At 34.1% G+C, this 72,089-nt stretch overlaps 1 protein-coding gene across 1 annotated transcript; it reads right to left on the bottom strand.

Moving 5' to 3' along the window:
- Window positions 1-54,238: 54,238 nt before the first annotated feature.
- On the bottom strand, window positions 54,239-68,021 carry LOC117785660 (delta-sarcoglycan). Its single transcript, XM_034623811.1, has 7 exons — window positions 67,754-68,021; window positions 63,814-63,963; window positions 63,240-63,702; window positions 62,957-63,077; window positions 60,310-60,571; window positions 55,228-55,351; window positions 54,239-54,623 (listed from the first exon to the last, which is right to left on the bottom strand). Exons 3-7 carry the CDS (start codon window positions 63,672-63,674, stop codon window positions 54,402-54,404), a joined length of 1,164 nt encoding a protein of 387 aa, XP_034479702.1. The 5' UTR covers window positions 63,675-63,702; window positions 63,814-63,963; window positions 67,754-68,021; the 3' UTR covers window positions 54,239-54,401.
- Window positions 68,022-72,089: the final 4,068 nt, after the last annotated feature.

Here is a 72,089-nt window from a genome sequence, read left to right as displayed (position 1 = left end):
AAACAGATCGGCGGTTATGGCTATTTTAAGTTTTGAAGAAACACAAACTCCCAATAGTATGCAACGGGTATTTCGATAGTCGTGTTATCGACTTTAGTCTCTGAGATCAAGGTGTTCATTCACAAACCCAATAGCCTTGTGCATTCATTCGGCACTGGGCTAATGAATATATGAGCATTTGAGTATGTATGTATATTAAAATGGATGTTAGTGAAGGTGACTCGGCGCTTTAAAGCGACATGCAAAGAAGGGTTCAATTTAAAGCCGCGTTCGTCTATCAACTCGCTTCAGTTGCAACTCTGGCTCGAAGCATCCCTCCCACCATTCCACCATCCTACCATTCCATACAGCCACCTTCCCACCGCCTATACCCCCGCCGGGGAGCGTAAGCATATTAGGCGGTTCCGCTATGCAAGTGTGGGGCATCACTAAAACGTGATGTTGAATCCAATGTGATGCTCAAGCGTGTGAAAATACCAAAAAGACGTGTTGCCATCAAATGGTTTCAATGTGCGGCCACTGCCGCGTCATTTTAGACCCGACACGGCCCGGACGGACGGGCGGACGGACGGACGGACCAGTTGGGGCAATATGGTATATGGTATACAGTATGGTACGGTACGGTTTGATATGGTATGGTGTGGTATGGTATGGTATGGTATGGCATGGTGTGGTTCGGTATTGCCTTGGCGCGTGTGCTGTTGGTCGCTGTGCGTATTTATGGCATAAGTTAACAGACACCGGAAGTGATACATCAAGGACACGCGCACTCTCTCTTTTCCCTTTTCTCTCTTCTCTCTTCTGTCTTCCCTCCTCTCTCCCCTCTCCTCTCTTGACTTGTCGTCTACGTACATTTCCTTTTTACACGTTTTGAATTAACCTCAAATCAACTTGTAGTTCACTTCCCTTTCGAGACTCTCCCTGCTCCCTGCTCTAGACTCTTCGATATTAAAATACAGTCATCATAATATTTTTGTAGTCAAAACGATTCTGTGTATAAGTAAGTAACTTGCAGTTAGATTTACAATCGAAAAATAAACTGGTTTCAATAATTTATGTTTTCAATGATTTATCTTTTCAATTCTATCCATAATATTCATTAAGTAATATTTTTAAGCCTATACAATTATGTAATAAAAATATTTTAAACTCTTATTTATTTTTCACAGCTTGCATTTGGGGCATTTTGTTAAATACGATACTCCATATTTTTTTTTTTTATAAATTACCTATTATTTACATATATTCGACAATATTACCGATTTTCCCTCTGTCGCTCACGGTTGATTAAGATACAAGGTACAAGCAAACATAAACACTCTATAGTCAGGGTGAATACTTTCTGTTTTCCATACTCGTAGTTATGTAAGTCACAGATATGATTCGTATTACACTAGGCAACAGCCCAAATCTAAAGTGAGCCAAACCCACTTCCTATACCCTGAGCCCATTGAAAATGGGCAAAAAAGGGTATAATGTGTTTGGCAGAATGTATGTAACTGGCAGAAAGGGCGTGGAAGACCCCCCGAAGTATATAAATTCTTGATCAGGATTTGTCTGTCCGTCCGTCCGTCCGTCCGTCTGTTTGAACTCGTCGATCTAAGAAACCATAAAAGCTAGAGACTTGAAACTTGGTATGTAGGTTCCTGGATACCATAGGCAGATTATTTTTGGATCGGACCACTATATCATATAGCTGCCATAGGAACGCTACATCGAAAATGAAGTTTTAGTATGAAAAAGTTTTTTGTTTGTTGAGATATCAGAACCAAACTAAACTGCATCTGGGCTGGTACTATACATCCTGACCAAATTTGGTTAAGATCGGTCCACTATATCATATAGTTGCAATTGAGACGAGTAGGCGAGCGAAGCGAGAAGGGGGCGGAGTCCCCTTGTTTATGGATAGATATGGGGCCCCATACTACAAAAAACATTTTTTTATTCTATGACAAAGTTTTTTTAGAATTTTTTAAAATTTGGCTTAAAAAAAAAATCAAAATTTGTTGCCTACACTGATAAGATTTTGGTCTCAGAACTAAGATTTTTGGTCTAAAAAATGCGTCGACAACATAAAATTCTGAAATTAGGAGAACACATCTTGATTTTAAGAACATTTTAAATAAGACCAAGTTCTTATTTTAAGAATAAATGTTCTTAGAATTAAAATAAAAAAATAAATAAAAATTATTTTTTATATTTATATTTTTTTTTAATTTATATTTTATTTTGTTTTAGTAATTTAAAAAATGTTATTTTAATTTGTTACGAGTGGGCTTCGAGCTCTCTCCTCTCCAACTAGAGCGCCACGGGGCCACCATTTGTTTGATACGAAATAACACATATTTATACTTTCCTAACAATTTAAGATTTTTATTCTAATATTCAGATTTTAAGATTTTTTAGATTAATAATCTTAGTTTTAGTAATTTGGTCTTAAAATAATCTTATTTTAAGAACAAAATACTTAAGATGAATGTTCTTGATTTTAGAAGTTTTCTTTTTTTTCAGTGTAGTGTTAGTTTATGTTTCGGGAAGGAGCTGGTCTGTAGTTTTGGTGATGGTGTTGGTATTGCGGATTCAACGACCGATTTAAGGCACTGCTGAGTCATGAAATCAGGGTCAAATGTTTTCAGCATCGTTGCGCAAAAGTTTATGATCCCTTGGTCAATTAAATCTCATGGCTCCTTGCCTACAAAAAAGAAGCCCACGGAGCTCACATATTTTTACACACCCATATGTAGCTTATGTAATGGACACGGTTAAACTGAAACTGAGAGATTCAAGAATGGGGGTTAGTTGTTGCTGTTGATAGCCCAGTAACCAAAGGCTTATTAGTTTGTGACCACACTGATAAAAATAATGTTCTAAAATTAAGATTTTGGTCTCAGATATGTATGTTGTGTATGTTGTGTTTATTTTAGAAAAGTGAAAAAGTCAAAATCAAAATCAATGCCTTGGCCTAACTATTTTGTGGAAGTTTGCTGAAAATTTGATTCATACCTCTTATATAATAATGATGTCGATTGAATTAAAAAATTATTATGTTTTTATCTTTTTAATATTTTTATTATTCAGTTAATTATGGGTATTGTTTTCTATTTATTTACAAAATTCGGCTAGTTAAAAAAAAAAAAACAAAAATATTACGGCACTCGGCACTCCTCAAAAAACCTATTTTTGGGTATATAGAATTAGGACCTTTTTGCTCAGACATTTCTTAAAATATTTTTTACGAAATTTAAAATCGTGCGTCACAAAATTGGAAATCAGAAATTTTGGGGCATGGATAGACTTGTGTCACTAGACTCTTACCATGTAAAATTTTTTTTTTAAATCTGTCCTTTGAGAGAACCCGTTATTAACATGTCATATTTCTCATAAAAATAAGAAAAGTTATTTATCAAAAAATAAATTTTTTTTATTTGTATTATTTTGAAACCATTGCGAAGATTCGGATACTGAGCATCTTACAGTCGAGCAGCTTAACTGTAGTAGCTCAACTGTTGTTGTTTATTGTTGTTGCTGTTGTTGTTGTGTCGCTTAGCATTTTTGGGTGGCGAATGCTGTCAGCGACAGACAACAGAAGACGGGCGACAGGCACTGTAACGAAATCAGCGCCTAATGTGGAACTGTCCGCAAAGGTCGCTGGTACGTGTCTCAGGATCTGTATCTGTATCTGAATCTGTGTTTGTAGCTGTATCTGTGCGTGTATCTGTATCTGCGTCTGGTGCGTGGATGTGTTGATGTTTGTGTGGTTGCTTGTGAAGCAATATCCCTCTAGTACTGCTGGTAACGTCGAAGAATTTCGTTGGTGAGTTCACCATTGAAAACCAAGCAGTGAATTCACCAACGCAGCGTTGATTCGCTCGGTAGATAACAATCTGCTTATAACCCTTAACTATTATAAGTATATTAAATAAAATTAAATAACCAAAAAAAGGCGTTTTTAATGGTGATTTGGTTTGGTGAATTAGTTGGTGATTGGTATGTTGTGGATAGTGTTGAATTAACTAGTGATCGGTTATGCAATAGGTGTCGAGTGGTTAGCTAAATTCACTATTGATTTGTATGGGCGGTATTTGGTCCGGTAAACAATGGTGGTAAATGGTAATTGGTGAGCTCACCAATATTTCACCAACGAGTAGTACTAGAGGGATACGAATGAGGCGCAAATGTTTAACATCAAGGTCGGTCATTCTTGTGTCCCCTTTTCCCCTTTGCTCCCTTTGCTCCTTTTCTCCCCTGTCTCTGTTTCTTTTGGCCTTTGTATTTTGCCATTGGCCTCCCACAAGTTGTTGGCCGACACAGACGTTTGCAAATGGAAAAATAAATTACCACTCCTGTTGTTTGTTCTGTTATTGTTGTTGTTTTTTATGCTGGGGGGAGATGTTTGTATGCATAAATATATATTGTATGTATGTATGTATGTAGGATTTTGTGCCCTGGTCATCGTCGTCAACAAACATTTTGACACTTGCTTTAAAACCATAAATGTCAGTCAGTGTTGAGGCTTAGCCAAGTTTAAATACCTTTGGACAGATTAAAAGTGTCGTTAACCAAAATGTTTGCAGCTTTGAACAAACTCCTCAATGTTTCCATGTGTGTGATGTGTGTGTATCTGTGAGCATGTTTGTGTGTATGTATTGTATCTTTGGAGCGTTTGCTAAACTATCGCATTTTGTGGATGAGAATCGTGAATCGTTTGCATATTGTAAATGAATAAAATATGTGCCACTTCTAAGAGAACTTTTAAGCCTAAAACATGTAAATAAATATAATAGTCGAATACCCTAAAAAATAAATAAAAATACTGTCTCAATATTTTGATTTTCAAATAAGACATATTTAAGAGAAAATACAAATTATTAATAACACAATATCAGAATTCAAAACTATTCTTTTATTTTAAGGAAAATATAAGCCTTATGTTTCATTTTTAAATAAGGAAAGTTCAAAAGAAATATATAAATAACAATATCAATAATAAGGAGCATTTTTGCATGGTCGTTAAATATATTAAAATAAAATAAAATAATGGAATTTTAGGAGCTTTCGTCTAAATAATGCGTTTAAATCAAAAAGTTTCTTAAAAAAATATAAAGTAATTTTAATTGTTTTTTTGTTTGTATTTATCTCTTAAAGCTATCTTTTATTTAAACAAAAGCAATATATTGAAGACAAATACTCTTTTAGATTATGGTTTAAGAGACCAGTCTTTTTTTTTTGTCAGTGTAGCTAATTGTTTATTTAAAGCATTGAACGCATTCTATATTTACACTGATTTGTTTGTTCTAATCTATTTTTATCTAGCATTAATTTGCAGAGTATTCTTTAGTAGGTCATTCTGATTTATTCATAACAGTATTTCTCTTCAACTCAAAAAGGATAAATCGTAGCATAACCTTACAAAAATATCTGCATATTTAGCCAGTGTTGAATAATTACCATGCATTAGACCCGAGGGTCACTTTTAATGACTTTTGAGATGGTCAACTTGAATGAGTGTCAATGTGTTTGTTTTTTGACTGTCAGCTGTTAGTCAGTTTTGAACCCTATTTAGTTAGCCCAATATAAATATACGAGGACACTGAGAAAAAAGGTTCTTTAATCAAGATTTTAGACTTGATATAAGGATAGAAATGAAATTTATAATATTTTTACTGTTGTATTATTTTGATGTATTTATTTTATTATGGCTTGGTATTTTTAAAAACAACTTTTGATTTCACATGAAAATATATATATTTTAAGAACGTACGAATGTAAGATTTCTTAAATTTTTCTTTTTTACAGTGTACGTAAGTAGGTGCTTGAGTTTAGGCTAGAGTTTGAGTTTGCGAGTTTGCATTATTGATCGCTCCAATTGGCAACACCTCTAGCTTGTTTCTAATGTTTCGGAAATTACAGCAAAAACTTTTCACATTTGTTGGCCAGTTTGTGGTTACAGTGTCGCAACTTTCCCTCCACTACTTTTGTGCTCTCTCACTCTCCCACTCTCCCACTTTTCTACTTTTCTACTTTCTACTAGCTTTCTAAAACAGCCTGTGTTGTTTTAATATTTGCATGCCAAGACTTTTACAGTCAAATCAAATTCGAACTTTTCAATTTTTAATAGTTGGTAAGCTGATAAGTATGCTACATTTTTTTTTTGAAATACTCGTACTCCTCATCTACTTTAACTTGTAGGCAAAATACAGTTTATTCGTTCTTAAATGAAAAGCTGTGATACAAATAAAGACAGCTTTTAAAATCTTGCATAGAATAGACTAAAACTCTTTTTCTCTTCTTGATTTGATAAATAATTTATACCAATAAAATAAAAGATTTAGTTTCGCAGAATTAATATAAATAAAAAAACATATATAATAATTACATAAATCTTATGCTTTTCTAAAATTAATCAACTATTTGTTACTTCGGATACAAATAAATCATAGTTAAATCTCCAAAAAATTTTATATTATTGTCAAAATTCGAATTTTTTGTAATAGCAAAATTAATTGGTTTTTAAAAGCCAAGAAAAAATTAGAACAATAAAAATATTTGTGTGTATTAAATTAAATCAAGGTGAACCCAAAACTTTGGTTAAGTGGGTATATAAATTGGTTTGCAAGCCGAACCTTAGTCTTTTTCTATGGTTCGCGCCGCCGAACCGGATGCTTACCAAAATTTTAGTAGTTTGCAGCCCTGATAATTTTAATTGTAGTACCTTTAAATAAGAAATTGTGTCGGGAACCAAAAGTTCCTTAAAGTATAGGAAACATCCTAATATTAAAACAACTGTTTGGTATGTTTAAATTTTTAAATCGAAGCTCGACATATTGAATAGTATTGAACTGCCCTCGTTAAGTCTATCTCTTCCATATCCGTATGCTGCTCTTGGTGTGCTGATTGAGTGTAAACTTCCGGCGCGTGTCCGCTCTAAAATTGGCTAAACTAGTGAGCGTTGTTTGTGGCACGGGAGTTGGAGGAAGGGAGAAAGGGATGGGAAGAGGGGCATGTGGCACAGGATACGATGCAACGAGTTGGAATTGGGTGCGTGGATTTGACTTATTTTCGTTGGGTGTAACATACTCGTGTCATTAGCTGTTAGCTTGAAAAAAGACTACGCACAATGCGTGAATAATTGGCAGCAGACAGACAGACAGACAGACAGCAGACGGCGATAATTTAAATTATTAATGCCACAAAACCTGCCCCATGCTCCCAATATGCTTCATCAAAAATTCGTATATTTTTCATAGGTCACACCCTTTTCTATATGTACTTACGTACAGACGTATGCAGAATTAAAAGAACAACTCAATGTGCTCCATAACACTCTTTAAAAAGATATTTTTTAATATAATCTGGAATTATTTTTATTATTAGCTTTTGTAATTTGTTTGCGATTTTCTAGTTGGATATAAAACTCGATCCAAAGTTGGGAATTTCATCACACTATTATGGCAATCAATTTTTATTGGTATCCCACACGAATTCCGAATATTTTTTAAGGAAGTGTAAAAAAAACTTAAAATTAAGCTTTTAGAAAACAAAGGTAAGGAAGAAAAGAAAACGAATCATAAATTAGGAAATTTTAATAAGAAAAATATCACACTCCAAAAATTAAGGAATGGCCAAAATTAGGAATATTTTTATTATTTGGAATAAAAGCTATTTTATTAAAGGTCGTACGACTTTGACTTTTCCGGTTTTTTTTTTAAATTTATTTTTATTTTTCAAATTTTCTTCCTAGTTTTGATTTTCCAATTATAGTTTTTGTATTCCTGACTAATATGTTTCGACATGCGTAAAGGGAATCGTTCTTATTAATATGCACACGTCTGTATGTGTGTAGATATGTGTGTGTGTGTGTATTTTTGTGTGTGCGTGTTTGTGTGAATAATTTATGTGCATTGCATTCTAAACGATAGAGTTGGCAGAGGGCGACGACGCGACAAAGCGACAACGCGACAACGCGACGAGGCGACGAGGCGACAAATGTGGCAAATGCGGTGTTAGCATCACTGTAACTGTTGACTGGGCTTTGGCTTTCGGCTTTTTGTCACAGCAAAGATTTATTTTATTTTATTTTCAGGCGTATTTTGTTGGCGTTGTTGTTATTATAACTTAATAAGCGGCTAATTGTTGTTAATCAATTGTTGAACAGTTTACAGCTTGTTATTGCCATTGTTGTTGCTCTGTTTTGTTGGTGTTTGTTGGCGTGAATTATTTGCATTTTTGCACATCCGTTTTATTGGCTGTATCGGATTGTATCGGATACCATACGTGAATTCACGCTTTTGTATTCTGTCTGTTGTCTGTTTTCTGTTTTCTGTTTGTTGTTTTCGTATTTGTTATTGTTTTTGTTTCTCATTGCATTTGTTATTTTTGTGGGCTCATTTTAATTGCAATTGTTTTGTGCTGCACTTGTATTTGTATTTAGCCTAGTATTTAACTTTACAGCACTGACTTATGAGCTTGCGACATTGCACTATGGCTCATTTCAGAAATACATATGGCAAAAATCTGTAACTCTTGAACTATTTGGAACATTGTTTTGAAATTTGAATTTTATATTTTAAACACCTCAAAGAAAATTCACACCACAATAAAAATTTAGGCGTGTCATAAGAAAGGGCGTAAATTAACTGTCAAACGAAATATTTTGTCCTTTTTTTTTTGAACATTAAAAAAGCTATTTACAATTTAAAAATATAAATGTAAAATTAAACTTTATTTTTGTATTTTTTTTTATTTATAGAAAATTATTAGCTGCAAAAAATAATTTGAGTAAAAAAAACCTTTTATTTATATACCTTGGGTATCTAAGCGTTTACTTACGCTCTTTTTTGTTTTTGAAATATCTCCACCAATCTGACAATATATATGCACTTAAGTTGGTCCTTTACATCCTGACCAAAGTTGGTTCTAATCGGACCACTATATCATACATCTGCCATTGGAACAATCAGTCGAATATGTAATACAGAGCTCAGCAAGGGCATCGATTCTTCGGCGTTCCGAGCAGCATCTAAAAGCCTAGGCACAGGGTATTCTACTGTCGAGTGCGCTCGACTGTTGTTTATTTTGTTTGGTTATTTTTAGATAGCTTATAGTTAAAAAAAAATCGTTTTTTGATTTGAAGTAAACATTATTTTGTAAAAGTTCTTTTTATATGCATATACTGGGCATCTAATAGTCGAGCCCCTCATCTGTAGTGTTCATACTTCATTTGTATTGTATGCAATTCACAGATGCTGCGTTTTCTTTTCAGTATAGTCCTGTGTGTGTACTGACTGACTGACTGACTGACTGAGTGTAGGACTAATTGGTTGCCTGGTGATCTATCTGACTGCTGGCATATTTGGTGGTTATTATAACGGCCAAAAGTGTGATATGGCCGCATTAAAATTAACGACATTTACAACAACCGACAACGAGTATTCATACGAATATTTATGCGAGTACTCGCACTCGCACTCGTATTCTCCTGTTTTATTGTTCGTTATAATTAAATCATTTCATTTTGTGCATTTAACAATTGCATGTCACCAGCTACAGCATCGAATCACATATGCACTACATAAAGAATAATAATACAATAATTATTATACCCGTCACTTCAAAAAATAAGTAAAAGAGTACCGAATCTTTAAAATATATATGTATATTCTTGAACGGCATCAACAGCCGAGTCCATCTAGTCATGTCCGTCTATCTGTCCGTTTGCAGGTGCGTATGAACATAAGGATCTGAGAGACTACAAGAGCTAGAGTAACTAAATTTGGCACACAGATTTCTATAAGCTCCCCGCAGATCAAGTTTGTTTCAAATTTTTCCACTCCCCCATCCAGCTCACTCACCGAAATTTAAGATATAAGGTTTTTTTCGGTAATTAACGTTATCTACTATTACTGTCTAACATACTACTTAATCGCAACAATATCTACAGAACGCCAGTAACGGCTGTTTTAAGTTTTAATGAAATACATGCTCCTAAAAGTATGTAACGGGTATTTCTGTAGTCGGGGTCTCGACTACAGCTTTTCCGACTAGTTATTATTATGTTCTTTGTTCTGTCTTTTTGCGTGTTCGTATGCTCGACATTTACTATCGGGTTTTCAGGATTAACTGCATTTTTCTCTGTGTTTCCATATATGCAGATAGACATATGAGCCATATGACTTTTCGACATGTAATTTACACAAATTGCACCCGATATGCATTATTTACAATGCATGCTGTACAAATGTAAATAATCATTTATTAAATGACTCATAAATTTTAATACATATAGTAGGCATATTTGTATGTAGAAAAACTACAATAGGAATATGTTCAGTGTTGTTATCACATTAACTCTCAGCAGACAGTTTACAGAGAAATGATGAATCCCTATTTAATGGGATGATATAAGAATTAACCATTCATATGACGATGAGTACGGGTACAAGTATGAGTATGAGTGCTCGTATACACTCATGTTATGCACCATGATAAATTATTTAAATATCCTTAATTACCTCTCAAGATTAAATTGTAAATTCAGCTTTCTTAACCATTTAAATTGTGATTTCAAGTGTAAGTCAACCACATGGCACACAACCGTCTTTCCCTTTCCCGCTTCCCCTTGGATCCCCCTGAGTGCCTGGGCCCTAGCACCTGGGCTGGTGGTGGTTGGAGGTGGGAGATGGGAGGTGGGAGGTACAATAGCCAAATTGGCGCTTGCAACGCTACCAACAAGAAAATTATCCTTAACTTTGGTTTACCCTCCTTAAGACGAATGAGTAGAGCTAAAAATGTTAAGTGGGCTTTGATCTGACACTGGGCCAGGGCCTGGGTACCTCCCTCCGTCTGCATCTCCATGTCCGTGTGACTTTGTGTCTGCTCCTGTGTCTAAGACCAAGGGCGTAGCCAGATCTTGGCAAGACGGGGGTGCGAAAGCTTAGTAATATTACAACATAGCTTACAATTTTATTTAAATTATTTTGATTTCTAGTGTCAATTATTATTAAGGGCCAGGAATAGGCCAATAAGGCCCTTTGCGATTCTTTAGAAAAAATTTGAATATCACATTTTAGTAGCATGGAAAAAAGCAGTGCTATTGAAATGGCATTTTACTAGCAAGGAAAATGTCAATTGCATTGAAAAAAGGTATGCTAATGTAATACCATTACACTAGCATTGGAGAGATTTTTTAGGGAACGCGAGTACTGTCATCGTGTCTAGATAGATGCTTAAAGGAGAGAGTGAATTTTGAGAAGATTTGTGACGGTACTGAAGACCTTGATGTATATGTTATGCTAATGTTGCTATAAGTTTCTAGAGAATTCAAGGTCGCGTCACTTTGATCTTTTGAACTATACTATAATATTTGTTTTATCATCTTTTTTTTTTAAGAAAAGCTCAGACTGGTTTACAATTATATCGATAACTTATTTTCACAACTTTTCATGACTCTTGCATTGATATGCACTGACCCCCTAATAAAGAACTTGCCAACGCCCTTGGCTAACACTGTGACTAAGGCCGATTTTGATGGCTGGGCCTGCTGTCTCGACCAAATCGTCGTTTTCTTAATTTTCTGACGAAAAATTTGCACGTACTTAGAGGAAACGGCAAAGTTTTAGCCATTTTGTGGGCAAGCTGCTTGTTGGTCTCATATTACCCCGGCTTAGTCGTAGACACTAATGAAATTACGGTGCAGCTTAGGCCCAGGTAAGATTCCGCTTCCTATTCTCATTCTCATTCCCATTCCCATTCCCAGGTGCCAGGTACTACATTGGTGTGCTGTTATTTTGAGCGATAACAATCCATCTTTTGTCTACTTTTACAGTGGAACTTTACCTACATCTTGTTGTTGTTGTTGTTGCAGTTGGTCTACAGTAAAAATACATATTTATACGACTATGTATGTACGTGTGTACATAATGACGGAGAAGGCAACAAAAACCAAGGAACTAGGAACACGAACCGCCACGAAGGACACAGGCATAACCGAAACTAAGGTCTAAGCCGACATGAGTTACAGTTGCCAAATTAAACATCACCAGCATAAAATTTATGATAGCAGACATTAAGCCAAGAACTGCCTGGGCACGGTAGGAAAAGGAGCAAAAGGAGCACAAACAAATTTTGTTTCGCATCTCCGACCTTAGCAACTTCTTCTCCTTCTTCTTCTGCTCCGTCTTTTTTTTGCTCCCTGTGTACAGACACAAACACAGCATAGTTATAAATATCTATGCTACATAATATGTACATATACTACTTATTTTATGTTCCTTTTACCGATTTAAATTTCAGCAATACAATGCAATTGGCCACTTTAGGCAGAGTATCGACGATTAAGGAAAGTATGAAAATTCTTTATCTATACAATATTTAATAATAACAATTAATGGTTAATTTTAAGATAATTTAGTTATTTCTACTCAATGAACTTATTATTAAAATCATGGAATACTAACAGTACCGGTACCGGAACCATTAACCGAAACTAACCGTTTCACCGCTAGGTCAGAGACTTGAACAACTTCGAAGTGTCATAACTTTTTCAAAACCCAACCGGTTTTCAAGCGGAATGTCATTTTGATCATGGTTTGGCATCTTTATTCATTCAGCATTCAAATTTAATTAACTTTGTAAGAAAAATTATTTTCCTCTAAATCTTGGGTTCGATGCTAAGGGTCCCCCCTTTGAAATTTTGAAAATTCAAATTTTTAAATATCAAGTTTTCACTTTTTATCAACTCCTTATATCATAATTAGTATAAAACAACACTTTAAACTTGATTCTGAGAACTTTCATTTTCTTGTAAAAAATCATGTGAAATTGAACAAAAATTTTGACTTGTAAAGTGGCTAAATCCGCAGTCAGACCAACTGCAAACTGTCATAACTTGGTCAAAACTGAACCGATTTTCAAACGGGATGTCATTTTGATCATGGTTTGGCATCTTTATTCATTCAGCATTCAAATTTAATTAACTTTGTAAGAAAAATTATTTTCCTCTAAATCTTGGGTTCGATGCTAAGGGTCCCCCCTTTGAAATTTTGAAAATTCAAAATTTTAAATCTCAAGTTTTCACTTTTAATCAACTCCTTATATCGTAATTAGTATAAAACAACACTTTAAACTTGATTCTGAAAACTTTCATTTTCCTGTAAAAAATCATGTGAAATTGAACAAAAATTTTGACTTGTAAAGTGGCTAAATCCGCAGTCTGACCAACTTCAAACTGTCATAACTTGGTCAAAACTGAACCGATTTTCAAGCGGAATGTCATTTTGATCATGGTTTGGCATCTTTATTCATTCAGCATTCAAATTTAATTAACTTTGTAAGAAAAATTATTTTCCTCTAAATCTTGGGTTCGATGCTAAGGGTCCCCCTTTGAAATTTTTAAAATTCAAAATTTTAAATCTCAAGTTTTCACTTTTAATCAACTCCTTATGTCGTAATTAGTATAAAACAACACTTTAAACTTGATTCTGAAAACTTTCATTTTCCTGTAAAAAATCATGTGAAATTAAACAAAAATTTTGACTTGTAAAGTGGCTAAATCCGCAGTCTGACCAACTTCAAACTGTCATAACTTGGTCAAAACTGAACCGATTTTCAAACGGGATGTCATTTTGATCATGGTTTGGCATCTTTATTCATTCAGCATTCAAATTTAATTAACTTTGTAAGAAAAATTATTTTCCTCTAAATCTTGGGTTCGATGCTAAGGGTCCCCCCTTTCAAATTTTGTAAATTCAAAATTTTAAATCTCAAGTTTTCACTTTTTATCAACTCCTTATATCGTAATTAGTATAAAACAACACTTTAAACTTGATTCTGAGTAAGCACTGCGCAAAGAAACTCACCCTTTTTGCACTCAGTGCAGAATGCCAATTTGCGTGTTTTTTTTTGAAATAAATTATAATTCCTTTTAAAATTTGTATATTAACTTAATTTTGTTCGTCACAAAATTGGATATCAGAAATTTTGGGGCTGGAATATGCTTTCGTCACTAGACTTTTACATAGTGTAGAGGTATTTTTTGTGTGATAATAATATTCTTAGAACTATTTCATAGAATTGTTATTTTATCCAGGCTTTATTCAGTTTTGGGTCAATGTGGCAGGAGTGTCAGGACTGGATGTACACATATAGGAGTATTGGCTAAATGCGAATATTTAGAGTACTAATATTGTCACTTATACGCATTGTGGGCTACTAAGTCGAAATACTTAACGTAATTAAAACTAGTTTTATGGTTCGACTTAAGCAAGCAAACATTGTCCCGACAGTGGCGACCGACAGTCTCGACCCATGTGAAATTTGTCAGTAGCATCCGTCGGCATTACAGACTGTGACTGTGTGAGTGTGCATCCCAGAAGCATCCTGTACTGTAAGTAAACGAAGGCAAAGGACATTCTTGACGACGACACACGACACACAGCGCGAGAACAATGGAAATTACGAGTTTCAATTTGTAGAAAAATTTATTATATCCATTAACTAAATGGGTTTCGGAAAATCTACAGGCTGGAGCCACTGCTATCACAACACTCCACCCACACCCACACACACACACATACACACCAACACACACACACACCAACACATACACACAGAGGTACCACCCAAGGTGGTGCGTTGCGGCCACTGTAACACGCATCAACATCAGGATCCGTTGCAGGAACAGACACCGCCTAGCCACATGGACCTTTCATGCGGCAGCGTAAAATGTCAAAATTTTTGAATGGCCTTACTGCAGCTGTGCCATAACCGAGCAACGAGCACCGAGCTAGCCCATACACTGAGAAAAACAAATCCATTTAATTATTTCAATATTTCAAAATATCGTTGAAAATATTCTCGTTTAAAGCAAGGTGCAGAATTATGGTCGAACTTCACCAAATTAAATAATATATGGAAAAATGTAAACTTATTTATATATTTATATTCAGTTTAATGTTGAGTATAACGTTCCTTAGCAATAATAAATCTGAAGATGCCATTTGGCATACAGTCTACCAGACTTTTTTAATCGCTTTGGGACAATTCTAAAAAACGAATGCAAGCCAAGAACGCGTCTAACAGCTAACGTACATTAATGAGCTGCTCTGTTAAAAAATTAATTTTGTCCGACTTTTATCAAGATGCAAATGCAATACGTTCATTTTCAATATGTCCACGTACTTTGTGGAGTTCATTTGGGTGCTTGGAAACGACAAGCAGTTAACATTGAGACTTTTAGAACTCAACGGAAAACATGAAAGATCCCCCTCCAAAATTCCACTTAGAAAAGTACACTTAAGTCTTTCCAAAATCAGAACTATCCAAATTAAATTCAATTCAATTCCTAACCTTTGTCTTCCAAATATGTTTTCCTTATTTTTGAACTCTGAATATTTTTCTTAGTTGAATTTTCTAGTTTATGATTTCTTTCTTATCTACCTTAACTTTTTTTGTTATGTAGCTCCTTAAAAAATATTCAGAATTGGTGTAAGGTGCCATGATTTCTCTCAGTGTACGATTGTTTGTGACCCCAACGTCACTGGAGGCAACCACAATGCCTGTTCCCGTTCCCGCAAAACGTCGACGACGAAGTCGACTTCACTGCCGCCATTGCTGCGCCGTCGCTGTCAACGTTGACGTCAACTTGCTCGTGGTCGTGGCTGATGTTGTTGTTGTTGTAACTGTGAACTGTGTTGAAGTGAATCATCGACCGCAATATAAACTTTTATGCTTAGCTTATTTGTTTTGTCTGTTCTGTTTGTTTCAATGTTTGCCTTTGCTGCGGTGTTTTCTTCTTCCCTGATTTTGTCACAGCCTTTTCCTTATTTCAGCATTTGTCTTTGCCCCTCCCCGTTCTCCGCTTTCCTCTTTCCGCTGTCCTCGGTCAACTGTCAACCGGTGCTAAATAGTATTTCGGATGAGAACTCCTGTTCCTGTAGCCGACATGTTAATACGTTTTGTGGTCAACATTTTAATAAGTTAGGTTCAGTAAGGAGTATGTGCTTCTGTGGTAAAATGTGTGTCTATCAAAACGACAACAAATGGGTAGTATGAACACAGATTTTCATTATAAAGCCCATACTAACCGACAAATTCACTGATATTCATTGATTATTCTAAATTGTTGTACACTTGAACATTTGAATAGACATTAAACTTAGATTATTTCTGTATAATACGCAGGGATAAAATAAAGGAGCTATTCATATGTCAACTCTTAAAAAAAACTCTATATTTAAAAAAAAATTGTCCACCAAACAATTGTGTTTTTTTTAATATACTTATTTTTTTTAACATCTCTGAAAAGAATACAAAATAATTATGTAATGTTAAATAACAATAAAATACATGCATTTTTATTAAAAAATTAAAGCTAATATAAAGAAATAAAAATAAAATGTACATCTTCATCCCACAAAAAAAACCTATACACGAGGTAAAAGTCTAGTGACGAAAGCAATTTCTAGCCCCAAAATTTCTGATATCCAATTTTGTGACGAACAAAATTCAGTTTAATATAAAAATTTTAAATAAAAATATAAATTAATAAAAAAAAACGAAAGTTGGCATTGCACTGTGCGCAAAAAGGGTGAGCTTTTTTGTACACAAAAAATAATATATATTGCTAGTCGTGCTGCTTTCGTCACTAGCGCGAACTGCCGTCCGCAGTGATATGTATATAAAAATATTTGTCCTAATTGATTCATTTAAATTCATCGTGAAATAAGATGGCGTTTTTGGACAACTCCTTTGACCCCTTGCAATTCAAATTTAGCAAAACGCCGTCTCAGCTATGTTGTGTCAAAGTTTCAGGTCAGTCAGTCAGGATAAACATTTTTATGTATGTGATATATTGTATAATTGACAAATAATTTGTATTTTATAGAAATTTTATGCTTCATTGTCCTTAGCAAAAGTATGTATGCAGATAGAGGATTGCTAAACATAGTAAAAATCCACCAGACATTGGAAAGACTTTAAAAAACCGCCAGATGGGACAATGGTGGTGTTATTGTAACCCCGACCCGAAACCGAAATGAATATACCGAAGCATAAGTTCCCAATCTGGATGACTCTGTGCATAAAGCTTTATCGATACATTTGCACAATTTAATTTAACCGCAACTTTATTACTTTTGTCGTGCCGTCTCCTTTTGATCTCGCCATCTCCATCTCATTAATATGCGTGGCACCCGAATCAGTTTGAGTTTAGATAATTTAGACTTTATCTGTGCTAGACAAACGCAAAAGGGCAAATACCAAATGTCAAGTAGCAAATACCAAATAGCAACTGGCAACTGTAAGAACAGTAAGAACAATAACCATCGGCAGTCACAAAATGAAAAACAAAAACAAAAACAAAATAAAACATTGCCAGTTTATTTCAAATGAAAACACACGTGGCTTTGTAACAACAACAACACTCTGAGAACTCTGAATACACTCAATTCGAGAACGCGTACTCGTACTCGTACTCTAAAGAGTCTGAACAGCTGTTGAAAATAAAGTTTTGCCCCCCTTTGATTGGGGTGCCTCCTTCTCCTCTCTTGCCATTTCAATAAGGTAGTGCTTAAGATTTTCAATTTTCGTTTGTAATCAGCCGTTTGGCATTTGGATTTGGACTTGTATGTATTTGTTGTAGTCGGTGTATACATATACATATATATACACTAATAAAAAAAAAATGTCCTTAAAAATTCTTAAAGTTAGAAAAATGATAATTTTTTGGAAAAGTGTACCGAATGCGTACCGGTACAAACGCTCGGTTTTCGGTTCTTATAAAAAAATTTCGGTTACGGTTTCGGTACTCAAAAAGAAACGGTTAGTTTTGGTTAACGGTTCCGGTATTACTCCCTGCCACTGAATATAAGTATTTGAATAAATGTTCTAAAATTCTATAGACATTTAAAAGAAATAATTCAAATTTTAAATGAATATTGCTGTATTATTATTGTTGTTTTATTTTGATATATACAGGGGTGCCACAAAAAAACCAAAACCAACCGAATATCTTCAAAAAATGTATGGACACTTGGGAGATTTTCGGTTGGTTTCGCTTCCTGTGGCACCCCTGATATACATTTTTTATGCCATTTTTTTTCTCCATTTTATGCCATTCGTCTTTATTCTCCTTTCCTTGTCTCAGCTATGTTGTGTGAAAATTTCAGCCTCGTAGGTCTTATGGATTTGACTATGCCATGATAAGTGAGTCAGTAAATTAGTGAGGCAGGATAAAGAGTTTTATATATAACATACATTTTAATATTTTCCCAGCAATTTAGGATTATTATTCTTTTATTAAGAAGTGCGACTTTTTGAATATTTTGAATATTAGTAAATAATGCTAAAAATAGTCTTATTTTAAGAACAAAATATGTTAGATGAATGTTCTTTAAATTAGAAGCTGAGCATTTGTTCAGTGTATGTATATATGTATGTATGAACCACGATGACTGTTGGTAGCATACCACACATACACACATACAGCACACACCACAGGTGTCACAAAAGTCACTGCAAAGGTGAAGCTTGAAAATGCAAATGTTGCCCATACGCCACGTTGTCGTTGTTTGAATTTTAATTTGCAGCACCAGCAACTTACGCTGCAATTCCGGCGACGACTTCAGCGGTACCTGCATCCATTTCGCATCTTGCATCTCGCATCTTGAAACTCGATTCTCGCATCTTGAATCTCGCATTCTGTACACTCAAAGTCATGTTCGTAGCCTGCTCATTGCAAAATGATTTGCATAAGCTTTGACTCCGTCTCCGCCCCTGCCCCCGCATCATCCTCCTCTTCCTTTTCCTCCTCAGCCTTCTGCACTATTTGAAATTGTGTTTATTCCTCTATCGTGTCAGAACTTGCAGATTTCCCTTTGCACTCGTTTTCTGTTTTTTTTTGTCGCCTAACAATTCAAGTGTAATTTGTAAGTTTCTCTGGGCGCCGATGTGAAGAAAGCATCTGCCCCAATGGGCTTCACAATTAACAACCAAAGCCACCACGATTGATATTTAATTTTTAAGAAGAATTTAAACTGCGGAAATTGGTAAGTTTATATTTTTCGATTATAGCCATGGTTTGATGGTAAGGGTCCCCCCTTTGAAATTTTGTAAATTCAAAATTTTAAATCTTAAGTTTTCACTTTTCATCAACTTCTTATATCGTAATTAGCATAAAACAACACTTTAAACTTGATTTTGAGACCTTTAATTTTTCTGTAAAAAATCATGTCAAATCGGACAAAAATTTGGACTTGTAAAGTTGTTATATCCAAAGTCCAAGCAACTTCACACTTTCATAGCTTTGTCAAATCTAAGCCGATTTTTAAGCGGAATGTCATTTTGATCATGGTTTGGGCTCTAAATTCATTCTGCATTCAAATTTAATTAATTAAAAAAAAAAAATTATATGCCTTTAAATCTTGTTTTCGTTCCTAAGGGTCCCCCCTTTGGAATTTTGAAAATTCAAAATTTAAATCCCAAGTTTTCACTTTTAATCAACTTCTTATATCGTAATTAGCATAAAACAACACTTTAAACTTGATTTTGAGACCTTTCATTTTTCTGTAAAAAATCATGTCAAATCGGACAAAAATTTGGACTTGTAAGTTGTTATATCCAAAGTCCGAGCAACTTCACACTGTCATAGCTTTGTCAAATCTAAACCGATTTTTAAGCGGAATGTCATTTTGATCATGGTTTGGGCTCTAAATTCATTCTGCATTCAAATTTAATTAATTAAAAAAAAAAAATTATATGCCTTTAAATCTTGTTTTCGTTCCTAAGGGTCCCCCCTTTGGAATTTTGAAAATTCAATATTTTAAATCCCAAGTTTTCACTTTTAATCAACTTCTTATATCGTAATTAGCATAAAACAACACTTTAAACTTGATTTTGAGACCTTTCATTTTTCTGTAAAAAATCATGTCAAATCGGACAAAAATTTGGACTTGTAAAGTTGTTATATCCAAAGTCCGAGCAACTTCACACTGTCATAGCTTTGTCAAAACTAAACCGATTTTTAAGCGGAATGTCATTTTGATCATGGTTTGGGCTCTAAATTCATTCTGCATTCAAATTTAATTAATTTTAAAAAAAAAATTATATGCCTCTAAATCTTGTTTTCGTTCCTAAGGGTCCCCCCTTTGGAATTTTGAAAATTCAAAATTTTAAATCTCAAGTTTTCACTTTTAATCAACTTCTTATATCGTAATTAGCATAAAACAACACTTTAAACTTGATTTTGAGACCTTTCATTTTTCTGTAAAAAATCATGTCAAATCGGACAAAAATTTGGACTTGTAAAGTTGTTATATCCAAAGTCCGAGCAACTTCACACTGTCATAGCTTTGTCAAAACTAAACCGATTTTTAAGCGGAATGTCATTTTGATCATGGTTTGGGCTCTAAATTCATTCTGCATTCAAATTTAATTAATTAAAAAAAAAAAATTATATGCCTCTAAATCTTGTTTTCGTTCCTAAGGGTCCCCCCTTTGGAATTTTGAAAATTCAAAATTTTAAATCTCAAGTTTTCACTTTTCATCAACTTCTTATATCGTAATTAGCATAAAACAACACTTTAAACTTGATTTTGAGACCTTTCATTTTTCTGTAAAAAATCATGTCAAATCAGACAAAAATTTGGACTTGTAAAGTTGTTATATCCAAAGTCCGAGCAACTTCACACTGTCATAGCTTTGTCAAAACTAAACCGATTTTTAAGCGGAATGTCATTTTGATCATGGTTTGGGCTCTAAATTCATTCTGCATTCAAATTTAATTAATTTTAAAAAAAAAATTATATGCCTCTAAATCTTGTTTTCGTTCCTAGGGTCCCCTTTGGAATTTTGAAAATTCAAAATTTTAAATCTCAAGTTTTCACTTTTAATCAACTTCTTATATCGTAATTAGCATAAAACAATACTTTAAACTTGATTTTGAGACCTTTCATTTTTCTGTAAAAAATCATGTCAAATCGGACAAAAATTTGGACTTGTAAAGTTGTTATATCCAAAGTCCAAGCAACTTCACACTGTCGTAGCTTTGTCAAAACTAAACCGATTTTTAAGCGGAATGTCATTTTGATCATGGTTTGGGCTCTAAATTCATTCTGCATTCAAATTTAATTAATTAAAAAAAAAAAATTATATGCCTCTAAATCTTGTTTTCGTTCCTAAGGGTCCCCCCTTTGGAATTTTGAAAATTCAAAATTTTAAATCTCAAGTTTTCACTTTTCATCAACTTCTTATATCGTAATTAGCATAAAACAACACTTTAAACTTGATTTTGAGACCTTTCATTTTTCTGTAAAAAATCATGTCAAATCAGACAAAAATTTGGACTTGTAAAGTTGTTATATCCAAAGTCCGAGCAACTTCACACTGTCTTAGCTTTGTCAAAACTAAACCGATTTTTAAGCGGAATGTCATTTTGATCATGGTTTGGGCTCTAAATTCATTCTGCATTCAAATTTAATTAATTTAAAAAAAAAAATTATATGCCTCTAAATCTTGTTTTCGTTCCTAAGGGTCCCCTTTGGAATTTTGAAAATTCAAAATTTTAAATCTCAAGTTTTCACTTTTAATCAACTCTTATATCGTAATTAGCATAAAACAATACTTTAAACTTGATTTTGAGACCTTTCATTTTCTGTAAAAAATCATGTCAAATCGGACAAAATTTGGACTTGTAAAGTTGTTATATCCAAAGTCCAAGCAACTTCACACTGTCGTAGCTTTGTCAAAACTAAACCGATTTTTAAGCGGAATGTCATTTTGATCATGGTTTGGGCTCTAAATTCATTCTGCATTCAAATTTAATTAATTAAAAAAAAAAAATTATATGCCTCTAAATCTTGTTTTCGTTCCTAAGGGTCCCCCCTTTGGAATTTTGAAAATTCAAAATTTTAAATCTCAAGTTTTCACTTTTTATCAACTTCTTATATCGTAATTAGCATAAAATAACACTTTAAACTTGATTTTGAGACCTTTCATTTTTCTGTAAAAAATCATGTCAAATCGGACAAAAATTTGGACTTGTAAAGTTGTTATATCCAAAGTCCGAGCAACTTCACACTGTCATAACTTTGTCAAAACTAAACCGATTTTTAAGCGGAATGTCATTTTGATCATGTTTTGGGTTATAAAATCATTTTGCATTCAAATTTAATTAATTAAAAAAAAAAAATTATATGCCTCTAAATCTTGTTTTCGTTCCTATGGTCCCCTTTGGAATTTTGAAAATTCAAAATTTTAAATCTCAAGTTTTCACTTTAATCAACTTCTTATATCGTAATTAGCATAAAACAACACTTTAAACTTGATTTTGAGACCTTTCATTTTTCTGTAAAAATCATGTCAAATCGGACAAAATTTGGACTTGTAAAGTTGTTATATCCAAAGTCCGAGCAACTTCACACTGTCATAACTTTGTCAAAACTAAACCGATTTTTAAACGGAATGTCATTTTGATCATGTTTTGGGTTATAAAATCATTTTGCATTCAAATTTAATTAATTAAAAAAAAAAAATTATTTGCCTCTAAATCTTGTTTTCGTTCCTAAGGGTCCCCCCTTTGGAATTTTGAAAATTCAAAATTTTAAATCTCAAGTTTTCACTTTTTATCAACTTCTTATATCGTAATTAGCATAAAACAACACTTTAAACTTGATTTTGAGACCTTTCATTTTTCTGTAAAAAATCATGTCAAATCGGACAAAAATTTGGACTTGTAAAGTTGTTATATCCAAAGTCCGAGCAACTTCACACTGTCATAACTTTGTCAAAACTAAACCGATTTTTAAACGGAATGTCATTTTGATCATGTTTTGGGTTATAAAATCATTTTGCATTCAAATTTAATTAATTAAAAAAAAAAAATTATATTCCTCTAAATCTTGTTTTCCTTGCTAAGGGTCCCCCCTTTGGAATTTTGAAAATTCAAAATTTTAAATCTCACGTTTTCCCTTTTAATCAACTCCTTATATCGTAATTATCATAAAACAACACTTTAAACTTGATTTTGAGACCTTTCATTTTTCTGTAATAAATCATGTCAAATCGGACAAAAATTTGGACTTGTAAAGTTGTTATATCCAAAGTCTGAGCAACTTCACACTGACTGAACTGAAAACTGCACCGATTTCAAGCGAAATGTCATTTTAATCATGGTTTGGGCTCTAAATACATTCTGCATACAAATATTTTTAAATTCGTTCAAATACATTTTTTTTTGCCCCAGGTCTGTTTTTTCGATGTCATATTTATTATAAAACGACATCTTAAAATTTTAAAATGTTTCAAAGTTGATTTGTTGTACCGTTACGTACCGGTACTGCTAAAAAAACTGGACCGATTTTCAAAGGAAAAGTTATGGTTTGGCCTCATAAAAATCATATCAAATTGAACAAAGATTTTGACTTGTAAAGTTGCCAACTTTGAAATGTCATAGCTTGATGTTATTTTAATCATGGTTGAGCTTAATTCATTCTGCATTTAAATTGTGAAGAAATTTGTAATGTAAAACTCGTTTGATGATAGAGTTAAGGTGTGAGAATTAAATAATTAATATATAAAATTGAAGAAATGCAACTAATAATATTTGCATACTTACTTATTTTGTTATATAAACTTGTATCTACTTATGTATGCTTATCATATTTTGGATCTGACCAGACACTTAATTGTGCGACGATTGACAGAGATTGTTACATACACTCATTTGAATGTATGTATGAATGTATCATACAAACAGAGACATGGTCAATGGTGCCAAACCTCACATCCGATGACTGTGACTTAAATATTTATTGAATGTGCCGCCAGAGATATGCTCAACTTGGGCGCTGAAGCTGATGCTGGAATTGCTAAGTGGTGCCACTGCCTGTGGCACTGACTGTTCCTCTGACTCTGACTGTGGCACAATTCATGACAATTCTCCATCAGACATAATCATGACACAATTGAGAAGGCAAACAACACGTGCTGTACTCGTATGCGCTTTACATTTTTTTCTAGACCCGCTGTAGATATAGATATTAGATCACAAAGAGCAACAGATACGAGCAGTACAGCTGCAGATGCGAATTTACTTGTACGTACACACATGCACTTAGAGAAAGTCTAAAAAAATACAAATATGTTCCATATTACATTTAAATAGAAAACGAGCTATAATCTGTGTATATAAAACTCTTTGTCCTGATTCACTCGTTCACTGATCATTGCACAGGCCAAACCATAAGACCTAGGAGGCTGAAATTTTCAAACAACATAGCTGAGACCATTTAATTGTCATTTTATATCTTATATTTAATTTAGAACTCTTAATCGGTTCTAGCTTGTCTGCAATGAAAAACTTTAGTATTCAATTTTAATATTTTTGAATATTTTATATAGGTAGATGAAGTGTATTTTAATTAACTATTTACGTATTGGACTTAAGTTTCAATCACAGGGAACAGTAGCCATAAAAAAGTGTAAAACATTTTTCTTTGAGTGTATACATATAGTGGGACATCAGAAAATGTCTACAAATTGCTGCAGACAGGCGGCCTTAGACACAGCCTCAACAACTGGTGCCATTCGTAGTGTAGCTTTCAGTATATGAAAAGGTTGAGTGCCTGGGTGGTACTGCAGGGAGGGTGGTGTAGTGTCGTGTAGGACCGTGGCGTGGGAAAGCGGTGCTCGCAAATGAACCTTGAAAAGTCATCATTGATACAGCGATGGTTGTGGGAGACAGCCAACTGTCAACCGTCAAACTGTCCGACAGTCCGACTGTCTGATTGTGCCGTTCCTATGACGGTAGGTTGGCTTGTAACAGACCAATGTATACACATCACGTACGTTTTCATACTACAGTCACAACCCATTACGTTTTCACACACAGCGGCAGGACAGCGAAAAAGACAGAGACATAGACAGAGACAGATTCGAGAGAGAGAGAGAGAGGGGAAGAGGGAGAGATGAGGCAGACAGTTGTCTCAGTGGCAATGTTTACTTTTTGCCGTCTGCTCATCCGGTACTGCCGCGTGCGCCGTCTTATTGGGTTTTACCCAAAACCCATTTAATAATCTCATTTTGCCACAATAACAGAAAATATGATTTTCGTTCGCAATCACAATCTGAAGGCCAAGTGAGGCGTATATAGGTGGCCGATATGGGAATGGGAGTGGGAATGGGAGGTGAGATGTGAATGAATGGAATGGGAGTGGGATGGGAGTGGGAGTGGGTACAAATAAGAATGGGAATTGGAATGGGAATGCTCTGAGCGGTAAGTTCAACAAGTAATTGAATACGTACGTGCTCAGCATTTTCAATTATGAAAATTTTCTTGCCATTATTTATTGCGTGTTATCCTTTTTATGAATCCTATTAGTGGAATTACTTTTGGATTAAACTTATTGTTGTCTGTCTGTCTCTCTGTCTGCCTGTCATGACCCTCATGAACTTTCGATTCTTCTCAAATAATGTTGCAATAATTTTGTTAATATTTACTTACATGATAAGATGGATGTACAACAGATGGAGCAAATACTCATATGTCATACATTCGTGAATACTGGATAACTTAATCACAGAGATTATTAGATTATTCAAGAAAACTGCAATAATTGTCCTTATTTTCTGAAGTACGTGCTGTGGTCTCTACAATGTGCAAAATTACAAAAAAATGTACTTAAAATGTTCAAGTCTGAAAAATTAAAGTTCCGACATTTTAGTAGCTTTTATATCCTACCATGTTGAAATATATACTCAATCAAGGCTGCAAACCATCCAAGTTTTGGTAAAGGTCGGCTTCAGTGGCTCGAAGCATAGGAAAAGACGAAGGTTCGATTCGCGAACCGGAACCGCGAACCCCTGAGCCCAAGGCCTGGGTTCGAACCTTGGCTCAATTTATTAGAAAAAACATTTTTTTATTGTTTTAATAATTGCTTCATTTTCAGACCAAATGAATTTTTGATAAAAGAAAATTCTAAATTTTTAAAATCTATAAGTGGTATTAGTAGTATTATTAAAGCATATTTTTTTTATCTATTTGCAATGCTTTGTAAGTATCCTGCAAAAATATTCTTACTGCAAGTGGCCAAGTAATAAGTAACGGCTATATGATTGATTGCTGCTAAATGTAGGGCAGATTAGCCAGGCCACAGGTGTGTCAAAAGCCACCAAATTACGAGTACTTGGCTAATTAGCATAAAATATATCCAAATATTGCAAATACAGGTGCTGAATACAAGTGCTAATATTCACTTTGGTTGTTTTATTTTTGTACGAGTACATTTTCGATATGCTTCAAGGCTTGACAGGCGATTTAAATGTAATATATATAGGTTTTTATTACATGCTACAACTCATATTTTTTTAACTCACATTTTGCACATTTTTATGAGGGATCTAATTAATTTGTTTTTAATTCAATTTAAGTTAATGCCTCGAATAAAATGAGTGTAAGTGGATTCAGTTCTCTTTTGGCATCAGCTTTTATCCCTCATCTCTCATTCATCTTCTACTGCTTCTACCCACAAACTCAGACTTGTACTCCATGCATCATCTTGTGTTGCTTTCGTTGTTGCTGTTGTTGTTGTGTTGCTGTTGTTGTGTTGCTGTTCACTTTGCAGAGCAACGTTGCGCATTTACTCGTATAAAATGGCGCACATTTACGCTGTTTATTGGCCTTAATGCCGGCTTGCAAACGAAATTTACATTTTAAAACAGTTTGCTGTGCTTTCTACTCCTTTAACCCCCTCTCCCTCTCCCTATCCCTCTTTCTCCACCTCCCTCTTCATCTTCGCTTCACCATTTGTTTCAACATTTTCATTGGATTTAAGTGGAAATTCATGTGTACAAAAATTTGCGGCAGTAATTTACGGTCAATGAGCTCTGGAAAAGTTATTCATACGCAGCTGCTTTTCTTTGTTTGTGATGACGTCCATATTACAGTCACAGTCATTTTCTTCTTTCTTCTTTCCTCGTTTCTCATTCTTTTTTTTTCCATCCTAGAACATCATCATCATAAGCCTTGTGACCTTCAAAATAAAACGATCCTTCAGTTGCAAGCTGACCTTTCCCATTTACCAGCTACCGAAAATAATTTTTATTGATCAAAATATCTATGGAAACGTATGGAGAATATTAAGAAAGTCAAAAAAAAAATGTATTCAATAAAATGTTCAATACCTCTTTTAAAGAATGCTAATTAAATCAAAATCAGTAAATATTGTTATTTCTAATATTATTTTAAAAGACCCAAGAAATTTTGAATTTATCTGTTAAAAAAAAACGATTAAAACGATTTTTAAACGTTTTTCTCGAATAAAATATAAAACCTGCTATTAAAGATTCAATTTTAGAATTGCCGTACTTTAAGCCGAGACCAAGGCACATTTATTGATTTCCCAGCATCGCCTTCCAATGTCAAGCCTGGTAAAAATGAAATGTTTGCGACATCGTCATCGAAATCGTCATCGTCATCGTCATCGTCATCGTCGTCGTCATCGTCGTCGTCATCGGCGCCTGTGAACTGGACCCAGCTTAAGGTGAACACATTTAACCGTGCAATCATTAATAAAACAAATATTTGCAGGACCAAACGGCGTCAGGAAGAGTTGGGCATTTTAAGTAAATAGAATTAACAACAAAAGCTGACAAAGCCCGTTGACCTTTGACCGTCGTTGACCATTACAAAATTCTCGCTTTAAAAACTGGCAATTTTCTTAACTTTATTATTATGGCGACCTGGAGGATACGAGGATAACGACACAACCTTAAAACAGGACAAAACCCACAGCATTCTTAGCATTTGAGCCGTTTAACACGAATACAAGGACTGCCCTATCAAATTATGTACACTTAGTCAAGAAAGTGTTTTGTCTGACTCAGATATTTAATTTCTCTTGCACAAAATATATATTATATATATTTTTTTAAATAGATTTTTATTTAATTTCATATTGTAATATTTTTGTCAACAGTTCTTAGAGCAAGCTAATAAATGGAAAAATAATTTTTACCTAGTTCTTATTTTGTCAGAACACTTTATTTACTAACTGTACACACATTTTAAACTTTCTCAAATTTAATTTCATTTCTAATTTAAAAGTATAACAGACACTCTGTTGTTTCTGAAGGTATCGCAACTAAGCCTACAGATTTTATAATTGACAAGGTCTTATATACTCTAACCAAGTTTGGTTAAAATCTGACTATGAAAGTTTTATGTTGGCTGCTGCGCTCGAAATCAAAGGCGTCTAGTCCAACTGATTGGTCGCAAAAGAAGAACGACTCAATTTATTATTGCGAAAGCTAAAACGCACTGGGCTTAGGAACATGTTGCTAACCATTGTCACGACTGCATTTACCGCTCGAACCGGTAACACACTTCGTGTGTGCACTGGTACAATGGTTATTTGTTTACAATTCATGATTTCCCAACTTTACTTGAACATTTCATAATTTATTTATAATTTCAATTCTAACTTAATACTAATTATTAATATGCCCTAACAATATCATATTAAATTTAAATTTAAGATCGACTCTTACTTCATTTTAGTACCCTTCAATCTTAAAATTGTAAAAAATTAATCGCTATAATTCAAGTACGACATAATTAATTTTAAAATGGCATAGTATTTTTCTTAGTGTAAGTGCATTGATAAAACGATATGGCCGCAATCCACATTCACAATCAACTTGATCGTAATCATATTTTGATTGGGGCAACGTTAAAATCACAGTTGCTTTAAATACTGCCAGCATATTCCCTACTCCCTTCTTCCTTCTTTCATTCTCGCCTTCTTCCTTCTCCCCTCTCCCACCTCACCCTACCGCCCTTTGATTCGTTGTCGGTTCATTCTGCAGGTGGATTAATTGTATTTGTATTGCTTCTTATTGCTCGATTGTTATGCTGAGCAATGGACATTTGGACATTTGGCAGCGGCGATGTTGTGGTATTTTTAAAAAGTATATTAACGCTCAGAGCATTTACATAAATATGTACATATGTATGAATGTCTGGATTTACTTTTTATTGTACAAATGTACATTTTGAGTGCAAGGTAACATCAAAAGCGGAAAAGCAACAACTAAAATAGTCAAGAGCAAAGAGTATACTGATAAAAGAAATTCTTTGAAAACAAGATTTTGTTCTCTAAACTAAAAATGTTGCTCTAAAAAGACCGATTAGAACATAAAATTCATAAAGTTAGCAGACTCATCTTGGTTTTGAAAACATTCAAAATAAGACCAAGTTCTTATTATAAGAATAAATGTTCTTGAAATTTAAGTAATCGTATAAAAAAATAAGAGTTTTTTTAAATTTAAACCTTTTTTTATTTTTGTTTTATTCTTTCTGGCTAGGTATAAATTATCATAAATATCCTTGACTATGCTTTGACTTGGCCAGATGGGATTCGAACCCGCGCTTTTTGTTTTCAAATTGGTTCAACATTGGCTTCACAAGAAAATATAGCATATTTCAATTTTCCTAACAATTTACGATTTTTGTCCTTAAATTAATTTGATTTATGATTAATGTTCTTGATTTTCGAAGTTGGTTCTTGTTTTGGTGTATCTGTAAGCTATCTATTTATATGTAAGTCTGTATTTTTAAACAAATGTAAATGTTTTTGCTTGTAAATTTGTATGTATGATGTATCTATATATGTTTATATGATATATGTATGTATGTATGTAAATATGATGTATGTATGTATGTACACTGACCGACCGGCCGATATCCATGCCGTTCCCATTTCGTTGTTAGCTGTGAATTTTAATCCCCTTTGGTTGAACGTCATGTTGTTGTTATCCCAGTACCCAAAGGATACTCATAGACTTTTGGGTTTCTGACAATGTACGTATGAAAACCTTGACCTGAGACCTTAGCTCTAATAATTCTAAATATCATGGCTCACAGCTTATTTGACCCACTAAATTTTTTTATGTATTCTATTGTGCCATTTAGTATTGGAATATTTACTTTTTTAAGTTTTTCATGCTAAGCTACTTTCTTAATGTGTGATCTTTAACCCCGAATTTGACCCCTTGTTATCCGCCTTATTGCACCAAAAACTTGTGTCAGCTATGCTGTGTGAAAATTTCAGCCTCCTAGGTCTTATGGCTTTCGCTGTGCAATAATCAGTCAGTCAGTCAGTCAGTCAGGACAATAAGTCATATACATATAGATAATATTTATTCTATCGTTTCATGCTTGAATCAAACTTAAACATTTTTATGTAAAATTTAACGACTAATCTTATGTAATTCTGCATATAAACTACGATGGTTAAGCCTCAGTGAGCTGTTGATTATTTATGGAAATCGATTTAATCAACTCGATAGATCGTCACGAAAACTATCGAGCTGAAGTACTCGATAATCGCTTCTGCCAAAATCGAATTGTCGATATCTCGATGTATTTTCACCTCACTAATTTGTAGGTATTGAATCTAAGGGCTGCAAATATTAGGGTACAAGGCACTTGCATGTCGAGCAACTTGACCTGTTCTTGTAGTTGTTGTTTTAATGCCGAGCACAAACGATGCCAGGCAGTTTCTTTAACGGGATGCGGCAGTTGTTGCTTTTATTGCGCAGTTTGGCGTTGCCATTGTTAACGTTGTTGTTGTTGTTGTTGTTGCTGTTGTTGTTGTCTTCATTCATCAGAATGGAACCTTGAATAATTAAAAGCAGTTTCTGATTACCTACCACATCGTTATACGCTCACAATCACAATCACAATCTATACACACACCAACACCACTTACAGAGAGACAGGGAAAGAGAGAGAGAGTGAGAAGGTGGGAGAGAGAGAGAGAGACAGAATGAGAGTGAGATACACAGATACATACATACATGAGTGCACGTAACGGAAGGCGGCCGCTCTTGTGTGTGTGTGTGTGTGTGTGTGTATGTTGTTGTTGTTGTGTGCGTGTCTCTAATTAAACGGCAAACAGGATTCGAGTCGAGTTGAAAGCGCAACGAAACAGGAAACGGAAGCCAGTCGCCATGCAAGCGTCCAACCTACACACACACACACACATACACACACACACACAGTTGCAGATACAGATGCAGACACAAACACATGCTCATGATTGCGTTTGTTTGTGAGGCTAAGCAGCATCGCCATAGACATACACTGAGCGAAATTAAATTAAGTTATTTCATACTTAAAATGCCACATTAAGGGTCGGTTTTTCAATGCCTCCTTAAACCCTTTATGTTAGGCAATCTGTCATATAGAGTGAATTTCAATCCCTATAGAGCAATGCGATTTTTAAACACTATAGGTTAGTTCCGACATATAAGTGTAACGTGATTTTTATATAAAACAGTTGAGGAGGCAGTTAAGAAAGTAGTTGGGAAAGTTAAACGGGGTCTCCGACAGCCGAGTAGCATAGCCACACCGCAAGCTAAGCGAGCAGGGGGCAAAGCCCCCAATGTTGTAAATGTTTTTTTTTTTTTTTTTTTTTTTTTTTTAGAATTAGATACAATATTAAATATTATGCCTTATATAGGCGTACAAGCTGCAATGGCCTTCGACGCCTGCTTTCTTAGCTACATTTTGTACCAAATTTCGGTTATTAATGTTAATATTTTTTTGTTTCAAGATAATTGGTACTTAGCTGAATCTCTATGCTGATTTTCAGTAAATCGAACTTATATCAAGTATGAAATTAGGGAATTGCAACCACTTAATTTGATGTCATTCGAACCTTATTATGCCACGACTCTTTTCTCTCTGTGTACAACAATATGCCCCAGTGTGACCCCGTCAGTGCCTGTTGTTGTGGCAATTTACGCCCAGCTCATTTTGCCATCATTGTAAGTCCTTCTGCACATTTTTAAATTCTTTTTTTTTTTCTTTTTATTTGTGCTTTTTGATCTGGTTGGTTTTTTGCGCCACCTGCCAAAGGCAAAGCCAAAGCCAAGGCAGGGCAGTGTCATACTCATCCGTACAGTGAACACCCTTTCTTTGTGTCTGTGTCCCTTGACTGTTGGCCATGGTCCATTGTCCATTGTGGTTGTTGCATTGGTCGACAGACCACAAATTACGTAATTCGATGTGCAGTTTTCAAACATATGTGCAAACATATGCATTAGGACTTTTCTGCACAGACATACTTAGGAGTAATATATATGTATGTATTTTGTAACTAGTAGCATCATATTTAAATTATACTTACTATACTAATTACACTAACAGCTGATCAAACACATTTACAACACACGTAATCATTCTTATACTGGTTACCAAAAAAACGGATAATTAAAAGACCAGAATAAGTGGGATCAATTCCCACCCAGCCATTTTACAGAGCAGGCATACATAAATGTTCCACCACTGACAATTGTATCCAAATATGTGGTTTTAAATTGATTGGACGGAAAATCAAAATTTACATTGACGTGAAATCAAAAAAGTCAGAAAGGCTATAGTCGAGATCTTGAGTACAGGAATAACAGGTACAAACTTTTAGGAGCTTGTTATCCTTGAAGACTTAAAACAGCCATTACTGCCGTCCTGTTAAACCGATCTTGATGCAATAAGGTGGGAAAATAGATAATAATAATAGATAACGTAATTATCAATCCCACAAAAAAAACCTCTACACGAGGTAAAAGTCTAGTGACGAAAGCAATTTCTAGCCCCAAAATTTCTGATATCCAATTTTGTGACGAACAAAATTCAGTTTAATATAAAAATTTTATACGCAGAGTTTTAATCGTAACCATCGGCGAGTTTCACTAGGACTCATTATTATTACGAGCAATTTCTCTTTTTGGGGCCTTCAACACTTTCAAAGTCACTTATATTCGTACTCGCACTCGTACTTGTAATCGTTAATTAAATGATAGTAACAAGTGCTGACTAAGATTGAGAGTGTCATGATTGTGGCTGTGTTTAGCCTGGTACCTAAGGGGTACACAGGCTTATGGACAAAACCTGTCGGTCCATCCGGATGAAATCCTGAAAGTCAGAAACTATTAGTGATAGAGCAACCAAATTTGGTGACACTACTCTTTTCTCCACGCCCCCATTTTCCCTGGAAACGGAAACATTTTAGGATTTGACACACTGAATGTGAGCTACTTCGCGAGCTTTTGTACAATATTTCAATACAATCAGTTGATAGATAGATCAGATTGGAATAAAGGTATCTTTTTTTGAATAAATCGAAATTATTATCATTATCATTATCATTCATTTCCTTTTTTTCGCAGGTTGATTTGATAGTTTTGCGGATAGTCTTCGTCTAAGTTTTGATCTACGAAATATTATTTATACAATAATATTTATTTTACTAATTTTCTTAGTTCCTTAATTTTTTAAGTATTTTTTTTTGTAGTGAGTGAATCGAACGGATACTAGGCATCTGTAGGTTGAGCAGCTCTGCTGTAAAGTCCTTTGCTATTTTAAATACAGGTTGCAGTACTTATGTCTAGATTGACGAATTGCTGACAACCGTGAAAAGTGGCAATTGTAAAGTTTTTCATCGCCTGCTCGGTCAGTAGGCAGTTAGGATTATGCGGTAAGTCGCTATAATACCACTAAAGGGCAAAGGAGCTAAAGGGCTTTTTAGTTGAAATACCTGCTCTGGCAAAGCCGCTGTAATAGTAACACCTAAAAGGATTCAAGTTCAAACTAGAGTTGCAAATGAAATCCTTTCACTTTTGCCGCCATTTCAACATTGTGCTTCGTTAAGCCGCAATAGGAGAATTAAGAGTAGCCTCGATTACGATTACGAGCATTGTTAAAGGACAGAGCTTTTTGCTTGATTAGCAGTTTCACTTTAATCACTGGGTAGGGTGGGGTAAGGTAAGGTAAGGTAAGGTAAAAAACACATAAGGCTTGCCGCATTCATTAGGGAAAAAAGCAGCAGGTGATACGCACCTGGCACCGTGACACCTGGGGGTGCCAACAACCGAAACCAGCTGCTGTCGCCAAATTATAATTTATAATAGCAGCCAGTGGGCTCTTTGCTATAGTCAGCTAAAGTCCTGGTATTTCTTTGCATTTAATTCTCTTATGCGTGGTGTTTGCTCTCTGCTATTGCCACCGGAAGCGGAAGTCGCTGAAATGCGCGCTGAAAATTTCAAAATAATGAGTGCCGAGTGCCTCATTCCTTGTGACTTATTCCCCACTCCTTGCTCCTTTTTCTGCTGCCTTTCTGCTGCCTTTCTACTGCTTTTTCTGCTGCTGTTGCTTTTGCTAAGCCGTCTGCCCGCTGTGCGCTCCACTTTATGGCCCATTGTTGCCCATTTTCTCTGTTTTCTATTTGCGCAATGCGATGCAGCATCGCATGTGATTTTGATTAAGCGCAGTTTAACCCGAACAGAAACTGAGCCCAAACGAACTATAGAGTGGTAAAGCGCACTTTTCGCTCACTGTTTCGTGCAAATGTTTATGAAAAATTCCAAAATTACAAAATTCACAAAAGATGGGTCCCTTCTTTTAGTTGTACCATTACCATTGTACTCGTACCTACCATTGTACAATTGTACTTGTTTGCACTATTATGAGAACATACTACAATTTGTAAGTAATACACAGAAAAAAGTGGGATACACTACACATAATGTACATCTCAAACAAACTCATGGATTGTGAATTTCGACATGCCTGCTACATACCGACCAAATTTGGTCGTATTCGGAGTACTATATTATATAGCTGCCATAGAGACAACCGAGCTCAAATTAAACTTAAGAAAAAACAACTTTTTCGATTCTTAAGATATCTTAACCATATTCACAGATTAGCTTTTGCACGTAAAATCTCGAAATTTCCTACCATATCACGTCTTTTATTTCGCCAAATCTAGCGTTTTTCCTAAAGATCATGGAAACATTTAAGTCAGCGGGCAACGTGAATTTAATTTTTTTACCCTAAGCCCATTAAAAATGGGCAAAAAATACGTCGAAAATAAAGTTTTAGTATTAAAAATTCTTGGGTTTTTTGAGATATCTCAACCAATCTGACACAATATACATTTGGGCTGGTATTATACATCCTGACCAAATCGGCCCACTATATCATATAGCTACCATAGAGACGCTCAGTCGAAAATCAAGTTTTATGAACGAGTTTTCCGTTTTTTGAGATATCTCAACCAAACTGATAAAATTTGTATTTAAACTGATGCTTTACATCCTGACTTATTTGGTTTAAATCGGTCCAATATATTTATATGTAGCTGCCATAGAGAAGCTCAGTCGAAAATCAACTTTTAGTTCAAAGTACCTGGGCACAGTGTATCCTACTGTCGAGCGTGCTCGACTGTAACCGCCCACTTGTTTCGATTTTTTTTTTTTAATATTAAAATGGAAACTTTTGATTTTGAACATTTTTTTTTATCAGTGTAGATTTTCTTTTGCACGCATTCACACAATATTTATCCAAGGGGATAGCTTTAACCTGTTTGGCTTTAACCACAACAAATATTCGAAATTTGTTGAATGCTTTAGCATTTTTGCTGGACAGCATCCAATGACTATACGCTTGACTGGACAGACTGCTAATCAAGTCATGAAAAACCGTTTTGTCAGTCACAGTACATACAATATATACGTGTAAATATGTAAGTTTGTATTTGGGTGTGAGCAAAATATTACTATTGAGTCATTGGCCACAACTGCCAATGAGATGCTTAGTGAGATGCAATGATAATGATAATGATAATGCAATCAAGCGGAAACTAGACGTTGCATTAATTGAATATGAAAATTGTGTCAGCATATCGATAGAATTGTATTTTATGCTAGTCCTATCATTGATCCTCAAAATGACATGATCGTAATTGAATGTATGACTATAATATAGGTTAAGCTAGGTGTGAATACATGAATACCATTTAAGATAAATACTCCATATCCAATAATAATAATTTAATTCCACGCTTTTATCCGATTGTGATTAGCTTGCAGGAACAATTCTCTACATATACATATCCATATAAATATTGTGTACCACCTTGTGTATGCCTTATGTTGTCGTCGTAGGATTTTAGTAGCGATGTAAGCCCTTCTAAAAAAATGGTTAATTTTGATATTTTTTAATATTTTTCTTCTTAATTGTGTATTTCATTTTTTTATTTACTAATAACATTATTCCTAATTTTTTCTTTCTTTTCTTGGTTTCCTAAAGTTGAATTGTGTAATGTTTATTTTCTTTTTTTTTTAATTCCTTAAAAAATATACTCCTGATTCATATGATGTATCATTTAGGATTTACTCTGAGAAATTGAAAAAACAAGGAACCAAACAAATTAGCTTCAACTCGTTTATAAAATAATGAGGCGCAAACTAACAAATTGATGACTGTGCACTGCCAATCATATTACTAATCATTGCTTTTGGGCATTTATGTAGTTTGTGTGTGTCTATTGCGACCCTCCTTTAACCGGGCTAAGAACTAACATATGAGTATAAACGATCCAAAAAAAAAATAAGAAAATGGGGGTTTACACGCGTGGGCAATTTGCCAGGAGCACACAAGGAGCCGTCACTCGTCAGGCAATACACTCACATATTTATTTAATTTTCATTTTTTTGTTTACATACGAGTGCTCGTATTCATACATACACGCACACACACATGTACACACATTGACCCGTCAATGTTGTAGACACAAGGAGGCAATGTCATATTTGCGAAAGTGCAATAAATTTCATATGAAGTTCGTAATCGATTTTGACTTATTGAAACATTATGATTGAAAGACATTTATAAGTGTACGTTGAGGTCTCTAGGGGGTCAATGCCAACAGAAATGCTGTCAGCAAGGGCAAGTGGAAAAACAGACAGAAGGAGAGGGAGAAAGGGGAAGAGAGAAAATGAGATAGGTGGGCGGGTAAATCGCACAATCATCAGTTATTAGGGCTACCTCGGAAGTCGTAAGAAAGACAGTAAACATAGTCGTAACATAAAAACGCAATGCAGACATTGAGAGCGGTTTTCTAACATTCTTTTGGCAGGAGTACACTGATAAAAATTGGATATTTATAGGAATTGGAAATAAGTCCAAGTTCTTCTTATATGAATAAATGTTCTTAAGATTGAAGTAAAAAAAAAAAACGCCGTCTCAGCTATGTTGTGTAAAAATTTCAGCCTCCCAGGTCTAATGGTTGTGCCTGTGGAATGTTCTGTGAATAAGTGAGTCAGGACCAAGACTTTATTATGTATATAGAAGATTTATACTATCCTAACAATTAAAGATTAAAGATTAATATTTTAAGTATCAGTAGTTTGGTATTATAATGGTCTTAATTTGATAACAAAAAATTTAATATGAATGTTCTAAATTTTTGAAGCTGTCATTTTTTTCCAGTGTAGGAATAGTGAGTTAGAATGCGTGCTTCTCGGCCATGGCAATAACTGGCAACCGGCAACTGGCTAAGCTCACAGCTAACAGGATATAAGTTCACTTATTCTCGTATGGATTCGAAACTTGAGCGGAAATCGAAAGAGGGCAATGACAATGTCATTTGGTGGGTGCGTTTGTGTGCGTTTTGTGCCAACATCAACATCAACCTCAATGTCAATTGGCGTCGAGCTGTGAACCCGCCAAAGAAAAAGGCCAACAAATCTTTCAAAACAAAACAAAAACCAAAAAAAAAAAAAAAAAGGGCACGGTCAGAGCAATGGGGACTGAATCTTGAACTCGAGCTGGAATTGGAGCTGGAGGTGGAAATGGAAATGGAAGGGGACGTGGGAATGGGAGTCGAAAAGCTGGGTAATCGAAGGGGAATCAAATTGGGCTGTAAACATGTAGATAATGTGCTCATACAATTCAATATGCGCACACACACCTCCCACACACACACACACACACACACAGAGACCTTTTTTTACTCCAGATGCCAGAAAGTACTACCCCACGCATTTCTGCCTTCTACACTGAAAAAAAAGAACAACTTTTAAAATCAAGAATATTCATCTTAATTAAGGACCATTTTAAGACCTAATTAATAATATTACAAAAATTCAAAAACATCGCTGCTCTTAGCAAAAAAATACAAATCATAAATTGTTGGGAAAATATGAAATTATTATATATTCATGTGTAACCAAAAGTTCTGTCGTGTCCCTCTGGTTAGAGTCACCGCTTCAGTTGACAGCAAGAACAGGTTCTAATCCCCACATGGCCGAGAAATAACATAATAAGGTAAGACATTTATAAAAATAACAAGCCAGAAGAAAAATATATAACCAAAATAAAACAGCAATAAAAATATTACAAATTTAAAACCAGCCTTAATTTCCTTTTTTTTAGTCTTGAGTATTTAAAAACATGTATTCTTATATTTACACGTATATTTGTGGTCTTTGAAATATAAGAACTTTTGATCTTATTAAAAAGAGCTTGGTCTTATCTGAAATGTTTTTAAGACCAAGATTTGAATTCTAACTTTAAGAATTTTATAATATCGACGCATTTTTAAGACCACAATTCGTAGTTCTTGATTTTAGACCATTTTTGTTATCAGTGTATTCGATGTTGTATGTTATACCTTTTGATATTCGATTTTCAGCCCATAGAGCCCCACTTAACCCCGTTCCCCTCCCCAATCTCAATCTCAATCCCAATCCCAATCCCATGCCCAATCCCAGTCCAAGTTTCAACCTCAATCTTACCCCAAGTCTTGTATGTGTCTTTTCATTATATTCCTTGGCGTCCTGTCAAGTGTGTGGTTCGTGCTTGTGTTGTGTGGTGTGTGTGTGTGTGTGGTGTGTGTGTGGTGTGTGTGTATGTGTATGTGTGTGAGTGGTGTTGTGTGGTGTGTGTGTATGTTGTTTGCCTTAAGATTGCCTTTAGTTTTGTTTGCTTGTGTCATGTTTTCCTTTTGCGTGTAGTTTTATTTGCGGCTCGTAAAAAATGGACACTCAAATGTTTGCTCACATTCACATTCACATTCGCTTTATTTATTTGCTTCGAGTACTCGTACTCGTATTTTCTGGCATCCCACTGACATTTTTATTCGCTGTCAATGAGTTTAACATGTTTGTTGAATGTCAAGCTTGTCGGGCATGTAAACGCCTTGCAGAATACGAGTACGAATACACTGAAAAAAAGAAAAACATCTGAAATCAAAAACATTCAACTTTAATATTATGTTTATCAAATAGGACCATTTTCAGATTACTAATACTCAGACTATAGCAAAACAAAAAAAATTAATATACTCGTATCTAAAAAAAAAAACAGCAGTAGAATAATTTTAAATTTAAAAATATTCCTAATTTTTTGTTTACTTGTTGACTTACATTTTAAAAACATTAATTCAATAATAGAAAATTTTTCTTATTTAAAGTGCTTTTGAAACCAACCATGTGTTTTCCAACTTTATTAATTTTATGTTTTTGAATGTTTTTGTTTTGAGTCCCAAATCTTGATTTAAGCACACTTTGTTTTATCAGTGTACGAAAACGAGTATGTTTGTATTTTGTATAGATAACTTTTCAAGTAGAGGTCAGGAAAAAGTATTTCTCATATCTGTTTTTATTGGTCAAATTCAGTTGAGTTTGAATCGTCTAATTTATTTACATAACAATTCAAATGAAATGTCCGAAATCTTTTAATTTGCACAAGGTTTTTGTGACGCAAGCCAATGTACCTCCTGTCAAATATATATATAGTATTAGCAACATTGAGTTTAAATCAGGAAGAGTAACGATTATAATTTTTTTTATAAAAAGAAACTTATAAACTAAAAAATAAGTCTTGTGATTTTACTAAAAAATGTTTTTGATTATTATAATTCATTATTTCACAAAATTTTAAAATTATTAATTAGTTTTATATCAAAATTAAAATATAACTCTTGATTTCACTTTCTATTTCAAAATCAAAAATATGATTTATTTTTAAGTTTTATTATGGTTATATGTTTCCTTTAAGGACATGTGTTGTATCATATGAAAGTATTGAGCCACCCATAGTGATTGTCTTTAGATTTTGGAAATACAATCTTTATTTTTAAAGTTATTTTTCATTATTTTTAATTTTATCGGAAAAGAGAGTTAAGAGTGAGTTAAAATAATTATTATTTGCGATCACTGCTTGATTGTTTTCTTGTTTCTAACGTTACTAATAATTTTATTGCTACGCCAGTAATATAACAGTTAAAATTGCCGTAACTTAACACCAGATAAACATGATTATCACCTAGGAATATATGTAATTCCACGATATGTTGATGGCTTAGAACAAATTTTAATTTTCAAGGGTCATACCGAATGAAAATTCTTTTTAATATTTGTTGTTGTTAACAACGTGCAATAAACATCAATGGAAGCAACAACAATAACAGCAACAACAACAACAACAACAGCTATGTCACGCCCTAGTCAAATCCTTTAACGCATAATTTACAAAGTGAATTTTAATTAAAAATCCTCATGCTAACCTTAGCTATTTTAATTGAAGCTTAATGACGTCATGGCACGGTTTCTGGCCGCTCTTTCAAAAGGCAAACGAGACTAAGAATGAGACATGGAATGAGACAGTATATAGGAATTGAAATAGGAATGAGAATGGGAGCGAGAACAGTAATTAAGCGTTCCAGTTAACTTGACTTGACTTGTCTATAGCTAAGACGTCCGTGTCATGCAAAAGAGTTCATAAAACCAAATGTACTAAACAGCACGGATAAGCTCGACAATCATTTCGCCAATAGAAGTCATTTGCAACACAGTAATCACAATCACAATCACAATAAGCGGATTCTCATTTTGATCATGATTTTGTCCCTTAATTCATTAATTTTTACCCCCAAGATCGTAGTTCCGATTTTAATGCAAAAATTTAATATCTCAAGATTTCGCTTTTAACCAACTCCTAACACTATAAATAGGATAAAACCACACTTTAAACACGATGTTCGATAATTTTCTAATCAAAAATCATGCCAAACTGAACAAAAATATTCAAATATTCATAGCTCGGTTAAAACAGAACCGATCTCCAAGCGGAATGTCATTTGGTTTATGATTCGGCCTCCTAAATTTTCTGCATTTAAATTTTGTTCGATAAAAAATTTTCATAATTTTTGACCATCATAGTCTTGGTTTCATGTTAATGGTAAGGTAAAATTCAAAATTTTAAATCTCAAGTCTTTGCTTTTAATTAACTCCTTGTAGGATAATTAGTATAAAACAACACTTCAAACTTGTAAAATATCATGTCTTAATAAAGAAATATTTTGACATGTTAAGTTGCTAGGTCGGAGGATTGAGCAACTTCGAACTGTCATAGCTTTGTCAAAACTAAACCGATTTTTAAACGGAATGTCATTTTGATCATGGTTTGGGCTCTAAATTCATTCTGCATTCAAATTCAGTTAATTTAAAAAAAAAAATTATATGCCTCTAAATCTTGTTTTCGTTCCTAAGGGTCCCCCCTTTGAAATTTTGAAAATTCAAAATTTTAAATCTCAAGTTTTCACTTTTAATCAACTCCTTATATCGTAATTAGCATAAAACAACACTTTAAACTTGTTTTTGAGACCTTTCATTTTTCTGTAAAATATCATGTCAAATCGGACAAAAATTTGGACTTGTAAAGTTGTTATATCCAAAGTCCGAGCAACTTCACACTGTCATAGCTTTGTCAAAACTAAACCGATTTTTAAGCGGAATGTCATTTTGATCATGGTTTGGGCTCTAAATTCATTCTGCATTCAAATTTAATTAATTAAAAAAAAAAATTATATGCCTCTAAATCTTGTTTTCGTTCCTAAGGGTCCCCCCTTTGGAATTTTGAAAATTCAAAATTTTAAATCTCAAGTTTTCACTTTTAATCAACTTCTTATATCGTAATTAGCATAAAACAACACTTTAAACTTGATTTTGAGACCTTTCATTTTTCTGTAAAATATCATGTCAAATCGGACAAAAATTTGGACTTGTAAAGTTGTTATATCCAAAGTCCGAGCAACTTCACACTGTCATAGCTTTGTCAAAACTAAACCGATTTTTAAGCGGAATGTCATTTTGATCATGGTTTGGGCTCTAAATTCATTCTGCATTCAAATTTAATTAATTAAAAAAAAAAAATTATATGCCTCTAAATCTTGTTTTCGTTCCTAAGGGTCCCCCCTTTGGAATTTTGAAAATTCAAAATTTTAAATCTCAAGTTTTCACTTTTAATCAACTTCTTATATCGTAATTAGCATAAAACAACACTTTAAACTTGATTTTGAGACCTTTCATTTTTCTGTAAAATATCATGTCAAATCGGACAAAATTTGGACTTGTAAAGTTGTTATATCCAAAGTCCGAGCAACTTCACACTGTCATAGCTTTGTCAAAACTAAACCGATTTTTAAGCGGAATGTCATTTTGATCATGGTTTGGGCTCTAAATTCATTCTGCATTCAAATTTAATTAATTAAAAAAAAAAAAATCATATGCCTCTAAATCTTGTTTTCGTTCCTAAGGGTCCCCCCTTTGGAATTTTGAAAATTCAAAATTTTAAATCTCAAGTTTTCACTTTTAATCAACTTCTTATATCGTAATTAGCATAAAACAACACTTTAAACTTGATTTTGAGACCTTTCATTTTTCTGTAAAATATCATGTCAAATCGGACAAAAATTTGGACTTGTAAAGTTGTTATATCCAAAGTCTGAGCAACTTCACACTGACTGAACTGAAAACTGAACCGATTTTCAAACGGAATGTCATTTTGACTATGATTTGGCCTCCAAATTTTTTTAACATTCAAATTTATTTAGTTTTGTCGCAAAAAAAAATTGTTAGTCTAAAACTTTACTTCGATTTTTGTTTTGAGAAGAGATTTTAATTCTCAAATTTTCTTAATATGATTTTGAAACGTTTCTTGTAAAAAATCACGGCAATAAAGAATAAAAAATTTCACTTGGAAAGAAAAATTCACATATTTAATTTTATCTTGCAAAAAATTTATATTCTTGAATATTGTGATACATTTCGCTTTAAAGCCTTTTCTTTTATATACTATGTACCTACTTGTATTGTTAACCGACATTTTAAGGTATAAGGTAAATTACATGCATTTGTGCAACCTGAGAAGATAACCAAGGTCGTTGCAAGCAGACTAGTTAGTTCTTTGAGTTAGCTGCTTACATTTTGCATTTCAAGCAAGTTTTTAGCCAGATGGTTACTAGAGCGGAGAGCGGAATGTGGAGAGCGGACAGCGGAAAGCGGACTCTGTGTCCATGAAGTTAAAGGATGTTAATGTGTGTGCGACAAACTGTTTGCTATGATACGAGAATGAAAATGGAGATGGAGATAAAGTTGGAGTATGAGAGTGTGCTGCAAAAATGGTGGACACAGAACGTAAGCTGATTAAAAGACAAAAAATAAAATGTGAGGCGCGCTAAATTCGTTGTTACTTGTACTCTTACTTGTACTTTTACTCGTACTCTTACTCGTAATGAAGCTGGTAAGTTAATTGGTCCTAATGTTGTGTCTAATTAAGTAACACTTATCAGTGTGAGTAACATCAACAGGCAACACACGCTCACACACAGTCACACACAGTCACTCACATCTATTGTATCCGATTTGGCCATTTCCAGTCACAACTTTATCGTATTTGCCCCTTTGCAGAAATTGCTTATAAACAGAAGCAGATGAAACAAGGGCATAGTAACTAAGAATTTATATACATACATATTTATTTAGACTTACTCATATGTCATACACATAAATGTATGTATAATATAATAGAGCTCTCGGGACCAGGATTTCTTCTGCATTCTCTTCTTCTATTTCCACTTCTTATGGCATAGAAAGCTAATGTCGCTGTAAAAAATTAATTATTCGACAAACGAATGGGCAAAAGTGTTGTTGTAGTTGCTGTTGTTGCACACATAGTGAACAGAGAACAGTGCCTGGGCTATAACTGAGCTTGACAGGCGTCGCTATTTTTGTGGGTGCTAACATTGGGTTAGCAGCGGGAGGTGACACCCAATGCACTATGGGTCAATTTGGAAAAAAGCACGAAAAATTACTGAATGAGAAAATAAAAACACGTTTTAAAGGCAAAAGGGGTTTGATAAATAAAATTTATTTTATAAAAAAAAAACAAGGGGGCTCCGCCCCCTGCTCGCTTCGCTCGCGGTGAGGTGCGGCTAAATTTGATCAGAATGTATACACCAGCCCACATGCATACTTTATCAGTTTGGCTCTGACATCTTAACAAACAAAAAACTTTTTCTTACTAAAAGTTATTTTTCGATGTATCGTTCATATGACAGCTATATGATATAGTGGTCCGATCGAAAAATAAAAACAAACTTGATCTGCCTATGGTATCCAGGAACCTACATACCAAGTTTCAAGTCTCTAGCTTTAATGGTTTCTGAGATCGACGCGTTAAAACAGACGGACAGACAGACGGACATGGCTCAATCGACTCGGCTGTTGATCCTGATGAAGAATTTATATACTTTGGGGGGTCTGCCAAACATATTATACCCTTTTTTGCCCATTTTTAATGGGCTCAGGGTAACTAATACAGTATGCATTTAACTTGGTTTTATATATCCTGACCGAACTTGGTTAAAATCAGACAACTATATAATACAACTGTCATAAGACCGATTGCGTCGAGAGAGCTAAATATTTTTGAATTTTTAGCAGTTTTGCTTTTTTCATAGTAAGTACGTATCTCCGACATTCGAGTATGCTCGACTGTAGCACCTAGTTTTTAAATAAATTATTGTTTTATAATAAGTTTTAGAATTAAAAATAAAAAATAAAAAGAATTGATATCTGACATAGTTTAAAAATTACAGATTTTTCCCAGCTAATTTGCTGAAATGACCCATAGTGCAATGGCACAAAATGACACCCAGTGGCAGTCGCAGTCACAGTTTCTCCTGTTGTTTGACCTAACAACGCAGTGCCTGTCGACTGTCGACTGTTTATGTGGCTGGCGGCTGCTTTGTTTAAATTTGTGTGCAAAACTTTAACAACAACAACAACACCAAAAATAACAACAACAGAAATAACAACAATGCTAAAATGCCATCATTACCAAGCGACAAAAGTTGGTCCTTCCACTGCTGCCATACCCAACATCACCAGCATCACCAGCAGCAGAAGAAAAGGCAGCAGAAAAGGCAGCAGAAAAAGCAGCAGAAACCACCGTAGCCACAGAAGCAGTAACAATGGCAGCCGCCGCCGCCGGCAATGTGAAGTACTCCTTGACTTCTTGACTCTTCCGTGTCCGTGTTCGTATAGGCAAATGAAGTGAACGACGCGACGCGACGCGGCGTTGCTGCCTCAAATCCAGATTCTGCTGCTGTTGCCGCTTGCTTAAAAATAAAATGCACACACACACATACTATAAATAAAATAAAATCTGAATTAAATAAAAAACAAAAACAGCTACTGTTGAACTCTGCTCGACTGTTAGATGCCCGTTAAATACACCGAAATCTACCAGGCAGACAGAAATGCACAGTAGGAGGGCCTTAAAAAAAGTGAATTGCATACATGTGACCAATCAGACCAATTAAAAATAATATTAATAATATTGCCATTTCTAAGATTCTCGAGTTTTTATGGATAGACAGATCCTGTCACAAACCGAGCTCGTACAGTGAAGCCTTGAAAATCTGGTACACATTTACCACTTACGACACTTTACCCTTACCCTTATACCCATACTTTTACCCTGACTCCGTGGCAAGAAGCGTATGTTTGTATACAAAAGGATTTAGTTGGGTTTGTCCACATTCCTTACCCCTAAATTATCCCCCTCCCTCTACTCGTGCTCCCCTACTCCCCTACTCCTTTACACTATACTCAACGAGTGTGCGTTTGTGTGTGTAGTGTAGTGTGTGAAATGGCTTCATTTGCGTTTCCTAATGATATGAAGCTGGACGAACATTCTACGATGGCATTTTATTTGTTATATGTACATTGTACAATGTACATATACACACATATCTGAAAAAGAATATATACATACGAATGTAAAGTAAATGACAAAAAAAAACTGAAGTTTTTAAAGCAATGCATTCTCAATAATTCTTTTCTAGAAACTAATAGTAATAAAATAAAACCTAGAAAAGGTAATATTTTTTTAATTTATCGATCTCCATTACATTTTTTTTTTTTTTTTTATGTAATTTCAATTTTTTAATCATTTTTCAAAGATAATAAAACATTTTTAAAGTTTTTCTTACTGTGCATTTTGTGTTTACTTAAAATGGAATACTTTTTATTTCAATTCCAAGTGACTTTTGTGATTCGAGAAGCCGAAATTCAATTGAGTTAACTTTTTGCGGCTCATGGCCTAAGCCTTTGACATTATAATGCAAATGGTTATAAGTAGTTAGAGGGAAACCTTTCTTTGTGGCTCATACTCGTATTCGTGGTCATATTGGAACTTTTCTGACCTTTTCGGCATTTCAATTCAATGAATGCCAAATCGTAGTTAAATTCGATCCACTTTCATGCGATTCAATTCGATTAGTTAATACTTTGAACATAAATCTTCATTTGTCGGCAGCAATTAAAAATTATCTTTAATTAGCACGTGCAAATGGTCGCAGGGACGGACAGTGTGGACGGTGGTACGGTAAGGACGGTGAGGACGGTAAGGACGGTACGGTCTTCGGGTTAGGTCCTGGAGCGAGTTGGCTTCTTGAACTCTTCCACGTCTTATCGCCGCCATTTGGAAACAAATCGTGCTGTGCGGTGTGGCAGTCGACACACCTGGCGTTTGACTTTTGAAAGACCGACATTCACAGATACAGAGATACACACACACACACACACACACACACACACACACACGTATACAGGAATACATGGAGCAAATGGCATGCAAAAAGGAGCAAAAATGTAATTCGGATTTAATTGCCTGTTAACACGCACTCGCGCACAGCGGGCACCGGCAACAGCTCGTAAAAAGCGCACAAAAAGTGTAAAGCAGGCAGGTGGTACACAAGACGGAGAACGGGGCAGGGACAGTTACCAGCAGTGAGTTAAAACAAGAGGAAGCAGTTAAGCGCGCCACTCACAAAATGAACAGCTCGTAATTTAAACAGCAAATTGTAGAACACCCATGGGTAATGCCCTTACCTCACTTTTTGTTCACCTTGTTCAGCTTGTTTAGCTTGTGGAAGACCGGACCATATGGTAGGGTGGGGAACCGCCATATTGGGGCTGCTATCTGCCGCAGCAACGGGCAAATGAACTTTTCAACTCTGTGTGAGTCTGATAAGATTTCTGCGATATATACAACGTACTATTTTTTTTTTTTTTTATCATATGCACGTTGCCAGAAAAATACTTATGTATTTGGAAAATGTGTTCGAATTTCGCAAATTGCCAAAAAATAAAAGAATGTCTGACTTTAATCAGACAGTAAATGTCAGACAGCCTGATTCCTGCTAAAAGTCAAGAAGGTGGTGAGAGATATGGGTGAAATGTGGGCAGAAACCGCAGATAGGCACTATGATATGCGCCAACTGACATTCATTACGACATAAATTCGTTTAGTTGCTGGTCGCCCACACACGACTTACAGACAGACAGACAGACAGAAACTGAAACTGACTTTAAAACTGACTCTAAAACGTGTGCAGGCATCGCAACCGAGCGATAAGACACCCATGCGATGCAAATACTCATTCCGACACCTACAACAACAACAACAACAACAACAAATAAAAGAACCAGTAAGAACACAAAATTATAGGTGTTCGACTGTTAGATGCCCAGTAAATAAATAAACAAGTGGGCGGTTACAGTCGAGCACTCTCGACAGTAGGATACCCTGTGCCCAGGTATTCTGTACTGAAAGTTGATTTTCGACAAATAGTTCATATTGCAGCTGTATGACATAGAAAACCGACCTAACCAAATATATAGCACAAACTTTAATGCATATTATATTAAAATATCTCAAAAAACAAAAAAAGTTGTCATATTAAAACATGATTTTCGACTGAGCGTCTCTATGGTATATATATGATATAGTAGGCCGATTTTATCCAAATTTGGTCAGGATGTATAAAACTTCATTTTCGATCTACCGTTCCTATGGCAGCTATGTGATATAGAGGTCCGATCTAAAAAAAAATCTGCGTACGGTATCCAGGAACATACATACCAACTTTGAAGTCTCTAGCTCTTATGGTCTGAGATCTGAGATCAGGGTATAAAAAGTTATTACAATTAAAATATGTTCAAAAAAAATGTATGAAAAAAAAACTGCTCATTCTGATTGCAAGCTAAGCATTTTTATTAAATACGCGTTCGAATCCCGCTTGAAGATTTTTATTGCTATTTTTAAGTCTATTTGACAAAAAAAAAAAAAAAACGGACGGGTTGACATTGTCACAAACTCAATAGAATAGTATGTGTACCCATTGTGTGCTGGTCTAAAAGATGCCCAAACAAGAACTTCAACTTGTTTTTATTGGAATTACTTGACGAATAACACACATGTGTTGCATACGCCAAGGAATTGTCCAACTGAGTAACTTTCATTCGGTACGCGTACTCGTATTCGTATAAACTAATGTCGGTGTGTACGATGTGAATGCATGTCTGTATGTACGATATCAACTTTCTTACCAGAGGAGTATTTCATTCAAACGGCACATCGTTTAATCGATGCTTCCAGCTACAATGTCGGTTTGCATGCAAATAAATTAAAGCCACGTTATTATGAGTACTTACTTATATACGCGCGCTTTACTGCAACACTGCCATTGCCACTAAACTGAGAGTATTTCAGTAACACTATCAACGGGTAAAAACACCCTGTCATATACACATACATACGAGGACATGTACATAAGTACATACTTATCTACATCCTCGGCGATACAAGCGTATGTGCAATTTAATAACTTAATAAATGCATTATACAATGTCCGTATCACGTATACGAGCTGTTGTCAAGTAGGCAACAAGAAAGTCTGAGTACGAGTACTAGAATGAAAGCGGACATCCACAAACTATAAAATTTATATTTTATATTTTAAATTTTGTTAACTTCTTAAGAAAAATATTTTTTACTAGAATTCGATTTTGATAGTATTTGCAATTTTGAAAACTTTAAATCAAAAGTTTTCACTTTTAATAAACTCCTTATATCATTATTAGTATAAAACAACACTTAAAACGGCACCAAATAACTAATATTTATATGTAAGTTGCTTCGCGCGTACCTAAAAAATGACAACATAAAACAGTTTTGCCTAATTGCCCACTCAAACGTCGGTTAAGATAGTGAATACGAGTATACTATAGATATGTACATATGCGAAAGTGAGTGCGTGTGTGTGTACAACATCAACGAACAAAACAACAATGACATGGATGGTTTTTATATGTAAAAGAAACAATTAATTTGATTCCATGGCTCCATCGCAATCCTATTAACTGCAACGGCAACGTCAGAAGCAAAAGCAAAAGCAAAATACACACTGTGTCATGTCCCAGCCACTTTCATGCATACTTAATTTGTCAGCTTTCCTGCAAGTTAACAGCCATGTTCAGCAAACCGTTAGCTAACTGTTGCGCCAAAGCCACACACACACACACAGACATACTTGAGTTTCGTTGTTAACTCTTGGGTTGCCTAAAAAATTTATACCTGTTTGCATATGGCGTTGTGAGGTGTATTCATTTAAACTTTAAGTCAAGCGCCACTTACAGCTGAAATTTTAACTACTTGACATACAGCCAACTTACTAGATGCTCATATATGTTAGTGGGCAAGCTACACTCACAAAAATAAGGTTCTCAAATCAAGATATTGTTCTTAGAACTATGAGTTTTGAGTTAAAACATGCGAGAACATAAAATCCTTAAAGTGAAAAGAAATACATCTTGATTTTTGGAACATTTAAAAAAAAACCAAGATCATATCAATAAAATCAAAAATTCTTTTGAACCAAGACCACAAATATAAGTATATTGTTCTAAAATACTCAACACTCAAATTATAATTTTATTGCTATTTTATTTTGATGTTAAAATATTTTTTTCTTGCTTGGTATTTTTATGAATATTTCTTAAATGTGTGTCTGGTTGACAAGAGTGGGAATTGAACCCGCGCGACACTAACCAGAGTGCCACGGGTGAACTCTTGGCTTGACATGCAAATATAACATATTTATATTTTCCTAACAATTTAAGAATTTTATTCTTACATTAAGAACTGCGTTTTATATCCTAAATATTAGTAATTTGGTTTTAAAATGGTCCTATTTTAATAACAATGTTCATCTGATGAATGCTCTTGTTATATGCAGTTGTTTATATTTCGTTCAGTGCAGATCCAGGTATAGGTCCACAGCCACAATCCCATCCACAATCCCATCCACAATCCCAGCCCCAAGGCTCTAGCCTATCACCATCGGAAGCCGCAAGTCGACGCGTCACTGTGGCAAAATGTGTGCCTTAAATGTTAAGCAAGCAAGTAGTAATCACATAAAATTTTCTAATTACCCTACCAACACACACAAGCACACATGTGTGTGGATAAAAAAGGGAACAACATTCTACTGCGCCAATGATGCGAAGTAAAGTACAAAAGCGGCTTTTAGAATATTAATGGAATACTAAATACATTCTCGTATAACGTACAAAGTGCCCTATTCACACACACACACACACACACACACACACACACACACACAGCTAGTCAAATTCATATATGTGAATGAACGAGATTTTGGGCAAAACATTGAGGAAAGAGTAGTTTAAATTCTAAATGGTTCCGAATATATGTTGTACAATATACAATGTTGATAAATATTTATTTATTAAATAAATGTGCCACAAATATATATATTTTTAAGCATATTTGCCTGCCGATTTTTTTGAAACATTTCGGGATCAATAATTTTATATATATATACTATTTAAATTAAATCTATATAAATCATATTGTCTTACAGTTTCAGTCGTAACAGCAATTTGTCCCTCCAAAAGTGCAATCAGAGTACGAGTACGTTTACGAGTATGAGTATGAGTACTCATACGAGTACTCCTAAGTTAAGTCGAACATGGCAAAAGCATTGCCCTTACCCTTTTCAATTTGGTCCATTTGCTTAGGTGTAACCCATGTACGTCTTATTTTACAGCTTTTATACAAAAAAATTAAAATAAATTAAAAAATTGATAAATATTTAAATGACATAATAAATTAAATTATTAATGTAATCTGTATAAAATTGCAGCATCAGGATAGCGTGTTGCATATTCGAATACGAATATCTGCTTACATTCAAGTAGAGCTTTTTGTAGCTGACATCCAGCTTACTTTGACTCGACTTTGACAGAGAATTGACTCAAAAAATAACTCAATTTGCTTGCACGAGCCTCTAAACCGAGCGATAGTCGCTACGAGTTGTTGCCTTCGGTTGCTGGTCGGCAACTCCTACAAAGTACACGAGGCACAAACCGACGAACCGATGAGCCGATGACGGCCCACATGCTGAGCTGGTACCGCTTGGAGCGGTCGTAGAGTGTCCTCGTTGATTCTTTCGCTTTTTCGCTTTTTCGCTTAGACGCACCCACAAAACACTTGAATTCAAATGCCATTGAATTGAATTCAAGTGGTGCTAGAAGGCGTCAACCAACGACCAACGAACAACGAGCTCAGCTTGAGTCATAGTCATACCCATGAGTGTTTTTGAGTGTTTTGTCTGTAAAAAGTGCGCAAAATCCATGTCGTCGAATAAAAAAAAACCTTTCCATTCAGCCAATTGGCAGCAAGAAGAGGCAGCATTAAGATTTTTTGCTTTCTTTTTTCATATCTTTTCTAATTCATATGTATTTTATTTTCTTTATTATATTCTCTTTTTTTATTGTTTTTTCATATGATATACATATGTTTATATATAAGTATATATAAATGTATATTGCTGATATGGTTTCCATATATATTGTATGTATATAAACTTATCGTGCAAAAAAAAAGACATCTATTTTATGTTATTAACAAAGAATAGTACAAATATACTCGTAAATTCCCATTTAAAAGCATTTTTGTTTAAAATATTCTATTAATACATGTGTATATTTATATATATTATATATATTTAACGGCAATATTTCAACATCCTATCCATATTCATAGTTTCTACATAAATAGCTCTTATTATTCATTGGATGATATTTCATTGTCTTCGTATTGTGATTAATTATAGGTTTTGATAATTGTTTGCTATTATTTTAGCAATTGATACAGATCGCATACATATAATCCTTGAAAATCATTGATAGCATTACAATCACAAAAATAAACAAATGAAAAGCCCAAATGGTCGTAAAAAGTAAAGTAGAAATAAAAATGTTTTTATTTATGAGTATTTTATTGAAATCAGGATAACGCTTTTAAAATTCGATGGAACTGGTACCCTGTATATGGATATCCAACACTGGAATATAGTATTTTGGTATAGTATAAAAAATTTCTGATATCTAAAAAAAACTTCTTGAATATCAGATATTTTTTAACATGGAAAGACTTTCGTCACTAGACTTTTAGCTCGTGAAAATTATATTCTCAGATAGTTTATAAACTCATATGATGGGAATCAGCTAAATTAAAAACCTTCGATATGTAAGTGGATCAACCTAAGTCTGGTCCTGTTTATTAAAAAGATGCTTCTCGCACGGAAAATAATTGTATATAGTATGTGCCTAAGAGTTGGTTCCTCATATCTAGCATATGTTATATGAATATGTATTCACTGATTTCTTCTTAAAACTATGATATACATACTCTTATTAATTATTCGGTTTTTTTTTTTTTTTTGGTTTCTATTATTGATTTTGGGATTTCTTATATATTGCAGTTGTCATCGCAATATATAGTACACAACTTGCCAGTGTCTTAGAAGCTCTTGATTTTGTTCTCGAGTTCACAATTCTTTTTCGTACATTTGTATATGGTATCAACTTGATAAATAAAAATATGTATCTGTATCTGCATCGTAAGCTACACTCTATTCTATTTAAAGATAGATTAGTTTAGTATAAGTTTCTCATATTCAGTTCGAAGTGTACTCAATTAAGTTTTGAATATAAGAAAATTAAATAAAGTTTAAAAATTAATTAAGATTTTAAACAAAAACATAAATATTATTATACCCGTTACTTAAAAAATAAGTTAAAGGGTATATTGTTCGTTGGAATGTATGTAACAGGGAGAAGGAGGCATCTCCAACCCTGTAAAGTATATATATTCTTGATAAGCACCAACAGCCAAGCCGATATTGTCATGTGTGTCTGTCCGTCCGTCCATCCGTGTAAGCGCCTAGATCTCAGAGACTATAAGAGATAGAGGAACCAAATTTGGCACACTGACTCCAATTGCGGAGGAGCAGTTCATGTTTGTTTCAAATTTTCGCCAAGCCCCTTTCCGCCCCCACAAATCGCGAAAGCCACTACACCCAAAGTTTTTAAAATTATTCAGTTTTTATGGCAATTAACGTTACCTATTATTATTATCTATTATTCCACTAATTCGCAGCAAGATCGGACAAATAGAACGGCAGTTATGGCGAATTATTGTTTTCAAAATAAAACAAGTAATATCTTTTAAGTACTTTTATATATATTTAAATAAGTAACGGGTATCCTATGGTCGGGATCTTGACTATAGCCTTTCCGACTAATTTTTATTATTATTATTAGCGTAATCCCGATTCCGTTAATAATAAACTAAGAATTAGTGCGATCTATAGTTTGAATGCTTAAGTATCTGTACATCTTGTGGTGAATATGAGTTTACGTGTATATATTTTTCAGGTTATACATACTAAATATTTATACACATACATATTTATGTTTATACTCTTAGCTTAAATAATTTGTATAGGCCTCTCTTTTAATACTATTTAATACGTACAAATCAATGCTGTGCGTCGCCTTATTATGCAATTTAATGTATTTATTAATGTATTTATTTATTACAAATAAATAGTTCTTCTTCTTGTAGTTAAGTTTGCTTGGTAAGCTTGGAAATTTATTTAATCACACAGACATCTATATTTGTGTGAGTGTGTGGTATTCGTATATTTTCACATATTTATTTATACAAAAACATTTATAAATAATTTATCTGTATGCTCAATATATATATATATATATATATATATATATATATGCTATGTTATGTAGACACCAATTATGATGTACTTCGTTATAAGTACGAGTATGTGCTGTATAAACATTGTAACCATATTATTGTATATAGTATATATATAATTAGTAGGTTTATTTGCTTGTTTATTTATTTAACGATTAGTTATATTTGTAGCGGCCGCAGTTACTTGCATTATGTTTTGATTTCTAGGGATAGTAACATTATCCTAATGCCAGGATCGCATTGACATTGACATTCGCATTGACATTGACATTGACAGCTTAAAAAATCATCTGCAAACTGTAGAATCGTCACCGGCGCATATTGAATGAGGTGCCGCTAAAAAGAGTTTGCCATTAAAGCAGGCACACAACTGGAAGACTCGGTGCATGTGATCACGATCACGTTCACGTTCACGGTCACGATCACGACTCTGCGCAGATCCTCCCAATATTGGTGGCTGCGCTGTACGCAAATTCGGCATTAATATTTTCGATGATTCCAAACGCAACTGTATTTTATTCATTGGCATATTTAATGACAAAGGAGAAATATTATTTACAATGGCTGTCAGCTTATTTGACCCACTACTCTTACATATTACATATTTTAAATGATTTTATCTTTTAATGGAAAGGAAAAATAAATAAAATTTAGATGTTGATTTGTTCAATAATTTTTAGACATTTGCAAATTTAGGGTGCATCGACTTCTTTTTACAATAAATGTTATCCCGAATTCGTAAATTACGGTAAATTCAAAGACGTTACCACCAAAAAACCATAGTTCTTAAATCAATTTCTAGTGCACGCTTCTTGAGCTTAAAAATGTTGTGTTTTTAGTCATTGCATGGACGAAAATTATGTTTTAAGGACAATGGGGCCTTTGGTTCTCTAAAATCTTGAAAGTCCTGGTCCTGGTCCAATCTTGTTAGGATCGGACCAATAACACAAAAGATATGCTAAAAAAAAATACATTTTTTTACTCAAAAAGCGGATGCCTAGAACTGGATATTATTCCAATATAACTGCTCTCATTAACTATCTAAGTGTTGGGCTAAGTGTACATACTCATAAGAGTAATACGAGTATGTTCATTAGATTTTCGATACTTACACTACCGTCTAGTGCTCGTAGTTTGACATCCTCCAGAGCCAGGAGCTCAATACCTCCAGCTCGGGACTGCAGGTTAATGTCCTTGGCCGCAGTCAGCTCTAATTGACGTGTAGGGGATTCAAGCCTGCAACGATATCCGCAACAAAACAAAGAATGTCATATTAGCAGGGATGGTGAACAATGATTAACTTGTTTTTTTTTATTTTGTAATACAGATATTGAATGTTGTTGAAGTTTAAAAGTACAACTTGAAAATAATCATTATTTCGTGAGTAAATCATTCAAAATTAAATAAATTGAGTGTAACTTTGATCAGCAGTTTAATAGAATTATAAAATAATCCTCATTATCCGATTACAATCAAATTCGTAAAGTAGATTAAAATAAAATTTAAAAAATCATTTGGAACATTTTAAAATTCAATATTTTATTTAGGACCGATCAGTGGGGTCAAAAAAAAGCTGTTAACTTAATATTGTTGATAAATTAAAAAAAACACCTTATTGCCCGATTAAAGTAACATTCCTAGGACCAATAAAAAAATTAACGAACAACCATGAGGAAAATTTTAAAATTGCTCACTGCTGCAATGATTTCAATTACTGTAACTTTTAACTATATTAACATATTAAAATCTAGTATTTTTTTTTTTTAGTTTTTTGGAATTATGATCAAAACAAAAAATAGAAAAATTATACCGTCTCAATTTAAAAATATCAATTTTTGCACTTATGTACGTCTATTTGTCTATTTATCTTTTCTGGTATAAGTATAAATTATACAATTTAACTTGGTTTTTGTATGCTACAGCTTATTTGTCAAATGCTGTCCGCACGTCAACACATCAACAGACAATTTGTTAATTTTCACGAGAAAACAAACCAGCCATCAGCAAATTTGTCAATGTAAACGTTATTACAAGCATCGCGGTGCTTTTAATGGTCCATATACACAGATACAGATACATTTACACACACAGATACAGATACAGCCTCAAACCTAGAGTCGACATTGACAAACATACTCGTATTCGTAGTACAACCCGTCATTGAATAAGGCGAGTTATCACCACAAATGTCCCAATGTAAAACCAACAATTTTCACAAAAAAAAAAAGAAGAATCAGTGCCCCAAAGCTATTTTCAACTCACTCGTCGCAACTGATGCCGATTTCAATGACGATGGCGATTCCCATTCATACATTCATATATTCATACACACATGCATATGTTTCCCACGTCTGCATATCCATACATATGGTACATACAATACATATATACGTATATTCGGAAGAGCATGTGCAAATATTTTCACTCTCCAACGAGCTGCATACGCTCACATACACTCAGAGAAAATATGCATAACAATAAAAACAAAGTAAGTGCATTCTTCATGTTAGACTTAATTCAATAATTTATTCAGAAACTAGATGGCAATGTTATGGAGCGTATAAAATGAAATTGTTAATTTTAGTTGAAAATTAATTAATTTTTGATATGTATGGGAAACGTATGAATTTCCGTGTATATACACACATTTATGGAAATTGGCGCACCAATTTTTCTCGAAAATGTTTAAAGTTCGATTAAATTTAGGAATTTATTTAGAAACTAGATGGCAATATCTTGGGGACGGCATTTAAAATTTTGAATTTTTCTTAAGAATTGAATAGAATTAATTAATTTTTTGTATGATTTTGTATGATTTTCTCCCGGTGTACATACAGATGCGAACACCTCATGAGTGGCAGTGTTTTGTGTTTGGATTGTTGTTGCTGTCGTGTTGTTGTTGTTGTTGTTGTCGATGCAAAGGTGATGGTGACGTTGACATACACTGTTGAACAGTGTTGAACAGTGGCGGCAATGGGCGTTCGGAAAATGTTTGTTTTTATACCCAGAGCCCATTGAAAATGGGCAAAAAAAAGGGTATAATGTGTTTGACATAATGTATGTAGCAGGCAGAAGGGGGCGTGGCAGACTCCCAAAGTATATATATTCTTGATCAAGATTAACAGCCGAGTCGATTGAGCAACGTCCGTCTGTCTGTCCGTCCGTCTGTTTGAACGCGTCGATCTCGGAAATCATAAAAGCTAGAGACTTCAAATTTGGTATGTAGGTTTGTTGAGATATCAGAACCAAACTGATAGAATATGCATCTAGGCTGGTATTATACATCGTGACCAAATTTGGTTAAAATCGGTCCACTATATCATATAGCTGCAATAGAGACGCTCAACCGAAAATTAAGTCTTAGTATTAAAAAGTTTTTTTTGTTTTTTTAGATATCTTAATCAAACTCATAGCATATGGATTAAACTTGGTTTTGTCCATCCTGGCCGAAGTTCGTTCAAATCGTTCGACTATATCATATAGCTGTCATAGGACCGATTAGTAGAAAATCAAGTGTTAGTATGAAAGAGTTTTTTGTTTTTGAAGATATCCTTACCAAACTAATAGAATATGCATTAATGTTGGTTTTGTACATTCTGACCAGATTTGGTTCAAATCGGTACCATATATCATATAGCTTCCATAAAAACAATTGGTCGAAAATCAACTTTTATACAGGAGTACCTGGGCTCAGGGTATCCTACTGTCGAGCGTACTCGACTGTAGCCGCACCACACCGCGAGCTATGCGAGCAGGGGGCGGAGCCCCCTTGTTAATTTTTTATTTCGTAGATTTTTCCATGGCCGGCTAATGTGTTTGGTGTGGACACACAGACGCACATACATATTTACAAAAGCACACATTCACGTATGCGTATGTATGTGAATATATATGTATGTCTACATATGGATAAAATGTCTGATATGAATTCCACGAAATATATTGCTCTCGTTGTATTTCAACACTGTGGACAATTTTCCTGTGGCATTCAAGCAAAATTTTTTCTACTTTCTTTTTTTTTTTTGGTACTTTAATTGGACTTTATGACAGGTTACTAATCGTTTGTAATACAACTTAATCTTGAAGGTGTGTGTTAGCTAAATTAAGTGATTACTTGTACCATGAGTTTGTGCCAGGGATCTTTAAAACTTGTTAATATTTAAATTGTTTTTTTTTTATGTTTCTTTTCAGTTTTCATTTCACATCTTAATAATTTTAACCTACAGGGGTAGGCACTCGAAGTGTTATTCGAAAAAATGCTGTAACTTGGTAAATTTTTTTATTTTTGATTTAAAAACTTCTGACAATTTAAAAATCATTAAAATCCATAGGAAAAATTAGTTTTGGTTCAGCCACCCTTAGCGCGGTGTATAGCATCGAGTTTGTTTAGCAAGAATTCACACTGAACACAAACGTGGCGGGCTTAAAAATATTAAATTTTGTGATAAAAAAATTTGTACAGTTCAGCAGTTTGTAAACAAGCATAACGATTGCATATGGTTACAGGACAAATCGAACGACAATTTAGACCAGTGAATGGCTCTGCGAAATCATGCGCTTGCATCAGTGATGCCTTGGTGTGCAGTAACTGCCACAGACGCTCAACATTGGTTTTCATCGAACAGGGCCTAATGGTTAGCCAACATATCTACCTTGAAAATTCATTAGCAAGACAACGTTCGCAGCTTTATTTCTTCACAGAAATGGCCGCAGTATTCTCCAAAAGAGGCCCAATGAATTTTTCCAAATGGTCCATTCTGGAGGCCAAAGTGTCAACAAAAAAATTTGACACGGTCAACGCTTAGAAAACTGTTCTTCGCCATGAATGGAACCAAATTCCAACAGACCACGTTCGTGCTGAGTGTGAAGTCTTACCGAACAAACTCGATGCTATACTCCGCGCTAAGGGTGGCTACATCGAACAAAAATAAATTTTTCCTATAGCTTGAATGTTTTGTTTTTATACTCAGAAGTTTTGAAATTAAAAATAAAAAAATGGACCAAGTTACAGCATTTTTTCCGAGTAGCGCTTCGAGTGCCTACCCCTGTAATTTTTAATTTCAAACCATCGTTTTATTATAAATTTTAAGTAACTGGTCTTAGTTGGCATTAACCCGAATAGCCCCAGCGTTACCATATGGCAACACGCAAAAGACATTTACTAAAGCTTAGTTTTTAGACAACATTTTAACATTAGACTAACTTAAATATGATATTCTAAGAGTAAATTGTTGTCTCTAACTGATAAGAAGTTTGTTGAAACAATCTCTTGAAGAAAGCTAATCGGAAAATGCGCATTAAGTTGCTCACTATATTCTGCAGTGCAAAAAAACGGCATTTGGCAATTCGTCGCAAGTAAATTTAAATCGTTGAACTCATTTTAGTACTGAACCATATGCAATGCACACATTATTAGATTGGTAAAAGAATGCTCTTTATAATTATGAAAAAAATTCTGAATGGAAAACACTTTTTTTCGGTAAATTTTTATAAAACCAACTTAAATGCATATTCTGTGAGTTTGGTTGAGATATCTCTGAAAACAAAAAAGTTTTCCATACAAAAGGTGAATTTGACCCCGATGGTTCCTATGACTGCTATTTTATATACACGATATACTGCACCGATTTAAATCAAATTTGGTCATATATATCAAGAAGGAGCCCCCTGTTGGATAAAGCTGGGTTCATAAGACTTTTTCGCAAATATTCAAATTTTGTAGTATTAAAAATACCAGTAGTCTGTCGGTACTAGCGTTACCATATGGTCCAAATGGCCCTGTCGATTATCCTGACGAACAAAAATAATATTTTTTTTTTGAATGCAGCGACTTCAAATTTATCAGTTCTGAAAGTCTCATAAAGAAACTCGAATAAAAGTTGCTCAGGGCTATTCGGGTTAAATAAACAAAATAAATTACAAATAAGAGTTATGCGTTTAAAAAAACACCATCTATCGTTTTAAATGGGAAAGCCTTGGAAGCGGAATAATCTTACGCTTTCCATTATTTATTATAACTAATTCTTACTATTATGATCTCAATGATAATTTTTATTTTTAGTATAAAAATTTACAACATAAATTATTTTTTAAATAAAAACCAAAGTTATTCTCTGAAAAAAATAATAATATATAAAAATTGTTTTAGATTTATTTTATTTCTCACGTAATAGTGAAAGTTATTATTCACTAACCTCAGTTCGCGACCCGGTTCAGCGCGCACATGTGGAGTTTGTATTGACTCCCGAAAGATGGCGCCACCCTCGCCTTCGATCCGCAAAGCGTGCGCTCCAATTGTGACTTCATTTCGATTTACGGAAAATAAATTTCGTCCGGTTGTGTCGTTGACGCGAAATCCCGCCGACAGGCACTCGAACTTATCATGACCCAAGAATAAATGATTCTCGAGCACGCCGTTTGGGTCACGTGTATTTATTGAAAAATTACGTGATGATTCTGCATGTGATGACGTTGGATTAACATTTAAATGATAAAGAAATAAGAAAGACTTTAGTTAGTGTAGAAAATGTTATTAAGTGTGCTAGTAGATAATTTTAATTCCGTGTTGTTTCACTGATTTGACTTCCAATTGCAAAAGCCTTTAAAAACAAGGGGGCTCCGCCCCTTGCTCGCTCCGCTCGCGTTGGAGTGCGGCTACAGTCGAGCACGCTGAGCCCAGGTACTCATTTATAAAAGTTTATTTTCGACCAATTGTTGCTATGGCAACAATTATATATATATATGCATATTCTATCAGTTTGGTTAGGGTGTCTTAAAAATAAAAAAGTTTCTCATACTAAGACTTCTATGACAGCTATACGATATGGGCGCAAAATTTTAACCAACTTTAGTCAGGATATATAAAACTATGTTAGATGCATATTATATAAGTTTGGCTAAGATATCTTAATTAACAAAAAACTTTTTCATACTAAGACTTAATTTTCGATTGAGCGTCTCTATTGCAGCTATATGATATAGTGGACCGACTTTAGAAGTTGGTCTTCCTTTTAGTGTTTATATATCGGTAAAAGTCTATTGACGAAAGGCTAGATGCCCCAAAATATCTGATATCCAATTTTGTGACGAACAAAAATAGAATATGAAAATTATATAAATAACTAGGGGGCTTCGAATATATCAAACATGTGTAGTTTTAAATTCTAAAATAAAAAATTTCAAAAGCAAAATAAAATAAAAAAAAAAGCAAAAAGTTAAAAATATTTTTTTTTTTACTTTAATGCAAAGGGATTTATCGGCAGGGTTCCACGAGGAGTCCCTAATGTTTTATGTTAGGATAACCTTAGGACATAACTTAGGGTGGTTTCCTCTGTCCTCGTTCCTAGGAACTCACAATATAAAAGTCCACAACGTTTTTCATACAATGTCCACAAGGTTTCCCTATCGATTGGGGACAAATCCACATGGACTCCACAACTTTTCCTTAAGGTCTGCAACTGCTGGGTAATTTCCCCCTTACGTTTACTTAATGTTGTTGTCATTTTTTTTAAGTTTCATTGTTAGTGTTGTAATAATTCTGCAGGCGTCAACTGGCTGCTGCTTTTTTGAAACATAAAATTGGAACCAATAGGTACATTATTGTTAAACAACAAATTTCAACTCCCGTGGCTCAATAGTTAGAGTCGTCGAGTGTGGCAGACAAGCAGAACTTTTCAGTTCGGGGGCCCCGGTTCAAAACAAAAATTTAATACAATATAAATTAAAAGAAAAAAAAACAAAGTAAAACACGAGGAGTCATAAACGTTGCTTGTTAGGGAAACGTTGAGAAATGTATAGGAAAGCTTCCTCATTTCTCGTTCCTAGGAACTCCCAATGTTAAATTCCTCAATCATTTTCATACAAACGGCTCGATGTTTCCTCAATGACCAGGGAATGTTCCTCAACTTTTCCCCAATATTTCTTTGAGGTCTAGTTCTGCTGGGCAATAAGACTGTCTGTCTTGTACCTTAACTAGTATACTTATATGGTCTCATCTGTCTTCTCATCTGTTTATCTGTAATTGTGCATCTTTGCTGCGATCTGATTAACATTTACCCATTTACATACTCCCCCACTTAAACACATGAGCATCACATATGTATGCAGATATCTATTCACGAATAAGTGTAAACGCTCATCTTGGGATTTAGTAAGCTTTCGCTGTCTGCCTATCTGTAAACGTATCTATTGATTTATGCCTCGAGTGACAACGAACAACATTTTTTTTCCTGACCAGGTTCAACCAAAGTCCTGTTTACTTATAACTCTGGAATATGCGATGGGGATTGAGTTTTGTAAAAATACAGCGCATTCTTAAACTCGAGCCTCAACATCTACATACAATATTTATGCTTTAATTTTAATTTCTTCGACAGCTTTCATTGCGGACGGCAGTTCGCGCTAGTGACGAAAGCAGAACGAAGGGTGCGAGAGGCGACTAGCAATATATACAGCTATTATAGAAAATTTGCTACGACTGTCCGATCAGATCGAGTTATGTACCGATCGAAAAGTTCAGAATGCTAATTTTCGTGTTCTTAGACCCCTTACTTAAAAAAAGTACAGGGGTCTTTTGGGTTTGTTTTAAAGAATATATGAGTAACAGACTTGGTTATATATATCCTGACCGAAGTTGGTTCATATTGGATCGGCCATAGAACCGATCGGGCGAAAATCGTAACCAAACTGACAGAATATGCTTTGAGGCTGGTCTTATACATATTTACCAAATTGGGGCAAGTAGTCGGATATGTATCATTGTGCAGCCCAAATTATAAGACCTAGGGGGCTGAAATTTTCACACAACATATACGAATCCAATTAGTTAATGGAAACACTCACCTATCGATATGGGTTGTCCGTGTCTAGAACGTATTGTGGATGCGCGCAACATGTCCATTATTACCGCCTGACCAGAGAGTTGGATGCCTCCGGGTACAATTTTGAGTTGGCCCATACCTTCCTGATAAAGCCAAAGAATATGAATGGGAAGATCAATAAGACTAATATTTAAACTAACTACATATCTTTTTATTAACTCGAATAAAATATTTAAAATATATAATAAAATACAGTTGTTTTTAATTTGGCATTCCGTTTTTCTGTCAGTGTAGCATTTGCTTACCGTTGAAAACTGCATGACCTTGAGTATCCACAAGGTGAGAACCAGATTTGTAATAATTAACAGCATTAGGAGCAACAGCAACGTATAGAGGCACTTTTTACGCCATCCGACTAGACCCAGATATATCTCGATGCCATCAACGAAACCACCTGAATTTTCATGTCCATTGGCAGCTACAGTCGAACTTCGATTGCCTGCTCGATTGCTGTCGATTGTGGCCTTTGTCAGTATTGTCGGCGTCTTGGAGGAGGTAACAACACTGCCACTGCCACCAGAGTTGGCAGCATTGTAATTGCGAGCCATAATGACCGACTGATTGGTTTTACTTTTACGCATCTGTTTAGGCGTTGTTCCCGGATGTTGTTGTTGTTGTCCGGACACCACTGGCAATGTCGTTGTTGTAGTTGCTCTGCTAATTTCACTTTCTCCTAGCATCGCTGCCAACAATTAGTTTCTTCGCTTTCTTTTAATATTATTTGTTAAACTAAATATTTAGGATATGCACTTTCTATGTATGAGCTCCTCGAAATCCAAACCATATCTGGGGCCAACAGCTACTTTACATTTGCCTTATTTGCTGTCTTCGGACAAATCTTGAGGAAAGGCACTAGCTTCTGGTCCAGCAGTGCACTAAAGGTGCTAAAATCGCATATGGTTTATTTCGCATTAACTGCTGGAGTTCATTGCTTAGAGACTTTTCCAAGTACACTTATTAGGGAGGAACCTAAGAATAAATTGTATATAAAACATAAAAAATGTAAAATATATTAAATATAGTTCACAACAACCAGAATATCACCATTTATATTTTTATAAAAAGTGTATTCTTTTTAAGTCAGAAGTTAACATCAAGTAAAACATTATTTTCAGATTGAAGGGGATAATCTTAGATTTGCTATGTATATACAGCTTTGGATTGAGTGTGCTATCAACAGAAGTAGTTTTTATTTTTTTACCAAAACATTTATATTAACTCTCTTTTTTTTTAACGAAATAAATAAAACTTAATAATTGATAATAATTATTAATTCATTATTATAATTAAATCTTTGACACGCCCCCCCTCCGCATTCGCATATTGCGAACAACCACCACACCCACAGTTTTTATGATTATTCGGTATTTATGGCAATTAAAACTATTCAACATTTTTATCTATTCGCCCACTGAATCGCAGTAAGACAAGACAAGTAGAACGGCAGTTATTGCGATTTAATGTTTTTTAATTAATACAAGTAATTTCTTAAAAGTACTTTTATATATATTGAATCAGTAACGGGTATCCTATGGTCGTGATCTCGACTACAGCCTTTTCGACTAGTTTAATTTAATTTTACTACTACATAAGTCAACATTAAGACACAATGACCAGAATTGCTTCTCGAAATTAGCTTTAAGCCTATTTTTAAATCAATGCAAATTTTAATATTCAGGAACAACACTTAAGTTTTTAAATTGTTTCTATGATAGGATTAAAAATAAATAGTTTTTGAGTAATTAAATAGTTTGTTAAAGCTGTTCAAGATAATCACATTATCTATAAAACAATTTTTTATATTTAAGTATATACCCAGCCTGTTAAATGTAATTTCAAAAAGTTGTTTTGGCCCCTTTTACCGCTTTTCGTGTCAATATCTACGAATAGTTCAGTCAAAAACGATGTAGTAGAAGTGAAAACTAATCTATTATTAGAAAATATAAGTGTGTATTTTTTCGTGAAGCTTTTTCATGGTCATCGTGAAATATATTTTCGTCCGCTCAATAAAATATATAACTAATATGTATGTAGATATGGTTGTTTAAAAAACATTATTTATTTAATTTTGTTCTAGTCTGATTTATGGTTTTCTTTCAGTTTGAAAATGTGTGAAGGTTATTAACAACAAATAATAAAATACAGCTTATTCACAGCTGTTCAATTTTACTGATAGTTTTCTATCTTTTGAACTATATACATACATAGCAATTACTACAAGCACGTACTCAATTTGTGGTCATAATAATTATACTACATACTCGTACCTGGAACTTTCTGTTTATTCAGTGCTACTTAGCAAATAACAAATTTGTGTACGTGAATACAAATATTAGTGTAAATAATTTAGAAAAGAACAAAAAAAAAAGCTTCGCTATATTTGGGATCGTTTCAATAGTTTTAAATCTGGGCAGATCGTTTCTTTTATGTTTTCATTCCATATGTTTTCAATCAAGTTATTTGTAGATTCATAAAAGATACAAGTCTGAAGACTTTTAATTAATTTTGTCTTATCCAATTTATTGCAAATATTAATTTATTGTATTCTTTTTATTATTTCATAAGTGGAATATACTCAATTTTATACAGCAGTATTTTTTTATCAGTGTAGTAGCGTATTTAAGTAGACAGAAAAAATAATAAGATACTACTCATATGGTATTGAGATTGCGTGGAAGTACATTTTATATATATATAGTAAGTGCATGCACACAATCAAAGAAATTAACTTGTGTTAGTGTACTGTCCAGTAGGGCCGGGGAACGTGATCTGTGAGTGGTAAACTAGCCGACGAATGCAAATTCGAGTGCGTGTATGAGTTTAAGTATGAGTGCGAGTACTCAGAGACTTGATTTAGTATCTACAGACAGCCGGTTATTAGACGCTCTCAAAAGGGTTTAAAGGGCGGAAATAAGGACAGTTACTATTCCTATTATGGCTGGAAACAGAAAACAGTCGACAGAAAACAGAAAACTGAAAACACGTACGCTCATTTTTAGTTAAGAGATATAGTTGCCGCTTAGTTAATGTTGCACGTTCACATTGTTGTTGTTGCTGTTGTTGCTGTTGTTGTTGTTGTTGTTGTTGTCACACGTTTTTATTGCCACATATGAAACATTTGCAGCAAATGCTGCAAATTTTTCGACCAGCAGTTGTAGTACGAGTACGAGTACGGGTGTGTGTGTGTGGGTGATATTTGCTTGCGATAGCCAAAGTATATTACTGCAGTCATACATATATTAATGTGTTTGTAGATACCTATTTACGAGATACAAATATTTTAATCCTATTGCTACACAGAAAAAAATCGGGAATTTTTGGATATAATCAATATAATGCAATGTCAGAAGTACGGCTATCCCAGATTTTCTTAAGCCAAATACCAAAAAATTTAAGAATTATTTGATTTTCCAGGGTTCCGTAAGATATTTCTTAGTTGAATTAAATATATATTAGAGGCTTTAAATAGGTGGGACTTTATTAAAATAAAGTCACCATTATGACAATTGTCATTTATCGAAGAATATCGTAAAAAATTCTAATGAAAATTGGGCATTCTAATTAATATTATATTAGTAATCAACTTGCTGTAGTCATTTATATGAATTGTTTGTTCAAATAAAAGTAATGAAATACTATTAAGTTGACCTATGCGAACTTGCATAAATGTTACGTACGGTGCACCTATATAAATATTAAAAGCTCACACCACTTACACCTCTTGCACTTCTTGCTAGTCTATGTAGATACTATGTAGAGTACTCGTAAATAAGTGCAAGTACAAGTACAAGTATTTGTATACATTTGGGCCTCATGTGCGTGAATAAGTATTTATGTATGTTTGTGGATGTGGGCATACTTTCAGCAACGGAAACTTATATGAAGTTGTTTAAAAGTCCTTGACAATGGGTAATTTTAAGCGAAGTGGGCTCATTTCACACAATAACTGGACGGGAAACACACGCTTAGTATGGCTAACAACATGGCCAAGTGTCTGGGCCAGTTACGGGATCGAGTTCGAGTACGTGTACGAGTACGGGTACGAGTACGGGTATTCGTAAATGGAAAGTATTGCATTGTCCTGCTATTAAGTTATCAACAACAGCAAACACACATGTTCGCAAAAGTTCATGAGGGTCTGGCAAGTAATTGTTGCGGTGTCTATATTGTCCTTATTTCTACGACTCGTACCCGTACTCGTACCCAGAACTGTACCCGTACTCCGACTCCGGAACAGCAATTTCATATTTTGCTAAAAGTTTTTAATACGAGTTTCTAAGGTGTTTTTGTAGCTTATTTGTATAGTGTATAAATATACTTCGACAACGGACAATATCCTTTTTTCATCCACTTTGTCGTTTCCAAACACTTTTTATACAAATATTTTTTATTTCCAAAATTACCAATTCAACATTTTTTTCTCACCAAATGAAGATAATATTTTATTTTTGGAATTTTTCACTTTGCTTGGAAGATTTATGCAAACATATTGTACGCCGGTTGGTTAAAGTACACTTAGTCTGCTTTAAAATTTTCATTATAATTTCCAACTTTTCCTATAACATAGAATTTTTTATGATTAAGAAAATAGTCAAGATCTTAAAGATTTTGTTTTCTTGTTTATCCTGACCAAATATGCGGTTATTTTATTTATTATTTTGCATAATTCATAAGTAAGCAATGTAATGGAAATTCATTCATTATAATACAAATATGAACACAAATTTCTTTGAATGTGTATGAACTACGAGTAGCTTACCGGTTATTTATAATTTTTTAAGTTAAGCCTTTTGTATTTCCAAGCCACACACTTTGTTTTGAAACTGCCGGCAAACTGACTTGCGAATCAATTAGCCGAAGCTTTATATAAACATTCGCATTTGCACATGTTTTGATAAAAAGGTTTATATCATTAACAGACAAAAATCTTTTACTTTTTTATTATTTTAATTTTATTTTGAAAATCATATATCTCAAAATGAAACTATGCTTGCAAGTTTTAAAAACTGACAATATAAATTAACATTCACAGTGCTTAAAAAGTTTTTTCAACAATCACGAAAATTTTAAAAAACTGTCACAGATAATTAAAAAAAAAAATATGTTTAAAAAAAATTAAGATTTACTCGGTGTAGCTCGATTATATTTGACTACCGATGATGACGAAGACACTTCCGTGAACTGAAGTCGTGAACGTTTGAAAAACAACTGACGGCACATTCAGTACGGCGTAATTTCAACACTTCCGTGGCCGCTGCGGCGGCAGCCAGTGGAAATTGGCACTGACTCTTACATGACAAAAGAAGCCACTAAAGCATCGTGCATCGTGCATCTGACATCGTGCCCATAAAGCTTTTTTCCCCGAATGCTGACAGAAAAAGTTTCACTCAAATGTATGTATATGTGCAGTGTACATTGTACATCGGAGAGCCGAAGTATCGGCTGCTCGCTCGGCTCGCACTCGTAGCCGCCGAACAGAGCCGAAGGAACCGAACGGAGCCGACGAGCCGACGGCATGTCACTCGCTTACGTTTGTTTACGTTTTGTGGCACATGCAACACGTGGTTTTTACAATTTTAGTACTCTTCAGTATTCCTATGTTAACCTTGGCAAATCAGTGGCAAGAAGCGTGTGGCAAGTGGCAAGTTTCAGTCAAATAAATAATCATGCCTGTTTATTTGTCGACTTCTTAGTTTTATTACTCTCAGTTGTTTGTATATAGCCATAAGTTCAAGTTTATAACTCTATAGTATAATATCAATATTACTTATTTTAATATTAACATACCATTTGATGACCTTATACTTTTTTCAGGTTTGACCAACTTCAAACATTCACAACTTGGTTAAAACTGAAACGATTTTCAAGCAAAATGTCATTTTGATCATGGTGTTCAAAAATGAACATAATATTTCAGCAACCCTCGGAATGCACGCTTGCCAATCCCTAACTAAAAACACCCACGCGTTAGTTTAAGAACTGACATCGTTTATTGATTTGTATGGAGTTTTATAGGTTATTTTCTGTACTAAACGATAGCGACCACTATTGTGTTAAAATCAAGAAGAAAATAAAGTGGCATATCACCAAACATATGTAGCAGACAGCTTTTGCGCGACAAAAATAACCAGTGTTGCCAGAAAATTTTGATTTCTTTTGCAGAAAAAGCCAGTATTGCCAGATAGCTTAGATTTGTTTTTTGACAATTCGGGCTTAAACTACAATAGTTTAATTGGCCTAAGTTTGTTGTGTCTTTCTGCAACGCATATGAAATTTATATATTCTTTTTATACCCTGAGCCCATGAAAATGGGCAAAAAAGGGTATAATCGGAACCAAAATAATAGAATAAGCATCTGGGCTTGTATTATACATCCTGCCCAAATTTGGTTAAAATCGGCTTACTATGTCATAAAGCTGCAATGGAGACGGTCAATCGAAAATTAGGTCTTAGTATGAAAAAGTTTTTTGTATTTTGAGATATATTAACCAAACAGATAGAATATACATTTAACTTGACTTTGTCCATCCTGACCGAACTTCTTTTAAATCGGTCGACTTTATCATATAGCTATCATAAAGCTCACCGCGAGCGAAGCAATCAGGGGGCGGAGCCCCCTTTGTTTTCTTTATTATTAAAGAAAACAATTTTTTATAAAATGAAAAAAATTTAATAAATTAACATATTTTATTATCAGTCTGCTTTAATGATATTTATAATATATTGTCAAAAAAAAAAGCAATTGCAAAAATTTCTGATATCCCACAAGAAAAACCTCTACACGAGGTAAAAGTCTAGTGACAAAAGCATTTTCCAGCCCCAAAATATCTGATATCCAATTTTGTGACGAAAAAAATAAAGTTAAAAATAAAAAAATTTTAAACAATAATATAAATTTATAAAAATAAAGAGCACGAAAATTTATATTCGGCATTATGTTCGTGGTAGCTCACCCTTTTTGCGTACGGTGCAGAACGCCAGTTTTCGAGTTTTAAGTCGACTATCTTAAGCGAAGTGTAATTAATGCAGCTATGCAAATAAAATAAAAAAAATTTATAAATTTATTTCGACTTTATCTTGATTTTTATAGTAAAAAAATCTAAAAAAAAATCAAAAAATCATCATTTTCTAAATTCGAAAATTTATGTCTCTTAAACTACTAGTCTTAAACTTTGCAATAATGAATTATAGATATATTCATTAGCTTTCAGAAAAAGCAAAGCTTTAGAAAATAGGTTATGTCATTTTCGCGTTATGATGACAAATGCGGGCTCACTTCTAAAAAATGTTCGAAAAAAAAGACAGATTTTAAAAAAATTCTAAAAAAAAATCTCCCCATTAAAAAAAAATTGTTTTTCGTCATATGGGGGTAGCTTATCTATTCAAATTACAAGCGTTTCTGAAACAGACCAACAACAAAGTAAAATTATTTCAAGACAAGTATAAATTTTAGTTGAATAAAATTTTGTCAAATGAGTAAATTATTTATTTTTGTTACACACTAGAGCGTTAGTCTTTGCGGGACAAAAGAAAAAGGGGGGCGACTTTTTGGGTGAGCTTTTGTAGGTTATGTTGGGTGTGCTTGCAAATTAAAAGCGTTTTCATCTTTGGCCAAAGTTCATAATTTTTGCGCCTTTCATTAAGACCAGCAAAACCGGGTTGCACACGCACACATGGGTCTTTCTAATTTTTCCTACACTGATAAAAAATATTATGCTAATGGTTTTAAGAACATTTTAAATAAAAACCAATTCTTGTTAATAAGGTTAAACATTTTTATTTTGTAAGACCACAAATATAAGTAAAACGAATAAATGTTCTTAAATAATCAATACAAAAATTAAATTAGATAAGCCATGTTTTCAAATTTATAATATTTTTAATTTTTGTTTTATTTTGATATAAAATAACTTTTGTGGCTTGATATTTTTATAAATATTTCTCGTTGAATTGTTTTTTTTTTTGCCACCAGTGGAGCTCGAACCCGCTAGAAGGTGGTCTATTTTGTTTAGTGTACCAACAGCTGCCAGAGGGTGTTGGTGTTGGTGTCGTTGTTGGCGCCCCACAAGGCTGCAGGTGCGGTCTGTGACCGGGTCCGGGCCCGGGTCCGGGTCCGGGTTTGGATCCCATCATAGAATGACGCAATGAAGATGTTTTATACGGTCATCCCCTGCAAGTCCTTGGTTAATATTCTCTCGCAAAAAGTTGTCAGTCCGCTTCACAACTCCGCAGCTCCGCTTATGAGTACGAATATGCCCATTGTTAAAATCTGCGACCAGTTTCCGACTCTGTATACTTTAGATTTGAGTGTGACTTATCTGCCTGGAGGCATAACGGAACTACATGTCAGCCAAAGACCAAAGACCCTTGTAATTGTACCGTTCCATGCTACTTTACATTTTATTCATAAATAAACAGGTTGAAAGCCACACATACAGTGGCTCACAACTTATATGACCCATTACATTAGCTATGCTTTGTTTTTATTGCGTTACTCAAATACAATTTATATAAGAAATTATAATAAAACATTATGTTTCAGTTTAAACATTAACTAACCCATTAAAATTATATGTTAATTAACTATATTTAAGTTTAATCATTTATTAACCCATGTGCTTTTTAATATTATTTATATATTGTTTTCATCAAGAGAGAAATTTATTTAAGGTGTGCTGTTAGACAAGTGGGTCAAATAAGCTGGGAGCCACTGTGTATACTGACAAATACATTGTTATTTGTTCTCTCGAGGAAAGGAGTCAGCTTGCGGAACACAGTTGGTGTCATTGTCATTGCTTATTTTATTTATAGTACTTATTATTTCTAAATTTTAACTTGCTTCAAGCAGGATTTGCTGCTTCGAAGACTGCAAGAGTCATTTCCTATACAAATTTTGACAAAAAATACACAGACTAAATATTTAGCAAATTTAGAAAAACTAAACTATTTAGGAAAATGTAACGAGAAATAAAAATTAAAATACATTTGAACGTACACAAATATAATTTTTTTTTATTATTTTCTCTCATTTCTTATTTTATCACCAAATGTGATGGGATTTCTTTTAAATATAATACAAACCTTGAATCGTTAAA

Source organism: Drosophila innubila, chromosome X (genome assembly GCF_004354385.1).
Source record: "Drosophila innubila isolate TH190305 chromosome X, UK_Dinn_1.0, whole genome shotgun sequence".
NCBI classification, from domain to species: domain Eukaryota; kingdom Metazoa; phylum Arthropoda; class Insecta; order Diptera; family Drosophilidae; genus Drosophila; species Drosophila innubila.
This window is presented reverse-complemented; position numbering and strand designations above follow the sequence as displayed.

What these genes read in the sequence shown, in the direction of transcription:
- LOC117785660 (XM_034623811.1), bottom strand. Translation starts at nt 63,674, where the DNA reads ATGCTAGGAGAAAGTGAAATTAGCAGAGCAACTACAACAACGACATTG. An exon ending in CGGACAACCCATATCGATAG is followed by an intron (nt 60,572 to 62,956) that starts GTGAGTGTTTCC and finishes CATCACATGCAG; the next exon opens with AATCATCACGTAATTTTTCA. An exon ending in GAACCGGGTCGCGAACTGAG is followed by an intron (nt 55,352 to 60,309) that starts GTTAGTGAATAA and finishes ATATCGTTGCAG; the next exon opens with GCTTGAATCCCCTACACGTC.